The 72089-nt window shown below is 46.6% G+C and overlaps 1 protein-coding gene and 1 pseudogene across 1 annotated transcript; both read left to right on the top strand.

The window, feature by feature from the left end:
- The first annotated feature begins 12847 nt into the window (after positions 1 to 12847).
- LOC115389843 (multidrug resistance-associated protein 9-like) lies at positions 12848 to 62898 on the top strand. Its single transcript, XM_030093414.1, has 31 exons — positions 12848 to 12895; positions 13024 to 13157; positions 13245 to 13391; positions 13462 to 13609; positions 14592 to 14828; positions 14910 to 15083; positions 18769 to 18916; positions 19385 to 19533; positions 19653 to 19760; positions 20793 to 21005; positions 21085 to 21156; positions 21239 to 21363; positions 38860 to 38932; positions 39155 to 39358; positions 39562 to 39693; positions 39800 to 39887; positions 45948 to 45998; positions 46123 to 46221; positions 46297 to 46400; positions 46756 to 46758; positions 48406 to 48585; positions 48709 to 48935; positions 49061 to 49198; positions 51566 to 51755; positions 51833 to 51922; positions 52007 to 52196; positions 61401 to 61560; positions 61636 to 61714; positions 61911 to 62024; positions 62332 to 62496; positions 62579 to 62898. The coding sequence occupies exons 1-31, from the start codon at positions 12848 to 12850 to the stop codon at positions 62687 to 62689; spliced, it is 4101 nt and encodes a 1366-aa protein (XP_029949274.1). The 3' UTR covers positions 62690 to 62898.
- Positions 62899 to 66997: 4099 nt separating this feature from the next.
- LOC115389833 (uncharacterized) lies at positions 66998 to 67990 on the top strand (annotated as a pseudogene).
- Positions 67991 to 72089: the final 4099 nt, after the last annotated feature.

The raw sequence follows: 72089 nt of genomic DNA, 5'->3' as shown, positions 1-72089 counted from the left end.
TTTTGCTTGTTCTGGAGTGCCGTTTAGCTTGATGAATACTTTACAGTTTGACGTCCATGTTGATTGTATTTTTTTCTGCTTCCTTAGCAGCCCAGCCTGCCGTGCAATGTCTGCATTTTTCTTAATGAGGTGCTCATTGATATAAACATTTGTCCCTTTTAGCTTTCGTCCCTGTTTAAGTAGTTCTTTCTTTTGTTTCCTGTTGACAAATCGAATGATTATGGCAGGTTTCTCATTTCTATTTCTCCTTGGGAGAAGGTGACACCCCTCTATATCCCTGCTCTCCACATTGATATCCCTGCTTTGAAAGAAGGCAAGAACCTGGCGCTCTAAGGAGAGGAGCTTTTGCTCAGGTGGTTCGCCATCTGCTGCTGTTGCCCTCGCATATGAAAGGTGTGTAGTTTCTAATCCATTGACTATTACATCATTTATTCTGGAGTACTGCTCTAGGTCTGACATCCGGGATTCCAAGGCTGCAATTTTCTTGTCCTTTTCCTCGTTTTGCCTTCTAAGGTCTTTGATTTCACCCATTAAGTCCATAATCATTTACTGCTGTTTAGAGATTGTTGATATTTCATCCGACATGAAGTTTAGTGACTTCTTTATCTCCTCCATTTCCTCATCATTGACGGTACTTCTTTTCGGTGGCATCTTGCAGACAACTCACCAGAGTTGGAGCTTGAGCTTGACCTGGTGACTGGCGCCAGTCCCTGGGCTGGCTGATGCCGAGCTGCTGTAGTTGTTGCTCATATGGCGGTGATCGTTGGCGATGATCTGACAAGCCCCGTTAGCGTCCCTGGCTAGCGGCGGCTAGCAGCAGCTAACAGCGGCTAACAGCAGTGGAGTACCCGCTGGTGACGGCGGTGATCCGCGGAGCGTGAGCAGTGATCCGGGAAGCCCGTAAGCGTCCCAGGCTAGCGGCGGTGGTGTACCGGCAGGTGACGGCAGTGATCCGGCAAGCCACGTCGGTGTCCCAGGCTAGCTGCGGTGGTGTACCGGCAGGCGACGGCGGTGATCCGGGGAGCGTCTTCCGGGTCGGCGTAGCTCCCTTGGCGCGAAACGTGAAGCTGCTGTAAGAGAAGAGGAGAGGAGAGCACCCTCAGGCCTTCTCCCACAGAGTCGGGGATGAACGACACGCACACGGGTGATCTTGGTGTTCACTTTCCTTTACTTATCTTTTCACTGAGCGTTGACTGTATCTCTCCTCGTGAGCCCGTCTCCGTCTCTCCTCGTCTGAAGTGATCAGGGCGCCGCCATCTTGGATTACTGTTAAATATACTCTTTTTTTTCATTCATGTTTCTATTTGGATTTTGTTGTTCAATAATGTCAGTCTGTTTATTCACACTGTTTAAATACCTTTACAATGACAAAGAACTACAATTCAAAATTCTGCATAGAATTCATCATACAGGACAAAGGATGTTCAAGATGGGTCTGTTACAAACTGATATTTGCTCATATTGTCATGATAACGTGACTGTTAGCTACCTCCATTAGTGCTGCACACCAGTGCAAAGGTTTTGACTTCAGGTGTGTGAAGACCTGTCAACATGGTTCACATGCAATATTCCTGGAACTCCCACACTGTGCCTCTTAGGTGATCTGGGTGAAATTAACATGTCAGTAAACTCTGTCTACATGGTTCTCACTACCTTGTGCATTGCAAAGAAAACTATCATTGTAAATTGGAAATCCAGAAATAATCTGAACAATCGGCAGTTTAAGAATCTTTCTTTAGATCACATTAGCTTGGACACAATGTCTGTCTGTTCAAAGAAACAATCAGCTGAATCCGGTTCCCTCTGGTCAGCTCCATCACTTAATGCAAGGGGAAGATGGGGGCCTTGCCACTTTGGGGCTCGGTTGGGGGGGGGCTGATGGCTGCGGGTGGTTAGAGCTATCATGGGGTCGGGGTCTGTGCTGTGCTGCTTCGCTGGGCCTGGGGGGTATCTTCGTATTTGGTTTGGGTGGGGGTGGGGGGTTGTTCAGACTGTCTGGCAGTGGCGGGGCGGGGGTTCCGGGGGGCCTGGATTGGTAGGTGCTGGCTCATGTCTGGGTGGTCGGGGTGTTCTGGGGTGGGTGTGACTGGGGGCCCTGGGTCCTGGTGCCTTGGGGCTGTCCATGTCCATGAGTGTGAGGCCTGGCTGGGGGGGCCGGTTGGCTCGGGCGTGCTGCCACTGGCCTGGGTCGGTGCATGCCCTGGTGTCTGACTGCTGCCCTGGAATTCAGGGTTATGGTGGGCGGGCGGGAGGGTGGGGTGGGTGGTGAAGGGTGGATGGGTGGGGGGTGGGCAGGAAGGGTTGGGAGGGTGGGGTGGGTGGGTGAAGGGTGGGGAGTGGGCACGGGGGGCTGTGGGGGGTGGAGGTTAGGGGGTTGTGGACGGTGTGAATGAGGTATGTGTGGGTGGGTGTGTATATGTGAGTGTGTGTATATATGTATGAGTATGAATGTATGTGTGTGTATGTGTGAGTATGAATGTATGTGTGTGTGTATGTGTGGCTGTATATGTGTGGGCGATTGGAGGTATGTATGTGAGGAGAGAGTGTGGTGCCCTGTGGGGGGGGGGGGGGCCCGGTGGGCCTGGGGGCGGTGGGCCCTGGGTTTGGTTTCTTCCGCTGCCCCCTGTCTGTCCTCACCTCCACTCCTCCTGATGCATGATGGGTGTGTGCTTCTTGGATTGGTGGCTCTCTGGCTATGGTCGCTGTCCGCCCTGGTCCTGGGCCCTGGCCTTGTCCTTCATCGGGGGGCTCCTGGGTGACGGGGGTGCTGCGGCATCCCCGGACCCCCCTCTCCCCCCACTCTCAGTCACACACACGTTGGGCTTAGGGAGGCGGGCTTATCAGGTTGGGTGTGGTGGAGGGGGCCATCTCAGTGGCCTCAATCACTGCCCCCTTCAGTGGCTCGCCTCTCAGTCTTAACTGCACTTAGTCATCTAACACGACCAAATACATACAACACTAGAGCTGGGCAACGATTAAATTTTTTAATCGCGATTAATCGCAACCCAATCCTGGAGTTAATCGCGATTAATCACGATTAAAATGGCTCATTTTGAAGTCTGCCGATTCCATTCAAAATGTGTGTGTGTTACATAAATGGACACTGTTGTGAATTCCCTGCTGTGAGGAGGACACGTCACAGCGAGCTGCTTCACGCAGCAGACTGAGGGACTGTTTGCGCATGCGCAGTGTTCTGCAACCCTTCGTGCAGTCAACAATCTGGACTGATCTGCCATCGTCAATGTTCATTCATCCTGTAAAACAGTGTGCGTCGGTGATGATGTAAGTTGCATTACGAGAAGCTGTTGTTTATATTTGTACGTGACGAGAGCTAATATTTCCGAGTCATTGGATTGTTTCGCTTGTTAGCTTAGCGCGTTAGCATGCCTTACTGATCCCCATAGAACATGGACGGCTCGGCTTGTAACTTCATTTATTAACACACGGTTTATTTTCCCTGTCTCTGTTCAGTTAGTTTCATAGCTGTTGTTTCAATGAGGCTATTATGTCGCTGTTAAAGTGTGAGACTGACCAGATCGGTAGCCGACTGAGCCGTTCTCGTTTGGCTTGGTCACGTGATCAGCCATTATGTCAGGCTGTATGCCCAAGCTGTTTAATGATCCTGCACTGACCCCTACTGGCGATTTTCAGTATGACATGTCACTAATTTCTATTGTGTCATGTTATTTGTTATTGATGTCACTGTAGATTATTATTTCTGATGTTGTTTATTATTGTTGTCTTCTGCAGACATCACAAACCACACACACACACCAATGTGTACTCATACTGCAGTGAATGAATGCCCTGTTCAGTTGGAGGAGTTCAATTAAATTCATCTGCATCTGAAGCACAGAAGTTGCTGCGTCTTCTCTGACCGGAGGATTAGGCCAGTTATACACAGCCAGCATATCATCACCGCTACTGTTCCGTTACAAATGGTCCTTCGAGCCGGATTCTGTGTATAACTGCGTCATGGCAACTTCCAGTGACCAAGCAGATGAACAGCCTCCAGTCGTGTCCCGTCCAAGCCGGTCTCATCAACTCCCCAGGCACCTACATGACTTTGTCATGGATTACCCCGGAGGCATAGACGAGATGCAACACACCAACTGGCAGAAACACACCAGGAAGAGCCTCCAGACCATACAGTGCTCACCGGGTCAGAAGAGTTGAAGCTGGAAGGAATGGAAGCCCGCATGAAAGACATCACTAGGCAGATGAGACAGCTACAGTCACAAATGGACAGTGTTAAAGGTAAAGCTCACCCTCATCAGCACTCATTCAACTCATCATATCCTCTCCGGAGCTCCAGCCTTCCCCATATCCATCACAGTGGAGTGACAGGGCCCAGAGCATCTCCCCTCATGGATAATCTGATGAGTTGGAAATCAGCTGATGGCGGCTATGGTCAGCTTTTAGACAGCAGCGAGCCTGACCCACCTACAACACAGCCTATACAGCAGGGAGCATTCAGCTCGATAACTCAGGCCACCACAGCTCTGCAGCCATCTGTCCAGGTAGCAGCACAACTGCTACACCCCAGCGAGTCTGCTCATCATTCAGCTACCCTAACAGGACCAGCATCAGAGTTTCTACCGCAGCCTGCAGTTCAGCCTGCTCACCGCACCTTGCCTGCCCAGCGAATGCACTCACCTTCTCTGGCCATCCAGCACGCAGGTCAGCATGTCCAGCTGGAACACCAACAAGCTCAACCAGCCCCGCCGACAGTATTTCTGTCATCTCGGCCTGCACCTTCACGGTCTCGAGGTATGTCACAGCCTTTCCTCACTACTGCACAACAGCATAATTACCCTCAGTACATCCAGCATCAGGGCACTCCTCAACCTGGACCACCACCAGGATTTCAGCCTGCTTCCCTCAACCTACAAGAGGTAAGAGCAAACTCTCGTTCTACCCCTGCACATCAGCCAGCTACTGGTTTAGGAGCAGCTTATGCACATCCACAGACTGGATATCCCCCTGTAGCTCAGCCACAGTTCTACCAGCTTGAGCTACTGTCAGCTGCTCACTACCCACAGTTCACACCCATGGCTGCTCCACCTACAGCACCAAGATACACCTCTCCCTACAGCAACCCTGCAACGCTCACCATGACAGAAATGGCTATTGCAGCCTCATATGGTATTCCAAAGCCCAAACTGCCCCTGTTCAGTTCTGGACGGGAGAGTGACTTCATCATGCTGAAAAGGGGGCTAGACAGTTTACTTGGTCCACACAGACACTTAACTGAAGATTACAAATACCAAGTATTACTTGATCATCTCAAACTGCCTAGCGCTTATCAGATGGCAAAGAGATACATCCATGATCCCACACCATACACCAGTGCAATGGATGCGCTGCAGCAACGCTATGGGCAACCAAGACAGCTGGTCCAGGGAGAGTTAAAGACCATACTGAACTCTCCTCCTGTGAAACCTGGTGATGTGAAGGGCTTTGAAGACTTCTCCTCAGCCGTAAACACACTAGTGGGGATGCTGAGTCGCATGGATGGTCCCGCCCAGTCTGAATTACAGTGCGGTTCCCATGTAGACACCCTTCTTGGAAAGCTGCCTGTCAACTACAGGGATAGCTTTGCTGAATTCTGCATTAAAAGAGGCATCATCCACAGTGGGAGCAACCAGACATACACATTACCTGATTTCGCTGAATGGCCGGATATGAAGGTTCAGGTGCTCCAGGTGTCTCGACGTGCAGCAGAATTCAACCCAGCTGAGTCCAGTCGCATCATACAGCGAGAGAATAAAGCGGGTATATCACAGTGGGCTAAGCCAGCCTCTGTTTACTTCAGCAGCGACTCCACAGCAGTCAAACATCAGCAGACGTCTTCACAGCGCCAATGGATCAATACCCAGTCAAGCCCAAAGAAAGACCAGCCCACGGGCAAAAAGAGGGAGCGTTTTAAGCCCTATTGTCCATATTGCAGTACCACCCAGGATCATTACCTCAACAGCTGCTCTGAGTTTGAGAAAATTACTACTGAGGAAAAAGCTGCCTGGATTAGAGACAAAGGGAAATGTTGGAGATGTGGGCGTGGCCACCCCCCAGATAGCTGCACCCTAAAGAAACTCTGTGCCACGTGTAACAAACAGCACCTGTTGATACTCCACGATGTTGTGGCCCAAGATCCGCAGCTAAACATCCTCACCGTCAGCACCCCAACTAATGCAGTGTACCCGGATCATGCCAGCCACTCAGGGCGTGTCATGCTGAAGGTGGTACCAGTGCTGCTCCGCCATGGCAAGAAAACTCTAAACACACATGCGGTTTTAGATGACGGCTCCGAGCGCACCGTTATTCTGGCTGCTGCGGTCAAACACCTGGGGTTGAGCGGAGATGTGGAGTCACTTAAGCTGAAGACCATCAGACATGATGTACTAAAGCTCCAGGGAATGGCAGTGTCATTTGAGGTGTCCGCTAACACACAGCCACGCTCCTACCACTCCATCAGTCGAGCTTTCACAGCAACCGAACTCCAGCTGGCTGAGCAGACATGCCCTGGAGACAAACTGGCAAGGAAATACAACCACCTGAAAGGAGTTCCCCTTCACACTTTCATTAAGGTGCAGCCAATGCTGCTGATCGGATCTGATCACCCTCACTTAATAACTCCAATCCACCCAGTACGTACAGGACCCATCGGAGCACCGGTAGCAGTCCACACTCGACTCGGGTGGGCAGTGCAAGGACCTACTAACTTCCTTCAACATCCACCCGGTGAGAGCTCCGTCCTTCACATGTCGGTGGATACACCTTGCTCCAACCTTCACAAAGATGTTCAACGCTTGTGGCAGCTTGACACTCTGCCGTATAAAACTGAAAGGGAGGTGACGCGATCCAAGCAAGACAAAGCAGCCCTCAACATGCTGGAAGAGAAGAGCACCACAGTAACAGTGGACGGTGTCCTGAGATACGCCACACCCCTCCTTTGGAAGCGAAAAGCGGCGCTGCCCTGCGCATCACCTGCTGCTGTGATGCCCCTCCTCCGCTCCACAGAACGCCGCCTATCTGCCAACCCTGAGCTTGCTAAAGTCTACAACCAGGAAATACACAAGCTGGTGGAGGCGGGCTATGCTGAGCGGATTACCAGTGAAGAAGCTAGCCGTTCTGCTGACTCCTGGTACATCCCGCATCACCTGGTACATCATAATGGAAAGGCAAGGGTGGTGTTCAACTGCTCCTTTCGTTACCAGGAGAGTGCGCTGAATGACGACCTACTACCAGGGCCCCCTCTTGGGCCATCACTACTGGGGGTTCTGCTCAGGTTCCGGGAACATGTGGTCGCCATCAGCGGGGACATACGAGCCATGTTCCACCAGATCAGACTTCTTCCTGAGGACCGCCCACTGGTCCGCTTCATCTGGCGCGATATGGACAGAGACAGACCTCCCGACATCTATGAATGGCGCGTCTTGCCATTTGGCACAGTTTGTAGCCCATGCTGCGCCATTTACGCTGTGCAGCGTCATGTCCGTGATCACCAGCATGGCAATGAGGACCTGTTGGAGGCAGTAACTACCTCATTCTATGTGGACAACTGTCTGAAATCACTCCACTCACCACTGCAGGCAAAGGATCTTCTCGACCGCCTGAGAGCGCTCCTAGCCAAGGGTGGATTTGAGATAAGGCAGTGGGCATCCAACAAGACAGAGGTAATCTCTCACCTCCCACCTGACGCACGATCGACGACATCTGAACTGTGGCTAACTGCTGATGGAGTCGACCCAAAGGAGTCCACTCTCGGCCTGGTTTGGCATTGCATGACAGACACACTGGGCTATAAATGTCAGCCTGTGTCATCAATACAGCCCACCATGAGGAACGTGTACAGGGTGCTTGCCTCACAATACGATCCGCTCGGATACATAATCCCCTTCACTACCCGGGCCAAGGTCCTGGTCCAGGCCTTGTGGGCAACAGGAAGACAGTGGGATGAGCCTATCGCAGATGAGCTACTTCCAGCGTGGCAGGCATGGGAAGGTGAGCTCCCTCTGTTGCAGAACATAGTTCTACCCCGTTGCTATGTTCCAGCAGCCGCTGACAATGATTCATCAGTGAGACAGATCCACATTTTTTGTGATGCCTCGGAGAAGGCGTACGGATCTATCGCTTATCTGCGAGTCGAGGATCCAGAGGGATGCATCACCGTGTCATTCATTATGGCCAGGTCGCGGGTTGCACCTAAACGACAACAGACGATGCCCCGACTGGAGTTATGTGCTGCACTCACAGGAGCTCAGCTGGCCAAGGTGCTACAGACTGAACTGACTCTACCCATCCAATCCGTGGTGCTGTGGTCTGACTCAACGACTGTACTGAGCTGGATACAGTCAGAGTCTAACCAGTACAAAGTATTCGTCGGTACAAGAGTTACTGAGATACTGGACCTTACCAAGCCTGAGTCATGGAGATATGTCAACACAGACTCAAATCCTGCAGATGATATCACTCGCGGGAAGACTCTCCTCGAGCTGTCCCAACCATGCCGTTGGGGTCAGGGGCCCTCATTCCTGTACCAGTCCCCAGATCACTGGCCAGTGAACCCCTCAGTGTACGTTGAGGAACCCAATGAGTTGAGAGTCCAAACCTTCTGTGGTCACATCTCCGCTGTCAGCAGTGATGAGCCTGATCCTGCTAAATACAACACATGGGCTGAACTACTGACGGCCACATATCAGTCCCTTCATGGGGCGGCTACTCCAGCTATGTCTGCTGCCGACCACATCGAGATGGAGACTGCTCTGCTGAGAAGGATACAATCCGACAGTTTCCCAGAAGAGCTTAAGGCACTTAAACAAGGCAAACCAGTCCATTCAGGCAGCCGTCTAAGCGCTCTCAGCCCCGAATACGACCAAGTATTAGGCCTCATTCGAGTCGGTGGTAGACTACGCAAAGCAGAGAGTCTAAGTGCAGACAGCCTTCATCCTGTTGTCATCAGCCCAGAACATCCAATCACACCGCTCCTGGTGAAGGATTATGACAACCGTCTGCACCATGCCGGCCCTGAGAGAATCTTCGCAGAGATCCGAAGAAACTACTGGATCCTACGTGGTCGACAGGTAATTAAGAAACACCAGAACCACTGTGCAGATTGTCGTTTGTGGCGGGCCACCCCCGTGGCGCCAATGATGGCCGACCTGCCTGCCGCGCGGCTCCGGATCAACAAACCTCCATTCTGGTCCACTGGGGTTGACTGTTTTGGACCCTATACAGTGAAAGTTGGCAGAAGGCACGAGAAACGGTGGGGCATTATATTTAAATGCCTTACTTCAAGATGCGTCCACCTTGATCTGTTGCCACACATGGACACCGACTCATTCCTACTCGCCCTGCGCCGGTTTATCTCAAGACGAGGCAAGCCATACGAGATCTTATGCGACCGAGGCACCAACTTCCGGGGCGGAGACCGGGAGCTCAGAGAATCTCTGGAAAGACTCGAGCCATCATTAAAGCAACAGCTGGCTGGTCAGAGCATCACATTCAAGTTCAATCCTCCTCTTTCACCCCATTTCGGTGGTGCGTGGGAGAGAGAGGTAAGGTCAGTTAAAGCCTCCCTCCAGGTCGTGTTGCGAGATCAAGTTGTTTCAGAGGAGGTGCTGTCGACGGTCCTCGCAGAAGTAGAGGGTATTCTTAATTCTAAGCCCCTGGGATACTCCTCTTCGGACCTGGCTGACCCCGACCCTGTCACGCCAAACTTGCTGCTGATGGGGCGGCACGACGCATCGCTTCCCCAAGTTGCATATGGTTCCAGTGATCTTCTAGGCCGCCGTCATTGGAGGCATAGCCAGGTTCTGGCAGACCGATTCTGGAGTCATTTCACTCGCCAGTACCTTCCCGATCTTCAGCGCCGCCAGAAGTGGAGGAATCCTACTGCTGACCTTGCTACAGACCAAGTGGTTATGGTAGTGGATTCCCAGCTTCCTAGGGCACTCTGGCCCATAGGAAAGGTCACCAAAGTTCACCCCAGCGATGATGGGACAGTTCGCTCGGCGGACATTAACATCAAGGGGACTGTTTACACTCGTCCGGTCACCAAGTTGGTACTTCTCCCCAAGATGCCTGAGAACAACGCGGGCATTGGGGACTCTTCATAACAGCAGGGACTTGTGCTTCTTATACACATTCATGAATGAATGTGGGGGCGGCTGTTGTGAATTCCCTGCTGTGAGGAGGACACGTCACAGCGAGCTGCTTCACGCAGCAGACTGAGGGACTGTTTGCGCATGCGCAGTGTTCTGCAACCCTTCGTGCAGTCAACAATCTGGACTGATCTGCCATCGTCAATGTTCATTCATCCTGTAAAACAGTGTGCGTCGGTGATGATGTAAGTTGCATTACGAGAAGCTGTTGTTTATATTTGTACGTGACGAGAGCTAATATTTCCGAGTCATTGGATTGTTTCGCTTGTTAGCTTAGCGCGTTAGCATGCCTTACTGATCCCCATAGAACATGGACGGCTCGGCTTGTAACTTCATTTATTAACACACGGTTTATTTTCCCTGTCTCTGTTCAGTTAGTTTCATAGCTGTTGTTTCAATGAGGCTATTATGTCGCTGTTAAAGTGTGAGACTGACCAGATCGGTAGCCGACTGAGCCGTTCTCGTTTGGCTTGGTCACGTGATCAGCCATTACGTCAGGCTGTATGCCCAAGCTGTTTAATGATCCTGCACTGACCCCTACTGGCGATTTTCAGTATGACATGTCACTAATTTCTATTGTGTCATGTTATTTGTTATTGATGTCACTGTAGATTATTATTTCTGATGTTGTTTATTATTGTTGTCTTCTGCAGACATCACAAACCACACACACACACCAATGTGTACTCATACTGCAGTGAATGAATGCCCTGTTCAGTTGGAGGAGTTCAATTAAATTCATCTGCATCTGAAGCACAGAAGTTGCTGCGTCTTCTCTGACCGGAGGATTAGGCCAGTTATACACAGCCAGCATATCATCACCGCTACTGTTCCGTTACAGACACGTTATAATCTGCACATTCACTACGCTGTGAAACATTAATGCAAAATTACCAGATTGAGTTGTTTATGCGAAGATTGCTAAGACGGAACTACTTACTAAACATGGCGCCTGGGCGTAGTGATCTCAAAAGAAAAAGTAGTTCCCAGTATTTGCTTCAGTGTCGTAACGCTACAATATTATTTGTTGGTGTTCCACAGCGTAGTGAATGTGCGGATTATAACGTGTCCACCAAAGTGTTTTGGGGTTGTTGGATTGTGTATTTGATGAGTTTGACGAGGGGAACCAAAAATACCATTCACTTCCATCGTGTCCATCCCGAAAACCTTCCCCGACTCAACTCTGAAAAAACAACAGTTCGCCTTCACAGAAGCAGTAAGTATGCTGTTCAAAATGACTAAAGAATTGCCCTAAATGGGCCAATTTGCCAAAATGTTGAAGTATCCCTTTAAATGACACAAAACCAACATAGCACATTGATGCCTTTAAAGCAGTACTATGCAAGATTTGCTTTAGCGCTCCCCCTACTGGTCTCCTGTGAAAGCTCACTGTCGTAAACGTTCTCCGCATCACCCCCCCTCCCCCTCCCCCTCCCCCGCCCCCACGTTCAGAGAGCGTCCCACTCCCGTTTTCTTTTTTCCGCTCGTCAGACAAAGTTTTCTGTCCTTTTGGTTCTGCCATCCGTGAGCACCTGTGGGTGGCGTTGCTAACATTAGCGAGGGTTTCATGTTTGTTTTACGCACTTTTATCCTTGTACGCCCTTATGAGCGCCGTAAAGCAGGTTTGTTCTCGCGAGATGTAGTCGGGTCGAAAGTTGCAAGTGCTGTTTTCAGGACAGACCCCGGGGGGAGTGGAGGGACCGGCCAATCACTGTAACAAGGCTTTGTTTACCCCCACAGGGATTCTGAAAAACATTTACTGAGGTGAAAAAGTTGCATAGTTCTGCTTTAAATAATAAACTGGATTCTGATTAAAGTTCATCCATAAATCATTGCGTCTTTTCCTCCCGCCGAGCCCCTGTTCGGAAGTTGCTGCCATGCTCTCTAGTGCGCTGGTGCATGCAGTGCAGGCGTGGTAAAACAGGAAGCAGCTCGTGAATTACTGATATTTTCAGAGTAAGCAGTGAACAGGCTGGGGGAATCGCATTTGTTTTAATTTATTTTGAAAGTCAAACTACTGACATTTTTATCTCATCTCATCTCGTTAACGAAAACAACACACACGTGGCTCTTGGGATCTTGGGCCTTGGGCTCTCGGCTCTGTCCACCCCGGGCGTTCGGGGTTTGCGCGAAAAATTTGCGTTGCATCCGGTGGAAACACGGCCTTAAACTACTGATCCACATGCTTCTCACTCTGCTGCTCCAAATATCTCTGCTAATTAAGGTTCTGCTGTTGAACCAACTCTCGTTCTCCTCCTCTTCATATTTCATTTTATCACATCATTTACAGTCCGTCTGGTTTTGTCATTCTCATTGACATTAAAGAATCTCCAGCGGACGTCACTCATCCTCTTTTCTACCTGCTGCTGACGGATGACGTCAGGTAAAGATCAGCAGGTTGTAGTGACCCAGTTTTGATGCTCTTTGTTGTACCAAACTCAATATCTGATACTGACATGGTTGCCAGCTAATCCCTAACATGAAGAAATAATCCCTGTGACTTTCATTCATAGAAAAATTATCAAAACATCAGAGTGATCGTTTGAAAATGTCTAGAACTCATGACTGTCATGTGACTGTTTGATTCGTCAGGGAGGTGCAGCAGCTAAATACAGAGTGAATCAGTCACACTCTCCTGTTGTGTGGAGTCCTGAGGAGTCTGCTCTCACTTCGCACAGGACAAGATGAAGAAGGAGAAATATGTGGAGAGCGGCACCAATGGAGTCTATCATGTGAGTCCAGAGCAAACGGCGGCTTCCTGCAGCCTTTGATGCCTCAGATGTTTGTGTTTGTTTGACCTGCATCCGGCTCCTGTTTGGTCCAGTGAAGGTCTTTCTCCTGGGGTTTCTGGGCTCTTTAGATTGAAGATGAAAGCTGGCAGGGGAAGAGTGAAGCAGGCCGGCCCGAGGTCGACAGCAGTGGAAAACCTTCTGGAGGCCAGAATTACCAGCAGAGCCTGCAGCTGTTCAAACCTTTCCGCTGCTCGTCCTCTCAGTCAGTGTCCTTCACATCTCCAGTCGCCTCAGAGCCACTTCCTCCCATCTGGGAGATGAGTTCATGTTCTAACTCTTTGATTTGAAGGTCTCACCCTCTGGACAGAGCGGGATTTCTGTCCTTCATGACCTTCGCATGGATGATTCCCATGATGTGGGCCATATTCAGGAACAGGCTGGACCTGTCCTCTCTCAGTCTGTCTCCTCTGGACACCTCAGACACCAGCGGAGAAAGGTCTGGACGCCTCCTGCCCCTCACGTTTGTTCCTCTGGATTGACAGACTGATGAAGTGTGTGTGGTTCAGGCTCCAGAGGCTGTGGGAAGAGGAGGTGTCGAAGAAGGGTCTGGAGAAGGCTTCTCTGAAGCGGGTCATCATCCACTTCCAAAGAACCAGGCTCATGATGGCCATCCTGGCCTGTCTCCTGGCCATGGCGGCCATGTTCCTGGGCTCGGTGAGTCTTCTCTGGAGGGAAGCCATCCTTCACTTGGCTTTGCTTTTCATTTCTTCAGGTTTTTTGAGTAGATACATGACAAAGTGTGGTTTCAACACTGAAACTCAGCCAAAGACCCAAACAGTAGAAGAATTGAGAATGAAATGCTGGAGGAGTTCAAAGAAAACGACACAGACTCACAGTGTGTCTAATGATTCAACTGAGATTGTGGTGAACTTGCAGCCAATTAGTAAAACGATTTAACGATTTACTGATCAGACAACTCAACTGTTCACAGTTCCAGGTTTTCTCAGTGGCGTTGATCCATTCCTCAGATCACATGGATGGCACATTTTCTTTGTGCCATCGTTCCCTTCCGTGTCTGTTACACAATGACAACAAACTACAACAAACCACAATACAAACACGAGAAGCCTTGTTGTCCAGGCTCTTACAATCAATCTCCCACATACAATAAACAGTAACTTACGAGTCATGTTAATTGTCACAAAAACATTAGCCATAGTTTCCATCAGAACATCCGTCCAGAGTCCGCTGTTGTACTGACAGCATGACCGAGCCGTCTGACCATCTAATCCAGACACGACACAGGACGCCTGGCAGTGCCGGCATGTCCCACCACAGATATTTACTTTTGAGAGATGAACTGAGGGTTTGAGCAGGTAATCCATTCTGTTTGATATGTGTATGAATGGTTCTGAGAAATTATTTTATTTATTTAACCTTTTTTTTTTAACCAGGAAGGTCCCATTGAGATTAAGAACCTCTTTTTCAAGGGAGCCTTGGGGGTTACAAAGTTACATTTTCAATAAATGACATTTACTATCTTGCAAATGTTGAAGGTGATTGGAGAAATGTACCAAAGTTACAAAGGCTTTTCAGATATGCTGAACTGAAAGTTCTTTTCATCGTCTCAAATGAATAACATTTGACAAGAGGTTGAAACTCATGTGGTCCGGTTTGTCTCTCTGCCCCCCTCCAGTCAGTTTTGGTCAATGAGCTCCTGCAGTACATCGAGCTCCCGGAACTGTCCTCGCGGTCTCTGGGTCTGGGCTTGGCTCTGGGTCTGTACGCCTCAGAGATGTCTGAAGCCTCCATGATCTCCCTGATGTGGGCGTTGAACCTGCGCACAGCGGTCCGATTGAAGGGGGCTTTCTGTGCCATGGGCTACCAGAAGATCATCTCCCTGCGAGGCCACGGCAGCATCTCAGTGGGAGAGGTGGAGGCGGATTCAGTGTCTACATCTGTTCCATCTGCTCCGCCTGCTGCTCCACTCACCCCCCTGTCCTCCTCCACTCAGATGATCAACGTTCTGACCAACGATGGCCACAAGATATTCGAGGCAGTGGTGTTTGGCAGCTTCATAGTCACCACCCCAGCTCTCTTTGTGGCCTGTGTCTTTTACTCCTGCTATGTCCTGGGCTTCACCGCACTGATGGGACTCGGCGTCTACATCCTGTTTCTGCCCACTCAGGTGCTCATCCGCCCCTCGACACACACTTTTTACCATCAGCCTCTACACACATTTAACGTGAATCAAGTAAAAATTCAATGGAAATAAATGATGAGGTTCAAAATACAATCCCAATTCTACAGTTTAATTCTGAAGAATAGAAAGAATAATGCCATCACGTCGAACGTGAGGACAGAGATATGTAGAGGATCTTTAAAGGAATACTCTGAAGATTTTTGACCCACACCCTATCCCTATCATTGACAAAGTGAGATAAGCTCATAAATACCTTTTTTGTGTATCTGTGTCCAGTGGCTGGTTCCCAGCTGTTAGCATTGTAGTTAGCTTAGCTCAATTGCTTGAAGTCAATTGGAAACAGAGCCGGACTGACGAAAGTGGACAAAGTACTCCTTCCAGTGGTACAGGGGACGGCGTATTAGCATGTGAAGTAAATCCGAATGGTTATAAAACATTTTAAAAGATGTGTTTTCTTTTCAATCCGTTAAAATAACGTTTTGATACACACATATCTGCACAAGCATAGTGCTCCACGGAAGGATATACCGGCGCACAGCAGCTGAGTCTATGGCTTTGTTGGGACACCAAACTTGACCAGAAATATTTCAGTCAGTTTCGGCCTGCTCAGCACAGCAGGCCCTTCAAGGCATGACCCGGAGTCATGTTGTCTGCGAATACTGTCCCCAGTCATGAAGGAGACATGACCCCCACCGTGGTGGAGACGCAGCAGACTTTGAAGCTCTCTAGAACAAAGAGAGAAACTTCTTCCTCTCAGCAGGAGGCCACCGCCATCTTGTCCCCCAGAACCTGAAACGGCTGCCCATCTCCTCCACCATGTGCTTAGAACAAAGAAACCCTCATGTAATGGCCGCTCACCTCTCCTCACAGCGCAAGAAAATCAGATAAGGGTGCAATACCACCGTCCCACCTCACGAGGGCGCTCGTGAGGCTCCTGCCCAGAGCAGAGGAGGGAGGACCCAGATCACCATCTGATTGGCCAAGGAGACCCTGGGGGTGGGAGCTCCGCCTGCCAGTCAAACAGACGTCACCAGACCCGCCATCTTTAGTTCCCTTTAAGTTTCTGTCTAGGAAGGACGTGTGCAGCGCGTCTCTCCCACGGACTAAACCCAGTACCGAACTGACCCCGCTGGTCGGGACTTTCGGGCCCATCTCTCCTTCACCGGTGAAGCCCCTTTTCCCAGCGGAGCAGAACGGCAGGGACCCCCCGGAGCTGACCGAAGACACCAGCTGGACCACGGCTCAGAGCTCCTCCGTTCTCCTCCCCCTGCAGCCGACCAAGAACCAACTGAGGGCCCGGACCGGAGAACCGGACGCCTCTTTTTCCTCCACGTGGACCCCTCCAAGAGCCCGAGGTTCTGTTGGATGCAACAGAACCCGATCGAGATCAGAGCGACGGCTTTGATCTCCCCCCGAACTCACCTCATCGACGGACAGGACACGCACAGCGGCTGAGAGCCGCTGCTTAAAACCCCTCATCACAGAGAGGTTCGTGCCTGGGCAGACAGCTTAGATAGTGGTGATAATGATTCATGCTTGTGTGTTTTTATTGTGAACCAGGACTGAAGCCGTTCATGATATATGCGCTGTTGTTTCCTTTCTTCATCTCTCTCTCTTTCTCCTCGTGCGCTCTCATGCGCAACGCTCACGAGCATGCGCTTCCTCCTCACAGATCAGACCCGCAAGATGCCGGCTAGCCGTGCATCTGTGCATGTGAGATAGGAAGACAGGCTCATCTTTCTCCGCCTTTCCTCTTTACGAACCCGAGAGTAGTAAGTTGAACAGCGCGGTAGACCTCGAGTCGAGAGCGCTCCCTCACCTCTCTCCACCTCTCTCTCTCTCTCTCTCTCTCTCTCTCTCTCTCTCACTCCGCCCCTCCCCGCTACCCCTCCCGGGGAAGTCGGACAGCGACCGTCGCCCCGCTCTCACTCCGTTTGCGGAGCCCAGACCCGGGACTCCGAGAGACTCCCCCGCTCTCTCCCTCTCTCCCACTCTCTCATCCTCTCTCTCTCTCTCTCTACCATGCATGCGGACACCCACATGCGGACTCGTCAGCGATCCGGACATTCACGAACACCCGAACACGCCTACTTCGTGAGTGACTCAGGAGCGACTCCTCCTGTCACTTCGGGTGGCCGTGCCGCCACTCACACATCCACACACACCCACGCTCCGAATGGGTTAACACCCTCCTTGTGCGTCTCCAGACGCTCACACACGCACACGCACACGCACACGCACACACACACACACACACACACACACACACACCTTGCAAGTTTTGAATGTTTTGTTCTGTTGATTAGATGTGTTAATTAGTAATAGACATTGTTAATAAACACTCATAAACTGAACTGAACGATTCATGCTTCTCTTTTTGGTGGTCTTGTGACAAATGCCCATGGTTGTAACAGTCGATGCTCGATCTCACACCTTCTCTGATAAGTTAACAGTTGTTTATCCAAAGATTAACATCCATCTTAAATTATCTTTCCATCTTTGAGACTGAAAATTGGTAATGAATGTTCCTCTGACGAGGTGGTGCCCCGGAATTATTAATTAAATAACCCACAGGTTTATTTAATGCATAATTCACAACTTCCCTCAGCTCATTTTCTGTAATTTACCCATTTCCAGTAATTGGTAATTTGTGGCATTATTGATTAATTAATAACACCTTGTTAATCAATAAGGTAATGGTTAAATCACTCTGTGGTCTACTCCATTCCCAAATAGCTGATTATTTAACATTATTAACGAATAAATAACCATTTATTCTGATTAATAATAAATGATGTGGGGTGAAATTACTTCGTGCTTCACTTTAAGCAGTTTATTACGCAGTAATTGAGTGTTATTGGTGAGCCACTGTTAATGACCTGCAATTATTAATTAGTAAATCAAAATTTACTCAAATTAATAAGTAACTAAATTACTTAAAGTAACCAATTACTCCCAGTAATCAATACTTTAGTAATTTAATCCCAATTACCAATCGTAAACCCCAACAGCTTCTACTGCTGTACTCCGGTATATCCTTCCGCGGAGCACTGCACATGTGCAGGTCTGTGTGTATCAAAACGTTATTTTAATGGATTGAAAAGAAAACTCGTCTTTTAAAATGTTTTATAACCATTCGGATTTATTTCACGTGCTAATATGCCGTCCCCTGGACCACTGGAAGGAGTACTTTGTCCACTTTCATCAGTCCGGCTCTGTTTCCAATTGACTTCCAGCAATTGAGCTAAAACGATGCTAACAGCTGGGAACCAGCCACTGGACATAGAGACACAAAAAAGGTATTTATGAGCTTGTCTAACTTTGTCGATGATAGGGATAGGATGTGGGTCAAAAATATTCAGAGTATTCCTTTAAGAAATGCTGGTTCATGACTTGATTTCCTGTCAGTGGGTAGACTTTTGGACTTGTACCTTCCACTGGCCTGCTGGTGATGTTAAATTTCAGGAAGATGAAACTGGACAACATTATTTCTGTTTGATGCTCAGCTGGCTTTGACCAAACAGAGTGATTGTGTTCAAACATATTGATGTGCTCGAAAATTACTTCTTTGAATGACTTTCTTTCAATGTTTTCACCTGGACCAAGACTGGCTTGGTATGTTTTGAAATCTGGTTCCACCAATAACAAGGCCTCTCTTTTTCTTCTTCAGGGCCTCTTGGCCAAACTCATCAACAAATTCAGGGGAAAAGTCATGGTGCAGACCGACTCCCGAGTTCGGACCATGAACGAGATTCTAAACAGCATCAAGCTGATCAAGATGTACGCCTGGGAAGATTCCTTTGAGACCAAGGTCGCAGGTAATCCATGCAGCAGGCTGATTTTGGATCCAGGTTCTGCAGGTCCAGAGTAACTTAAAGACTAACAAATGCAGTGAAATCCACACGCCACCCCTGCAGTGTTTCACACTGGAATGCACTGTTGGGTCTTATATCTTAAACCTTAAAGTGTGTGGGTTGGCTGGAAGAGCAGCTTGTTTCTCAGTCGGAAAGTTTCAGGTTCAATTGCCAACCTGCCCACAGGGCAAGACTTGCAAGTTTCTTATTAATTAGGTAACAGTGTGTTTGGGTTTATGCAACGTTACAATATTTTATCTACTCATAAGCTTTAGAATATTCTGTGTGAGGAAGTTACAGCGACGTGAAAAACCTCTGCACACTGAAACCGTCAGTCAAAGAACTTAAATGCTGTTGTTTTAAATGTTGGAGTTCTGAGCCTCCACAGTGTAATGGGCTGATAATGGAAACTGGAAGCTTCTTCTTTTACAGGCTTAAGAAAAATAGAGAAGAAGCTGCTGATGAATGCGGGCTATGTCCAGAACATGAACATGAGTTTTGCTGGCATCAGTCCCACTGTGGCCACCGTGGTCACTTTCCTGCTCCACACTCTGCTGGGTCTGGATCTGAATGTGTCCGATGTGAGTACCTCCACCTTGTCCACCTGGAACATGCCAGGTGTGACCAGCAGGTGCATAAACCATCAGATGTCATCTGACTGTGGCGTCCAGGATCTGACCTGTGTGCTGCTTTCTGGCAGGCTTTCACCACCATTTCCATCTTCAGCTCCATGAGTTTCTGCCTGGGTATGCTGCCGATGGCTGTCAAGGCCATGGCCGATGCCTCTGTGTCTGTCATGCGACTGAAGGTAAAAACATTTCTGCAGGAATTCAGGCAAGCTGCCATCATTTTCTGGATCAGCGCAGCCATAATGTGACTTGTGATTAATCTGAAAAAAAAACTATATGATGTTGAATTGTTGGCAGTTTGGGATTTGTGTAATAACAGTGCTCTTTCTCTTCTTGGATCCAGTTCTAATCAGACAGTTTTATTTTGTTTGGTCCCTGTCACGGTGCGGGATGGAAGGACCCACGCACAGGCAGCCAGGCAGAGTTCAAAAGGTCTTTTATTCTCAGGAACGGGAATGCAAGGATACAGAAACGCAGGATTCAGGAACGCAGGATTAGGACGGCTGAGCCGAGTCCACATGCAGGCAGGGACACAAAGCACGCAGACAGACCCACAAGGAACCAACAAGACACACCAGGAGAGCAGGGCTTATAAAGACGGCAGGACAGGTGCAACCCATTAGGGCAGTAACGAGGGAGGCAGGAGAACATGAGGGCAGACAAACACAAAACAGCGCCCGAGCGCCCCCACATGGCCGCAGGGGCACAGGGCGTGACAGTCCCATTGCCAACAGGACTGATGGAATTTTTAAATACAGTAATAGTAATCAATGTGGTAAGACTCTTCTGATTGTGAAATAAATGAATAATTCATCACAGTTCAGTCAATAATGATGGTACAGTAGATAATGAGTCCAGTCAAAACTGAAACACAGTGGAACAGTGCTAAAATCTCTCATCTCAGTGAGAAGCTCATGGGTTCAAATACCTCCAAAGTTTTTCTTTGTGGAGTTTGCATGTTCTACCCATGTGTGCATGGTTTTCCTCTGGGTACCACAGCTTCCTCCCACTGTCCAAGAACAATAGTGTGGACCCCCACCATCTTCCCCCGAGCCCCACACCAAATGGAGTTGGAAAACCAGGCTCTGAGGAGGAGACTTTCTGCAGAACCAGACTCTGAGGAGGACGGAGGTTCTGGTTTGGGTTTCGGGACAGAAGAAGACAAAAGAACAGAAGGGATTCAAACTGCTTCAACTCTGTGCCTCTTTCAGAAAGTAATGCTGATGCAAAATCCAGAGCCCTACCTGATTCCAAGGAGAGACAGCAGTGTGGCTTTGGCGATGGACAACGCCACACTTTCCTGGACAAGAAATGACCAGAAACTCTCCGCCAGTGAAGAGGAAGACCTCCAAACAAAGACATCAAAGAACGTGTCAGAGGGAAATTCATCCACCTTGAGGAACATCTCCTTCACTCTTCCCAAGGTGTGTGTTCTTCCATTCAGGTCCACTGAGCTGCAGTGTTTTCCTCTGAAGTTGGACTAACACTGCTTGTTTCCTGAAGGGCAACCTGCTGGGCGTGTGTGGGAACGTGGGCAGTGGTAAAACCTCACTGATCTCCAGCATCCTAGAGCAGGTCGGTCCTCTTCTCTAGTATCTACGTCCTCTGCAGGCCCACAACTTCAGCTTTCTGCTGTCTGTTCATTTCTCCGTTGCAGCTGCACCTCATTGGGGGCTCCATCACTGCTGACGGGACGTTTGCCTACGTTTCTCAACAAGCCTGGATTTTCCATGGAACCGTTCGAGAAAATATCCTGATGGGCCAGGAGTTCGACCAGAGAAGGTAATTCATCAGAGAACCCTCTCCAGTCTGGGTTTCCACTGGTCCAGAGAAAGTCTTCCTGTTGGTACCTGTGTATTCATGTTGTTGAATAATATAGTGAGCAGAGGTTAGTAAAGCAGACTTGGGATCTGATGTTTGCTGGTTCGATTCCCACATCCAATGGGTCCCTGAGCACCGCCCCTTGTGTCACCAGCTCCCTGGGCACTGTCCTGACAGTCCATCGCTCCGCCTCTAGGTCGGGTCAAATACAGAGAATTGGGGCTTAGTTGGTAGAGTGGTCATCTTTCAGTTTGATGGTTGTGAGTTCCATTCCCCATCCCCCACTGTGGACATGTGAAAGTGCCATTGAGCGACCCTGAACCTCGCACTGCTGCCTACGTCTTTAATGTGTCAGGTTCCACTGGTTAGATGGAGTGCTGGCCTTCAGGTTTCAGAAGCAGACTTGTGATTTGGAGTTTGTTGGTTTGGGTTTCACATTTCTGTCCTCGCCACTCTTTGAATGTTTTAACACATTAAAATCATGTAATCCAAGGTTTGGATTATTATTATTAGGTATGACTTTTTTCCTGCCATTGTGTGAAAGCTGTGGTAGAACCTGTGACTCGTACTGTTGCATAGAATGGATTAGCAATTTCTTTTTTTCTGTTTGGGCTGATTGGGCCCTTGTGAGTGTGAAAATGAAAAAGAATGATCTTGTGACATGATTTACTCTGAGAAAAATAATGTCCATATATGAGGACATTTGTTTTAACTTTACATAGAAGACAACAAAGTCACTACTGAGTAATGATGTACAAAACTCTATTTGGTGCATGAACACAGCAGCCATTTTCCTGAGTCCAAAAACAAAATCAGAAACATCAGTTATGACCCTTTAAGATCAGTTAGTTACTTAGCTGAGCATGAATCAGCCATGAAACCTGACTGAAATTTTCACCTGGTTAAAGTTTGGAATGGGAATTGCCATCTGAGCATCTCGGTGTGTTGGTGGCCATCTTGAATCTGACTTGTTATGTGGAATGTTCCTCTGTCTTTAAAGTGGTCTTAGTGGTGGTCTAATGTCCTCATACTGGACACCAGGCCCTTGAAGAGCAACATTAAGGCTCCGTTCACAGTGCAGGGCTTAATGCTCAATTCGGATTTTTTTTTTGTGAAATCCGACTTTTTTTTCGAGTTCGTTCACGTTTACAATAAAATGTGACTTGTATGTGATCTCCCGTCTGAACTTAAATACCACCCAAAAGTGTCCAAAAGTAACGTCTCGCAGCAGCGCGCTTCAGTGTTTGCGGAACCCACAAACAACGTACAGAATCTGTAGCTTTTCAAGCGTCGATGATTTATGTAAGAACTGATCAAACACGCATTCTTACAACTGAACATTGAGCAATCGTTTGAGCGCAGCGCTTCTAACAGCCGCGCCAAGCTCCTTCTGTGTGTGTGTGTGTGTGTGTGTGTGTGTGTGAGAGAGAGAGAGAGAGAGAGAGAGAGAGAGAGAGAGAGAGAGAGAGAGAGAGAGAGAGAGCGCATGTGGATATTATTATTGTTATTATTATTTTTCTCTCTGTTGTCCTGGCGCTGCAGAATTTAGTGAATGAGAAGGAAGAGAGCCAAGTTTGGCCTTGGCATTTTGTGGGGCAGCGGCAGCAACATCCGCCCAGAGAGACGCAGTCAGGAGTGGTGGGACGGTGATGAGAGGCTTTAATGATACGGAGTTCAATAATAATTTTTGGATGAAAGAACTCCCTTTATGTACGTCTGCGAGCGCCTTTTTTTAACACTCACGGTAAGACACACGTCTTCGGTGCCCCATATCGTGACGTGCAGGTCAGATAAATGCGACTTGGCCGTTCAGACTGAAGTCGCATGGCAAAAGATCAGATACGTATCGGATTTAGGACCACATATCCAAGTGGCCTGGGTCGCAATTGAAAAAATCGGATCTGTGTCGTTCAGAGTGTCAGGAAAAGATCCGATACCGGTCGCATAGGGGCAAAAAAATCGGATTTGGGTCACTTCAGCCTGCAGTATGAACGTAGCCTTAGTCATGTGGTCTACAACCTAAAATGTGATGTCCACACATGTGGATGGCAGGTCCTGGGAATGTAGACAAACATTAATATTAGTCTAAGAAACAAATGAGGCGAAAGACCCGTGAGGTTCTGGTTTGACTGGAACTATACTGTAACAGAAAGCTTATCAGTAGAAATGTTCACTCATCCAGGTGAAGCACTTGATCACGCTTTGCATTGTGGGGAGTGGCGGACATGTTGGCCGCTCACGAGTGTAAACAAACACATAACAAACCCAGGCACGAGCAGAAGAAGACGTACGAGCAGAGCTGCAGAAAGCAAGAAAAAATGCTGAAATGCCGAAAATGGTTGGATATATATCAACTTACGCTTTATAAGGAAGCCAGGAGCCGTTATCTTGAAAAAAATTGCAGTTATTAACGGTTTGAACGGTTATCAACTTATAGTATTTTCTTCGTTTGTGTTGTTTGCTGTGTTTATAGGATATATTTAGAAGTTTTCTCGTTTTATGTTTATATTTCCTCCTTTTATTCTGTTTTTCTGTTTGCACTACTGTTATTTGTGTTCATTTTTGAAAGTATTTTTACAAATAACGTCTTAATATGCACATTTATTTTTACACACACCCTTTTATGTAGTTTTGAAAGACTACTATTTATACTGTATTATTAACTTTTTCTCCTCTTAACAGTATTATGTTTAAATATTTCCTTTGCACCACTGGTTATTTTGTTCATTTTGACAGAATATATTTATGACTGCAGCACTGCATTTGTTACGAGACACTTCATTTCAATAAACACACACAAAAAAAAAAAGGTTCCGATTAGCCTTTCGACGTGAATGAGGGCAATTTTTCTGGTGCTCTCCACATCTCTTGCATCCAGCTGACAGTGGAATTTTGTGAAGACAGGAATCTTTACCTCCACGCATATAAGTCCCACATTAGAATGCAATGAAAGTTTAAGTTTGGTTGTCTTACAGCCACAATCCAAGCGAGACGGCGAGATTTTGTCAGTGCAGAAACTTGTTCTCCTTGATGGCGCATCCAAGCAGGAAAATGATAAACACAAAGTCTGTTTTGGATCTTTTTAACCTGGCGATTGTGTGTTCTGCTATCACAACCGACAACACAACAACGTGTGGGCAGGGTTGGAATTGTAGATTGAAAAAGTAGCGAATGTGTCCGCACGAGCGAGGACAGCACGTCTGTACACAGTGCGTTCGCGGTCCAAGTGAACAGCGGGAGAGAGTGGCCAACATGGCCGCGACTCCAAGTGATGACATCACGATCCCAGTCCCTATAAGATCTATAAAACACACACTGTGCTGCAGTCTGCTGTCAGTCTGTTGTTTGTATGAGTGTAGCCCTTGTGTGCTCCTCTGATTTGAGCGGGCGCTGGGTTCTTTAACAGTGTACTCTTGTACTGGCTAGGCAGAAACATTGAGCCTTTTCTTGATGCCTCATACATTCTTTCTCTCGGGTGCAACTGAATTAGCATGAGATAAGAAAAAGTTGCCCCCCTCAAAGCTGTTCCAGATGAGCTTTGTCTTTGCTGATAGTTGTAAATCTGCCTCTCTGCACCACTTTTGTGAGGGCTCTCTCCAAGTGCCTCAGAAAATCTGAAAGCTTTTCATTTGGTTGTTGTTGCATTAACCAAAATGCAAAATAGAGGTCGTCTCCAGACTCAGCTCTTCCAAATGCATTTTCTAGTGCATTCAGGAATCCTGTTCGGCCGGTGTCAGCATCTGAATCCCTGACCGATTTGGCAGTTTCCAGTGCTGGCCCCTTTAAACTTTCCATGAGTCTGCGTCTTTTCTCTCTGTCTGCACTTTCACTTTCTTCCACCATGAGTCATGCCTGTTCAAGCCAATGTTCAAATAATAATAATAATAATAATAATAATAATAATAATAATAATGATAATAATAATAATAATACTAATAATAATAATAATGCATTGGTTTCATACAGCGCTTTTCTGGACACTCAAAGACGCTTTATATTGCATTATTCATTCACTCTATACTGGGTGGTGGTAAGCTACGACTGCAGCCACAGCTGCCCTGGGGCAGACTGACGGAGGCGAGGCTGCCAATCTGCACCATCGACCCCTCCCACCACCACCAACCATTCACTCTCACAACTTTCACACAAATGGCTCTTCACTTGGGGGAACAGGCAGGTTTCCTGGGAATAATTGCAAGTGTCTGTAACCACCTTCAGCTTGTGGTCTTCGGGATTTTTCCAGCAGATCACCTCCTGCCAGTAGGGTAGATTCTGTGGGGTTAGTGGAAGATTCAGTGAGGTGGGCGGGTTGTGGAGTGGAGTCATGCAGTAGACCTTGATATCTTCCAAGGTCTTACCTTCAGCAACTAACAGCGATTGTAGCTTGACACTGAAGTCATCAGTAGGTACAGTCAATCACAGTGACTAACTGCCATTTTTCTCCGCTTTCAAGATGAACTACTTCTGTGGGCACATCTTCATGAGAGAACGTCTCCCAGCACTCACACAGAACCATAAGATGGTTCAATGAAAGGTTAAACATGCGGCTTCTGACATGGACACGACCAAAACATTTTACCGTGCTCACTGTTTCCTCTATCTTGGCTATACCTGCCTCTTCCGGGACCGTAACCATTAAAGCTTTAGCATCCTCCAAATCTTCACCCCGACACAACCTCTTCAGCTCTGAGACAAGTTTGGTATGGTTTGCCTTTTTTTTTTTTTTTAGTAAATACAACTGGGAAATGCAGAATCTGTAGAGTTAAGAAACTTATGATCGAGACTAACAACTGTTTTCTGTAAATAAACCCAAAGCATCCCAGCAGTGCCTCCATTTTATGTAGGCCTTGTGTACTCCTATTATTTGAGTGGGCTCTGGGTTCTTTTACAGTGTACTTTTTTACTGAACTGTTTCAGTCAGACACAACTTTTAGGCCCAATCCCATTTCTCTTTCTATCCCTCCCCCTTGGCCCTCCCCCTTCGCGTTACCACTTTGAAACGGAGTGCTCAGGGGTAGGGCTGAAAGTAAACCCCTCCGAATTGGGACACCCCTCCGACAATCGCTTACATCATCAGTAGTCGCCGCTGCCGATGGCGTAGGCAGATGCGACAGTTGTTTGCCGAAGAAGAATGTCTTTCTTACATTTTAAAACTTTATTCATTGAGAAAATACTTACATTTATGAACTTCTTTCGTTGCGGACGCCGCCATCTTGCTGATCTTGCAAGGCTTTCTGGGAAATCTGGCATACCCCTCCGTTTGGAGTGAGCCTCCAGAGAATCTCCGTTTGGAGGGGTGAATAGCCGTGCCACTTCCCCCTACCCCTCCGTCATGACAATTGGGACATCCTACCCCTCCACGTGAACGCGCAAAACGGAGGGGTAGGGCCAAGGGGGAGGGCTGAGGGGTGAAATGGGATTCAGCCTTATATACTTTGGGTTCGATAGGCACCTTTAAAGACAGAACTAAACACAGGAAATAACTACTGAAATTACTGGACTCTAAATTAGCACCAGACACAAGGTTACTTAAAAAAACAAGAATCATAACTTTATTACAAACACCGACAAAATAAAGTGCAAATTATAAGTGTTTTTGAATTTGACAAGCTATGCAGATTGACTCCCACTGATCACACAAATAAAAACAGAAACCCAGCACAGATTTCAGAAAATAATAATCAAATGATTAATTGTTCATAAACCTAAAGCCAGCATCTAAATACATTCTACGTTGCAGCCTGTATCGATGCTTGGATACGTTGTGACCACAAACTCCTGGCCACTTCACTCAATGAGCAAAAACAAATGAAAGAAACTACCTTTTGTCCAGTGATAACTTCACCAGCTCAGTTGATCCAGGTCCTGGTCCAGGACATCCTTGTCTCCTCCAATCAAGCAGCTCTGTGCTCCAGGTGATAGCCACTGGCGATGCAGGGAGTAGTCCACACCCTGTTGTGTTTTCCCACGTGGCCAGAGGTACTCTGAGTGGCGCAGGCACTCAGAGTGCTGTCTGGGGTCTGCTTCTCCTCCTCCAGTCCGGTAACGAGCTACTGTAAGCTCCTTGGTTCATGCGGTCAGCAAACTGCAACTCACCGTCCTTTGTTTTCCCAGATTAATCTTTCAGCTTCACCACGAGCAATCGAAAACAGAATGGTCTAGCTTCAGGTCCAACTATACTGTCCTCTCTCTCTCACCAAAACACATGATGTACCCACAGTGGATTCTCTTTCCGAAAAACCTAGCACACATGCGTTAAACGTTTAGACACAGCTGTCTCACACCGGGATTCCACTGGATGCGTGTCCGGTCCGTCTCCGCTCCGCTCCGTTTTCTGACGCACGTCAACTCCGACTGGATACATCTGCAGTCCGGCTGCGCCTTGCAGCGGATCAATGAACTCTCACGATTCAATGTATAATCGCGCATATACAGACGTGGAAGTTTACTATTTACAGATAACTACATCCATTCAAATGATTAGTAGTAGCAAACAAAGACCTGGTGCTGACCTGTTGATCTTCCCTGCACTGGAGATAATTGTGATTTGGCCTGCTTGTTCATTTAAATCATGTTTTTGTTTTCACAAAAGCCTATGAAATTATATTAAAGCGACGCTTGTTAACTTTTCAACCTTAATAAAACATTTTAATATCTTTTGTGATGATACATCGACTTATAACTAGTTGAATGACCCCTCTATCGCGGCCTGAGGGCGTCAGTATTGCTTTCACTTGGACTAAGCAACTGTGAGGAGGGTGGTAGGAACCCTGCACACTAAAAAACTCCAAGGGCCAATTCCAATACTCCCCCTTGACCCTCAATCTCAACGCTCAATCTTAAAAATGCGCACTCCCGCGAGTCAAGTCATGTCCCATTTCTCCAACAGTTTGAGCAAAGGGACGACTCTGAGAGAGGTTACGTCCCTCAATGTTGAGATTTTTCCAGACCACCCCTGGCAGTAAGGGATATCCAGAATGCATTGCGCGTGTTCAACCAAAACATTGGAAAAAACAAACATGGCAGCCAACACGTCCCAACAGGTGAAATATAAATGTAAGTATTTTCTTTGTCAACAAGCATTGTAGTATATTATAGAGTATTTTGCTTTTACAAAGTTATATTCCACTTGTCCCTGAGCCACAACCTTACTTCATAGTTGTAGAGATTGCATTCTACAAGCTCTTGTAAATAGCCGCTAGCTGCTACCGGCTAAAGACGATGATCTTACGACGTAACTTGTTTATTTTGTAACCAATACACTGCACATAAATATAGCAACAACATGTTAAAGGTTGATGTATTTATATGGAGGAAATACGTATCAGTAACATGTCATTTGAGTATATCGTAAAGAAACTCAAACACACTGAACACTGGATCTCAATATGAAGCTCATCCCTTTATAGAATATTACCAGAATAAATAAGTGATGAACAATAATGAGAAAAAAAAAAAAACCTTAAATTAATGACGTTGCAACAGCTAATGATAAAATTTATTGTACATTCAATAACATGGAACTGATAGACCTGTCTTTTATATGTGTATTTGTGGCTTATATGGTTAGGATAAATGCAACTACATTGCATTTATTGTATATATGTGACTGATTTCTATTTAATATTTCAGGGACTGCAGAGGCAACGCGGGCAGGGCCAATAATGAGCAGGGCTTTTGAAAAAATAAGCAGGCGCCTGCAAAGCTCTGGCAGTGAGTAGACTTGTAAAAATAATGCTGCCTTCAAATATCGGTCATAACTGTATTTGTTGGTTGTTGTACAGGAAATTCATTCAAGAAGCAGGCCTAGGGGGGAAAGTGGAGAGCAAGCAGACGGCAAAGAAGTGGGAGAACCTCAAAACAAGATGCAAGGTAAATTTGAAAACCTATTTGTTATAGTTATGAATCAATTTATTCTGTATACGAGGGGGGACCCAAAAGTTCCCGGACTGTGGTTATAAAAAAAAAAACAAGAAAGATTTCAGACTTTTGGCCATTATATGTCGCTACAGCATAGCCTTAAGCATAACTGTGAAAATTTTCACCTCCCAAAGACACACAGGCAGCTCACAGCCAGTGTTTGTTACTACAGTCCCGCTCCCTTCTTCGAAAAATGCGAAAATGGTGGAACCCAATTTTGTTTTCTACTGGGAAAAACGGCAACAGAAACACTCACCATGATCCACACCGTGTACAAAGATGAGGCTCTGGGGAGAACACAGGTCTATGGGCGCTTTAGGGGTGGTCAGATGTCCATGGAAGACTCGCCTCGCTCCAGCCGAACCTCCACAGAGGAAAATGTCCTTAAAATTGAAGCTGATCTGCTTTTTTTTGACGTCAAAGGGACGGTCCACAGCGAGTCTGTGCCGCCGGGGCAAACCGTCAACCAGGACTTTTACCTGGAAGTGCTGCGGCGCTCCGGAAGGCGGTCAGGCTGAAGCGGCGGCGCTGTGGGGGAGGGGGACTGGTGGCTCCATCATGACAAGGCGCCAGCGCACAGGGCTCTGCGGTAAAACAGTTCCTGGTGAAAAACGGCATGGCCCTGCTGCCCCATCCGCCACATTCCCTCCATTTAGCATCTTGGGACTTCTGTCTCTTCCCAAGAATGAAAAAGGCACTGAAGGGGCGGACATTTGATGATGAGGAAGAGGTGCAAAAAAAAATCGAAGAACGCTCTTAAAGCGATCATTACGCACGAGTTTGCCGACTGCTTTGAGCAGTGGAAATCCCGGCTGCAGGCTGGATTCAAGCCGAAGGAGAGGACTTTGAAGATGAAAGTGTTGATTGAATGTGAAAATAAAAAAATAAAAAGTTATAACCACAGTCCGGGAACTTTTGGGTCCCCCCTCGTATGTATTCAGGAATCTGTATATGTACTAAAATATTTTTTACTTGTGTTCTCTAACAATAATTACCTAGATTGATTTTCTTCCTTGTATTTGTTGCAGGAACTAAAAATGGCAAAGACTGGCTCAGGCACACACACTGGAGAGGAGACTGCAGCGTCCTGGCAGTTTTACCAGGACATGCACCATGTCCTGGGTGGCCGGCCATCAACTGACCTCCCTCTTCTGGTGGCTTCAGTCATCCCAGAAGAGGATCCAACAACACTTCTTTTAGTTAGTAACAGACATTTTTATGTACTTTATTTTCAGTAATAACTGAATAAAAAGTAATTTTGATTATTTTAATTGTCTTAGATGGTTGATGGTCCTCCCAACGCTCCCTCCACCTCCAGTACAGCCTCTGCTCCCACTCCAGCACCTGCCTCTGCTGCAGAAAGCTCTCCATCCTCCTCTGCAACTACGTCGGCTGCAACCCCCCCAACTCCTTCTCCAAAAAAAAAAAAAAGAAAAAAAGAAGAAGAAGAAGTCAAATCCTATTGTTGACTTCCTGAAAAGTGAGAGTGAGCAGGAACAAAAGCGCCATGAGGAGAGTGAAGCCAAGACAGACCGCTTCCTCGACCTTTTTGAGCACATGGTTAATAAAATGTAGTTTAGTGATTTTGTTTCTCAGGTTCATCTTATTTTTGAGCACTACTTGTATGTGCCATTATTTTATACCAAGGATTGTTTTAAGTTATATTGTTATATGTAAATAAAACCTTGAATATCAAGCTGGGCTATTAAAACATTATTCAACAGTGTTTCACTTAGCTGAAACATAAGCTATAAAAGACAAATCACAAATTAATTCATTTTCAAGTATTTATTAAGAAAAAATTAAAATGGCTCACAGAGCAAATGTTGAAGAACGTAAAAATATTTGGCAACATAGAATTATATAGAACCTGAAATAAAGTATTCTACAAATCTGTAAAGACTGTGAGTGAGTGCTGTGTCCTTGTCTTCGTGGAAACATGGCTCAATGACAGCGTCCCGGACTGTGCTATCCAGCTAGAGCGGCTAACATGCTACCGGGCTGACAGAGCGCTCGTCGAGGGGGGGAAGACTCGCGGCGGGGGGCTCTGTGTTTACATCAGTGACGCCTGGTGCCGTGACGCCGTTGTCGTCTGTAAACACTGCTCACCGCTGGTGGAGTTTATGATCATCAAGTGCCGCCCATTCTTCCTGCCAAGAGAAATTACAGCTGTTTTACTGGCAGCAATATACATCCCCCCTGGCTCCACCAACAACAGGAGTGGGGCACTGAATGAACTCTATCAGCACATCAGTGAGCAGCAGACAGCCCATCCTGACGCCTTCCTCATCCTGGCTGGAGATTTCAACCACGCTAACCCAAAGAGCGTGTTTCCACAACTCCATGGACATATTAACTTTCCCACAAGAGGTGCTAATATCCTGGACAATGTTTTCACTACACACAGTGGTGCCTACAAAGCCACCCCCCTCCCCCACCTCGGGGCTTCAGACCACACTACTGTTATGCTCCTGCCAGCATACAGGCCGCTGGTTAAAATCAACAGACCAGCGAAGAAGACAATCCGTGTGTGGCCAGAGGGGTCGTCAGCGGCACTCCAGGACTGCTTCTCCACCACTGACTGGAGTGTGTTCAGACAGGCGGCCACCTTCAACGACACCATAGACCTCCAGGAGTACACAGAGACCGTCACTGCTTACATGAGGAAATGCATGGACGACGTCACGGTCTCCAGAACCATCTCCACTCACGCCAACCAGAAACCATGGCTGACAGGGGAAGTCCACAGACTTCTGAGGGCTCGGAATGCTGCCTTCAGAGCTGGGGATGAAGCAGGCCTAAGGACAGCCAGGGCTAACCTGTCACGAGGTATCAGAGTGGCCAAGAGACAGTACTCCAGGAGGATCGCTGATCGTTTCACTGACAGCAGAGACACCAGGAACCTGTGGCGAGGGATCCAGACCATCACGGATTATAAGCCCGCTCCACAGACCTGTGACAACTCCACCTCTCTGCTGAATCAACTGAACGACTTCTTTGCTCGCTTTGAGGCCGACAACAACACCCCAGCACAGAAAGCCCCACCTCCTCCTGACGACCAGGTGCTGAAACTGTCCCCGGACAGCGTGAGGAGATTCCTCAAAGGGACCAATGTACGGAAAGCCCCAGGTCCTGACAATATTCCTGGTCGTATCCTGAGAGACTGTGCTGAGGAGCTCACTGATGTTTTCACTGACATCTTTAACATCTCGTTGAGCCAGGCTGTTGTCCCCACATGCCTCAAAGCCACCACCATCATCCCGGTTCCTAAGAAGCCGTCTCCATCCCACTACAATGACTATCGCCCGGTCGCACTCACCCCCATCCTTATGAAGTGCTTTGAGCGGCTAGTCATGCAGCACATCAAGTCTGCCCTCCCATCCACCCTGGATCCCTACCAGTTTGCTTATCGGTCCAACCGCTCGACCGATGACGCCATCGCCACTGCTCTCCACTCAGCCCTGACCCACCTGGAGACCAAGAACTCATACGTCAGAATGCTGTTCATCGACTTCAGCTCAGCATTCAACACAATCATCCCCCAGCAGCTCATCTACAAACTGGACCGGCTGGGACTCAACACCACCTTGTGCAACTGGCTGCTGGACTTTCTGACAGGGAGACCACAGGCAGTTCGGGTTGGCAGCAACACCTCCGGCACCATCATTTTGAACACGGGGGCCCCCCAGGGATGTGTGCTGAGCCCCCTCCTCTTCACTCTGCTGACCCATGACTGCACACCCTCATCCAGCTCAAACCTCTTCATCAAGTTTGCTGATGACACGACCGTGGTGGGTCTCATCAACAATGACGATGAGACAACCTACCGGAGTGAGGTGAGCCGCCTGGCCACGTGGTGTCAGGACAACAATCTCCACCTGAACGTGGAGAAGACGAAGGAGATTGTTGTGGACTTCAGGAGAGAGCATTCCCAGCATGCTCCACTGACCATCAACGGTGCTGCTGTGGAGAGAGTGAGCAGCACCAAGTTTCTGGGTGTGCACATCTCTGAGGATCTTTCCTGGAACACCAACACCACATCACTGGCTAAAACAGCTCAACGGCGGCTCTACTTCCTCCGTAGACTGAGAAGAGCGAGAGCCCCGACCCCCATCATGACCACCTTTTACAGAGGCACTGTAGAGAGCATCCTGACCAGCTGCATCACGGTGTGGTACGGCGCCTGCACCGTGTCCTGCTGCAAGACCCTGCAGCGCATTGTGAGAGCAGCCGAGAAGATCATTGGTGTCTCTCTCCCCTCCCTCTCCTCTATTTACAACACCCGCCTCACCCGCACAGCCACCAGGATCGCAGGTGACCCCACTCACCCTGCCCACAGCCTCTTCAGCCTGCTGCCGTCGGCTAGGAGACTGCGGAGCCTCCGGGCCAGAACCAGCAGACTCAAGGACAGCTTTTTCCACCAGGCAGTCAGGAAGCTAAACTCCCTCCCTGCTCTGCCCCCACTCCCTGTCTCTGCCCCCCGCCACTGACCTCAGGCCTGAACTTTTCTGTGTTTTACTGTGTTATTAGTAAATTATTTTATTTATTTGTTTGTTGCACCGTGGGTCCGAGAGGACTGTAATTTCATTTGTGCTGTATGTGTTTATGTATGGCATATTTGACAAATAAACTAACTTTGACTTTGACTTTGAAATCGTAGACCACAGATTACTCAGGCCCTGTTCATCCTCTCCAGAGATTAATGCAGCAAGTTGGTTCCTTTTGACGTTGCCCAATTGTTCATTTGCCACTAAGGCTTCGCGTGGTGGTCTAGAATCCAAGAAGTCTTGTGTAATGTCAATGTCTGGCTCCAGCATGTTGTCCAAACCCACATCGTGCAAAAATGCTCAAGTAGCGATGACCACAGTGCAGAAAGTTGGTCTAACCTCTAGTGCCCGAAAAAGAGTTGACCTCCATCTTGTCTTCAGGACACTGAAAGCCCTTTCAATAATGCTGCGAGCCCGGGAATGATGGTAACGGAAATGGGACTCCGACCGTTCCCTCACAGGTTCTCTGTAAGGAGTAATGAGGCTGACGGGTTTCTCCAAAAGGGAGAGCCACCATCACCTACAGCTATGTACTCTGCAGGAGGGTACAGCTGTGCCTTGTAAAAAAAGGACTGTTTTTCAGAATTCGGGTATCATGCACAGCACCAGGATAACCCACAATTATGTCCAGAAATCTTCCACGTGAATCACAGATGGCCTGCATATTTACTGAATGGAAACCCTTCTAATTCAAGTAATGTATTCTGTGCTGAGAGGGAGGCTTTACTCTCAAATAGCAACCATTGATTGCTCCAACAACACAATTCAGTACTGGGGTTCCTGAAAGCTGTCCAAATCCTTCAAGTCAAGTTCTTCTGACGAGGGAAATGGATGGCAAGGTTCAGGTTGTGCCAGACCAGATGTGCAACTCTGTGTATCATGCGATGTAAAGTGGTCTTTGGCACACAAAAGACGTTCGAAAAAACCCGATAAGAGAGCCCGTGATCCAGCCAGTACACGTATATGAGGACCTCAAGTTGAGAGCCCCAGCCATGGTCCTGTTCCCTCTGCAGGAGTCCCTGCAGCCCCTGCATGGCTCTTCTGGTCAGGCGAAAGTCCTGTAGTTCTGCCTCAACATTAAACCACAGCCTCAATATGGGCACGTCCTGGTTCAGCTGGCAGCACACCATAGCATGGCCACTCTACAACAGAAAACAAATATATTATATGTTTGTCTGTGACAACTGTTTACAATTAAAGCAGTAGGCAAAACACAACAGCATAAAATTCTACTACTCTGCAAACCATGTTTTGTTTGTTTACCTTATTCTAGTGGGAATAGCAAATATAATCCTGCCTGTATGGAATGGCCCCTTGCTAGATTGTTATTTATGTTTGTGTAGATGTTTGCATGCACTATCACATGTTGAAATGCAAGGTGGCGTCAACACACTAAGATCAAAGTTCTGTTTTATTTTTAAACTGATTTTACTGCATCATTACTGGCCAATAACACATGAAGCATGATGTAGTACATTCGGTTACACAGGCTATACAGGCCTGCGCTAATATAATACACACACCTGTATCTGAATCATCAGTGCTGCCACATGTCTGAAGAGTCTTCTCCTTCGCACTGCTTTTCTTCTTTCTGTGGACAATCTTAAAAAGATTTCCAAAGCCCACGCAGCTGGAGTTTCCATCGGCATTGTTCTTCTTGGTTATTTCCGGGTTTACGGTCTTCTACGTCGCGTAGTGCGATTTATCTGATATAGTGCTGCCCTCATCAGTCTAAGGGCGTAACTGCGTGGTGGTGTCCCATTTCCAAGTCACATTATATCCCTCAACTCTCATTTATGAGGGACCCTCAAACTGAGTTTTGAGTTTGAGTGTTGAGATTGAGGGTTAAAGGAATACTCCACCCAAAAAATGAATTGGCCTCATTTTCTACTCGCCCTCATGCTGAGAAACACTCTGGAGCTCTGAAATATTAATGCAAAATGACCAGATTGAGTTGTTTATGTGAAGATTGCTAAGACGGAACTACTTACTAAACATGGCGTCTGGGCGTAGTGATTTCAAAAGAAAAAGTAGTTCCCAGTATTTGCTTCAGTGTCGTAACGCTACAATATTATTTGTTGGTGTTCCACAGCGTAGTGAATGTGCGGATTATAACGTGTCCTCTCTCTTATCCTGAAATAAGCGGATTAACTCCTCCCCCTGACTGTACCCCCACCGTGTGTGTGTGTGTGTGTGTGTGTGTGTGTGTGTGTGTGTGTGTGTGTGTGTGTGTGTGTGTGTGCATGTGTGTGTCTGTGTGTGTGTGTGTGTGTGAGAGAGAGAGAGTGGGCGTGGCCAGACGCATACAAGTGCCTGTTCTGAGGAGGGCTCGTCAGAGTGACTTTTTACTAGGGCTGCCACGATTAGTCGATTAATCACGACTATGTCGACTATTAAAATAATCGACTATTAATTTAATAGTCGACTAGTCGTGTTTTTTTTTTTTTTTTTGTTTTTTTTTAATGTTTGTTTTTGTCTCGAAACTGCTGCGGTACCTTCCACTGCCGCGTCTGCCGTTCTGTGTTTGACACACACGTGCAGTCGTGTCAGCTGCGACAACATGGCCACCCAGCGGCAGCGGAGCTCCAAAGTGTGGGAGCATGACAAGAAAACCTCAGAGAAAAGTGCATTGCAGTGTCTGCAGGACAGAACCTGCCTTCCACGGCAGCACAACTGCGATGGATGAGCAGCCGAAACGGAAACACGTCGTGGCTCGTGACAACGATGGTTGACCGTCGTCTCGGTAAGCTAATAATATTAGCATAGAGCGCTAACTTGCTGTTTACTCATAGCTGTTAACATTAGCGGTGACGATTTGATTCATTAGCTGCCTTTAGCACATATTTCATGTTTTCTGTAATGTTATAACAGTCATGTGTTTTAATAAGAAGTGACGTCGCGCTGATGTTTTCTACCGTTATGTTTCAGAGCTTCACCCCATCGGAGCGGATTCTCTCTGCAGCAGAACATCTGCTCCCAGAGAGAGCAGCCTGTCTCCAACATGTAGAAATGCTGACTGTCCTGGCGGTGAACCAGAGCCCTGTGGAGTTTGGGATTATGTAGTCAGAGTGTAATAAAGTTGTATACAGTTGAGCACTGAACACAAAATGCACTTTTGTTTTATTTGAGTCAGTGAGACGAAAACTTCAATAATTCCGGAGTTACAGGTGCCTGCCTTATTGTTGCTGTGCTTGATGCTAAACACAAATTAAGAAAAAAATATTAACGTGAAGGATTTATTTTTGTGTTGTTTAGGCAAGTGCCTTTTCCTTATTTTACTCAAGTATTTGCAATTTATGCCATTAAATAAAGGTTTAATGAAATCTCATCTGAATTGTCTTTATTTTTAGTTAGAATATACCTTAAACACTTAAAGCTGAAATCTAATTATGGTTATATAAGAGCAGCTTCACGGTGGTGCGATAAACTATGTTCTACATTTAATTTATATATGATGCGATTCGTCGACTAATCGAAAAAATAATCAGTGATTAGTCGACTACCAAAATAATCGTTTGTGGTAGCCCTACTTTTTACGCCGTGTTTCCACCGGACGCGTATAACGTGACTGCATTCGCGTGACAAATGAAGCCGCGCCGTGATAGACACACAAGTTTTATCGCTAGTGTGTGAATTTGCTGTGCTAGACGCTTTTAGTTTTATCGCTGGTACAAATATGCAAATCAAAGCATCCTGCAGAAACATCACAGCCCTCCTCATCGCCGTCTCCTGCACAGCAGCAGTGGGCAGGATTCTTCTGATGTTTGTCCCACAGTCCTGTGTGCACCTGGCTCTCTCTCTCTCTCTCTCTCTCTCTCTCTCTCTCTCTCTCTCTCTCTCTCTCTCTCCATGCTGATCGATGGTGCAGTTTTTCCTCTTTTTTGTTTTTATGACTCTTTTTACTGTTCAGCACTTTGTGTTGTTTTTATGAATATGAAAAGTGCTTTTTCAAATAAAGATTGAGATTGACATGGGGAAGTCAGCTCCGGTTGCGGCTGAGGCGCCGGCATCGCTTCTGGATGCATGCTGCCCTACGGAGGTGGTCTGAGCTCGGTGAGTTCCACCATCTTCTGCAGGAGCTGCAGCTGGTCGGCCGGTTCCAGCGCTGCTTCAGGCTGACGCTGTGTTTCCACCAGAAGTGGTGAACAAACAAAATCGCGCACGCCGCTCGCCGCAAGCCGCTCGCCGCACGCCGCTCGCCGCAAGCTGCTCGCCTTGGCATCACACCAACTGTTTTGGTGATCTGAGCCCTGCATGCCCTACGTCAGCACGTCCATGAAAACCTCCACGCTGATAGGCTGTCCTGGCGAGAATTTGCTTGAAAAGTTTCAACTTGATTGACGAGTGTCGAGCGATGAAGCGGCTGGCAGCAGGCGCGCAAATTTTTCGCTGGAAACGCCCGCTGCCGGCCGCCCGCCGCGTCGTCGCTCGCCGTTCGCCACCTGCCGCTCAAGACTGAGCGACAATCGCGTCATTACATTGACTTTGTATGTAATCTCATCTCGCGAAAAATTTGCGTCGTGTCCGGTGGAAACACAGCGTTAGACCGCTGAAACTCCGAACAAAGGATGAATTTGATGCGAACAAACTTAAATACTATGTTTTGGGGCTTCTGAGATCTATATGACGTGACTGAAAATAGCATAATATGTCCCCTTCAAAAAAGGAGCATTAACAGAGTAATTCAACTAAAAATAGATAAGGAATAATAATGTCCTCTAAATAAAGCCATTTGATTTAAAATGGGCGTGGGCTGAGTGAAGGAGCTCACTGGCAGAGGGAACAAAAGGCTTTACAGGAAAATAATAAAGGATATTTTCTTGCCCTCAACCAAAGGGAGATAATTTAGATTTGTTGGTGATGGATGTAGAAATAATTTTGGGAATCATTCTTACTTCACTGGTCCGTCTCTCTCCAGGTCAAAGTTTGTGCCCCCTACCTCAAAAGAGCACTTGTTTTATAACTAATGCACTTGACTGTTCCTCCACAGGTACGACAGAGTCATTCAAGTCTGCAGCCTTACAGCGGACCTGAGCATCCTGCCACATGGGGATCAGACCGAGGTACGCTCCCTTCACTGCTGCTCCACTGCACTCAGACCCAGTCAGTCTCTATTGGGATGTCCCGCTGACTCCGGATGGGTTTTTGAACCTGAATGGTTCCCAGCCTGTTGGCCTCTTGGATGGCTCCAGCAGTGATGAGGTTCAGTCGCTGCTATTTGGCCTGAGGAGGTCTGACTGGATGTGTCCGTAAAAACTGTGAGTGGTCATATGTGCTGTGTGCAGATTGGAGAGAGGGGCCTGAATCTGTCCGGGGGCCAGAAGCAGAGGGTCAGCCTGGCCAGAGCTGTGTACTCCAACAAGGACATCTTTCTTCTGGACGATCCTCTGTCTGCTGTGGACGCCCACGTCGGAAAACACATCTTTGAAGAGTGTATCAAGAAAGAGCTTCAGGGAAAATCCATCATTCTGGTTACACACCAGCTCCAGGTAGGAAAAGACCATTTGGTTTAGTTCGATTTAAGTCGTTTAAGTTGAAACCTTGTGTCTAAGTCTCCAGTAAGACATTCTAGTGAAGTGTGAGGACATGTTCTCTGGCTCAGGAGGTGTAGTGCTGTAATGTGCTGCGATGTGTGCTGCACATGTAGAGTCTGACTCAGATGCTGACAGGGTTTCTTTCATTTGTGTTCTAGTATTTGGAGTTCTGTGACAACGTCCTGGTTCTGGAGGACGGGCAGATCCTGGAGGCCGGAAAGCACCAGAACCTGATGAACCTCAATGGGCGCTATGCTCAGCTCATCAGGAACTACCAGATGGAGTCTGAGGTGGGAATGTGCTGAATCCTGCAGAAACACACTGTTTTCCTGTCCTTTATGGCTCCTCCTCACCCGTTCATGATAACTCTCTTTAAAGTGTGTCTCTTCTTGCCAGACTGAGGTTGAAGAGAAGCTTTCACCACAAGACATCCAGGCCAACGAGGAGCTGCGACACCGTGCAGACAGTGGAAAAGTCAACCTTGGTAAGAGGTAGTTTCTCACATCACAGCATCGTGCAAACAACCTGTGATCTGTCCCATTCTGCTGAGTTATGTCAGTGTAGGGTCTTCTCTGACACTGGCACATGTTAAAATATCTAATTCCTTATTTCACACAGGCGATGCTCCAATAACAGTATATCAGGTCCGGTACTGGTTTCGGTGTATTGACATTCAGAAAAACATCCCTGATACAACCTGGCGAGTATTATGTGGCGCATCAGAAACGCCAGCAGCAGGTAGACAAGAGAGGACCAAACGTCCTCAGCTTGGAGATTATTATTATTATTATTTTTTCCCTTGTCCTGTTCGGCAGCTGGGGCGTGCAATATTGTATGATTGAAGGTTTTTACTGTCCGAACAGATTTTAATGTTAGCAGCAGGAAGAGAGTGAATCTCCTCCTGCTGCTGCCTTAATTTGAAACTAGCATCCGGCATGGCTGCCGGACAGGACCGGGACGGAAACGCTCAGAGAGAAAGAGACAGGCAACGGGGTCAGGAGGGTGGTGTGTGTGTGTGTGGGGGGGGGCAAAACATATATACAAATTCACAAAACACACCACAGGCAACAGAAAACAATCATAAACCACAATCTAAACAGCACCAAAACAGAGCTGACAACCAACACAAAGACCGACACCAAACCAAACCTGAATCAATTAATTTTTTCTTCTTTTTTTCCCCCCACAAAAAAGTGGAAGAAACAAAAAGTCGATGAAACAAACAAGTGGACAGACAGGGCCATAACAACAAAAGGAGGTATAGAGAAGGGAAGGAATTGCAAAGACACCACAAACCTTTATTTATTTATTTATTTATTTTTATTTTTTTTTTAGAATATAGCTAATCGTAAACTGGGGGCGTGAAAACTGAGAGATCAAGTATGAAATTACATCGGGCCATCAAGAGAGGTCTCCTACAGATCACCATTAGTCTAACCCACCACAAGAAGACAAGGTAACTGAGTCCACTGGTAGAATGTGAAGAGTGATTAAAGATCAGCGAAGCCATGCAAATGTGATGGTGATAGTGTTTCATGCATATATGACCTCTGACCCCTGAGAAGGCCAGAAGCAGGCCAGAGAGGCCCTCAGAGCCCAGACAGCCGGCGGCCATCACAGAGCCCGGATCCAAGCCGCTCCCCCAGGCAGACGCCCATGTGCCGGTCCAGAAAAGGGGCAGAGGAAAGCCCCGGCCGGGGACCCCGGAAGAAACAGTCACACGCATTAAAGGAACAAAAACTTAATTTCAGTTCACAATAAAAGCACATGTAGCCTGGAAGTTACATTTAAGGATCATAATAGTTCTGGGCAGTGACCAATCAGAAGACTAGATCAGCTCGTGGAGTGGAGAAGCAGGAGACTGAACACGTCTGAGTTAAGCGGTACCTTTTACATAAATGCAACACAACAGACAAACAACAAACATAAGTGAAGAAAACAAAAGAAACAATGAAGCCTTAACCAATAAAGTGATCTTTGTACAAACAAATCAGTGTCAACAGCGGACACCAACGCCGTTTCTTGATTGTTGATCACCCAGCCGGGGATCAATGAGGTTCCCGTCAGTGACGGAGCAACACAGTTCTTGAGTCCACCTTTAAACGTCCAGAGAAAAGCCCAAGGGTTTAGGAGGGGAAATGTAATGATAGAAAGGTGGCCCAGAGATAGGTTGCAAAGGGGGACAAGGAGATCAACTGCAGGGTAGAAGCCGTCCACCAACCCAACCTGAGCAGATTGGGTTCCACTTCAGACTTGCTTCTCAGGTGCAGCTTTCAGTTCGGGCCTCGCGGCTCGCCATCGACCTGCCTGCGTCAAAACAGGGCTAATCAATACATATTATGTACACTGACTCAAGACTAGTCAAATACAAAAATATAATTCCATGTTGTACAACACATCGTCTTATTAAAACTGGATTTGAATAAATACAGACTAAGACCTTCAGTGGATAGACAGGCAATAAAGTGCAAAACAGCCCCTGCAATGAGCTGGGCTGCAGTAACAAGCACCAGCATCAAACTGGTGTCAAAGTGCATAATCTCATTTCATGATTACCCGACTAGTAATCAATTGTCGGATAAATAAATAACAGTGCTTCACATCTTGATTGACATAGACATATTCGGAAAATAACCATGAAAAGGAATGAATGGAGGCTAAGCTAATGCACATATGAATGAATGAGTGGCTAAGCTAACGGTGACGCGACTCACCAACTCCTCAGATTGATCGCGCACAGCTGGTTTCCACACAGCACGCAGCTCCGCTAAACTGCCCCTACAGTCCAACATTCATGATGTTTAGTTCGGAGATGGTTTAGATTCAGTTTGTGTCAGTAATGCTCCAACCTACCGGTGTTGTGCCGAGTTCTGCATGCCTGCCGAGATCTGCATCCCCTGCATAACAGCAGTTAAGGGGCGGGATGCATTATTCGGCAGGACACATTTTATCTGTGCCGAGATTGGCATACCTTGGTTTTCTGGGGCAAAATAAGTTCCACGTTTATATAATTCACATGGTTTGGTAAACGTGAAACTTATTTGCTCCCCCCTTAAAAAAAAAAAAAAATAAGACAAAGTGTGTCCTGCCGAACAATGCATGCCCCTCTTTAATGTTATGGACATTTTTAGATCAAAACACAAAAAACACGTTACAGATGCGGGTCTTTTAATCAAACCACGTGAATTATATAAACGTGGAATAAACTATCCTGTCTTTACTGTAAACAAATGAGCTTCTGACATATTTTTCGGCATTACATTTTGAATTTCGAATCTGAACTTCAATCAAATGCTTCAACTGCGAAGAAATCCAAGCTTTCATTTAGCATCTTTTTATTGTCCAAAAGTACTTTGCCGTAGAAAACAGTTTGGTGTCTCAAAGTAGTTTCAATAGTTTCCGTTTTAGCGGAGCGAACGTGCTCCCGACCAGAGGATGCAGATCTCGGCAGGCATGCATAATTCGGCACAACACCGGCAGCGTCCCTGTCCGTCGTGCGCCCCTCTCATTACTTCCGGGTGCCTGCCGACCACCGGTGTTTATAGACTGTGATTGGACGCGCGGCATCACGTGACCATGTGACGTAATGACGCGCGGAGAGCGAGGAGAATTTTGAATAATTATTTGGGGAAATTAATAAAGGATATTTTAAGGGAAAAACCACACTTTCCCACCTGAGTTACACACAAGCTTAAGTTACACTTCTGTCTAAGGTCAGGTAACCCACCTCTCGTTAAGAAAGGGGAAAGAAGGGTGTTCGTGGCCGCCACGGCATGCGGCGGGGGGGTGGGAGATGACCCGTGTGCGTCAACCCAATGGGGCGAATTTGATGGGGTTGAAACCGTAATTTCAACCGGGTCATCCGACTGCATCCAGTCAGACTTAAATAGCTCTTGTGGTTTCATGTGAAGAAAGGGGCTCTGGGCGTTCTGTCCGGACGTCCTCAGGCTGCGGCCGGCTGCGGCCGGCTGCGGCAGTCCTGCTGGTTCGATTTCACCGGTGAGAAAGGGGGAAGAGTCCATTGGCGTCTCGTCCAGCGAGACTTCGGTTCAGGCCTGCTTTAATCCGTTAGAACAGGGGTTTTCAAAGTGTGGAATAGCGAGCCTCCCCAAACAAAAGTCAAAAGCAGGAGGGGTGTGAAGCGGTGCCCACCCGGGGTGCGGTACTCACTCGGAGCTTTCTTTTCAGGTCAAATGTTCTGATGTTGTGGGTGCACATGGACACACTGCATGGTTGCTACGGAAGCCCACGTGCAAGAAGCGCGAGCTCGCTCTCTCTCTCTCTCTCTCTCTCTCTCTCTCTCTTGCTCTCTCTCTCGCCGCACCTCCCCTGAAGCCCTCTGGCGCCCCCCAGGGGAGGCGCGCCTCACACTTTAAAAATCTCTGCGTTACAAGACCTGGCTGCATCGTCCCTGGATAGATTCTGCAGAGAACTGAAGATGTGGGTGGAATCTCAGCCTTTTGAGTGACGGCCGCTCAGCCAATCAGATAGCGGGATCTGGTTCCCGCTCCCGTCTCACGAGTGCCCTCGTGAGGTGGGACGGTGCTATTGCGCCACCAAGTCTGGTTCCCCTGCTGTGCAGAGGTTGAGAAGGGCCGCCATAACTCTTTGTTCTCGGTGAGGCCATTGCGAGCACATGGTGCGGGAAGGAACCCCCCCACCTCCCCCCTCCTTTGTCTTAGGAGAAGCTTGAGGTGAGCAGCCATTTTGACCTGGTTTAGGGTCACAAAATGGCTTGGGTCGATGGTCCTTTTGTGGAGCAGACGGTACCCACAGAAAAGGTGATTCCAATAATGTTTGATTTGAGTTGTTCAGAGCGATATTTCCATCCCTGAGTCCCCAACAAACTTATGAGGAAAAGTAACCCTCACCCCCAAATTCCACAGCGTCCGTTTGCCATTTGCCGTTTGGTCCGACCGCCGCAGCAAATACGTTGCTATTTTAATGAGAGTAGCTGATTCCACAGCCTGCGATCGGCTCCGTCTGGGTCCGCCCCGCCCCGCCCCGCCCCGCCCCGCTCCGCTCCGTCAGTCCAAAATAGAGCCAAGGTCTATTTTTCTCTCGGTTCCGGTCCGTCCAGGTCTCCGTACGCATAAATTTACACAGATCAGATCGCACCAAACAGGAAAGAGAACTCCAACAACCTCTGGTTATATACAAAATAAAATCATTTTGTCTAAAAAAATCTTTTAACTGTTTAAAGACATTTTATTTGTCCTCACATTAATTTTCAGATATATCACGAATAGACATACCATACTGATTAAAATATACACTTTAAAAAGCGGTACAAACAAAAAACTGAAACACACTTTAAAGTTTTATTTGACAAACCTCTATTTTGCCTGTAATCAAGCTATAGTCGAACGTTTCTGAATGTTTACACAGCTGCATATATGGCCCATTTGCAGGCTATTGTCCATGAATTTCGTGTTTTCTACCAAATACATATTCAGGACCATGTATGCCTTTTATTCTGAAAGGCCCGAATGTCAACATCCTGTCGCATGAAATTCAGCGTGTTGAAGCACAACAACCAGGATGAAGAGACGCTGATTTTGGAAGTGGAGAATCATAAAATTTTATATGACCCCATCATCCTTTCTACCAGGATGTACAGAGAACGATGCCAGTGTGGCCCAGACTGCTCAGCTTTTGGAGGTCGATGCTAAATAGCGCTGCGCTGCTCTGCTTCTCCGGCCGGCGGAACAGAGACGCAGCGGAGCAAAGCGGAGCTGTGGGTTCTGACAAAACGGAGCAGAGCTGAGCGCAGTGCAAACGGACGCAGTGGAATTTGGGGGTGAGACACAAAGCACCACCGTCACTTAAAGCCGTCACTTCCCTGGAGGAGGTTAGCAATGGGACGAAGGGTACCACGTGATTCTGTTGAATACACTGATCCCTGGTCAGCAAGACAGAGGCCAGCCCAAGTGAGGAGGTCCAGATCACCTTCAGAACTTACAATGACCTGTGGCTCCACCGGTTCCTCCTGTGGCTCCTCTGGGACCTCCCGTAGCTCCACCGGGAATAGACACAGCTCTACCAGGGCCTCCCATGGCTCCACTGGGGCCTCCCGTCACTGTGGCTCCACTGGGGCCTCCCATGGCTAAACTAAGGCTTGATGTGGCTCCACCGGGATGTCCCATTGCTCCTCTTGGGCCTGACATGACTCCACAGGGGCCTGACAGAGACTCAAAAGACATGACCCCTTTAAAGGTCAAAACAAAGAGAAGTAACATGGAAACAAGCATTTTCCATCTTGGTCAAAGTAGCATGAATGACCTGAAGGCCAGGTCTGGGTATGACTGAGTGGCTGTAGGTAGGTGTGGGTATCTGTGTGTCACAGTGGTTGAAGTAAACAGCTTTTTGTCCCAACTTACTGCTGATCCTGCTCCTGCCATCACTTGTGCAGATTTTTTTCCAATCCTGATGGCAGAATCCTAAATCCTTCTTAATGTCAGCACCGTTGCCTCCAGGCACCCTCCTCTATGCCCCCTGAAACGGAGCAAGACTCAAAAAGAGTAATGGCTGTGCTTTGTTTCAGGATTTGACATGACAGATGAAGAGGATGATGGAACCACAGCTGACAGACAATGTAAGTATTTCTATTTGGTGGTTGTTGTTTGGGTGGCCTAGTCTTCAGAGAAGCCACTTAATTTGGTCTGTTCTGCAATAAACTGGTGAAATTTGAACTGTGGCTGTTTTTGTGTGAACTGAAGCTACAGATCAGTCCAAGGATCAGCTGGTCAGAGAAGAGGTATCTACAGAACATTCAGTTCCACTGAAGGTCTACCACCGCTACATCCAGGCTGCTGGAGGTCTGATATACTCTTTACACTGAGTACTGCTACACACCTCAGATATGGAGCTTATATATGGATGTTTTCCCTCAGGCTACTTCATAACATTCCTGGTCATCCTGAACATTGTCCTGTTGATTGGATCCACAATGTTCAGCAGCTGGTGGCTCAGCTTCTGGCTGGAAGCGGGCAATGGGGTGAGAGTCATACATCCACATGGATTTGTAGAGTCCATCGTTATCTTCCTCCACAGTGAGGACAGGGACAGTCTGGTTGAAACCAGCACTCACACTGCAGTGACCTCTGCAGGGGCTTCTGGGTGAAGGTTGGACATGTCGTGACTGGCGGTTGCTCAACTATTTCAGCTGCTGTTGGGAGGTTTAGACTCCATCCAAACTCGCAGTATGGTTAAATGCTGAGGCTCTGTTTACACTTGTCTTGTTCAGTCTGGCCAAAATGAACCTACAGTTAACGAGTTAGTGATCACAGACAGTTGATGACTTTTGGTTGCATCAAACTCAGCAGTCCATTGTTGTGGAAAAGATGTTGCAGAATGTACCCTGAAACAACTGTGCATCATTTGCGATCAATATTCAGTTGAAAACATGAAGCTGATTTAGTTCTGTAAAGACACATGGCTCGGATCTGCTGCTTCACTCAACTGAAGGGCATTGTAGGACTTGTCTCATTAATAATGGGCTCTGTATTAAGACGATCTCCGTTAAGACAATCTTTGTCTTCATAATGATCCTTGCTGTGGGTTTATCCGCTCTCCCTGGTCCATCTCCACTAACAGGGCTGAACGATATGGGGAAAATATTGAATTGCGATATTTCCCCCCAATATTGCGATTGCGATATAGAATGCGATATTTAATTTAGTCTATTTTTTTATTATTTGTTTCAAAGTTTAAACATTTCTTTCCCATAGGTTAGTTCTATTTATTAGAATTAAATAAAAAGATATATGACTTGCAACAAACTGAACTTTATTAGAACACTCATTAAAAAATAGAACAAAATCTGTAAATTCAAAATTTAAAAGTCACTAAAGAAACAACTTAAGACACGAGGAATGAAGCACCTGCGAAATGGCTTAGGCCTGTTCCAGCACTCTAGAGACCATTTTCTCTTTTGATCCCCATCTTGTTGGGCTCTCTGTAACGAGGTTCTGCTCAAGGATGCTGATCCCTCTGCGCCTCAGTCAGAGCTGTCTTCTTTTTCCAACTCTGGGAAAAGTGTTCCATCAGCTTCCTGCACATCCTGTTGCTGAGACTCTTTCATCTTTCAGTACATTTTCTAAAATATAAATACGAATAACACATTTTTGTCATAGGAGGCTACATCAACATAAAACACACGACTGACTACGTTAACATGCAGTCAATATTCAGATTCAGGCCAATATTCCAGTTTTTGAAACATTTGGAATAACCCGTCTACCTGCTGAAACAGACAGTTGTTCCTGTTTACATGATCAGGGATCTCCCCATTCAAACCACGGCCACAGACAACGCCATGACTGCATTTGCACTTCATGCCACTAGGTGTGCTGTTTGCATGTTCAACCTTATTTTACACAGACACCACAGAAGAAGAAGGGCGCTGCAGCGCTGCAGGCTCTCTCTGCATGTTGTTAGAAAAAAAAAGTGTGAGCCGACAAGACGTGGTAAAATGTTCAATGATGCGATGCAGCGTTATTTCAATAAAAGAGAAGAACTGAACGATCGTTTCCGCACATTTTATTTACTTAGTAGCAGCTAAACTGTGTCACAAGTAGTTCATGTACTCAAAAGACCAAGATTCCTTGCAGATAGAACATGCGCAGAACAGTATTTCATGTGCCTTTCGACCGCGATATTCCTCTCTGTCTCCCTCCCTCTCTCCCTTGCTCTCTCTCTCACGCACACTGAGCAGGGCATTCCTTGCAGAGTGTTGCTGTTCCACATCTTCTTTTTTAAATCCGCTGCCATTGTGCAAAACGAGGCTCGGTGGTCACGCTGCTCCAGTCAGCGGTACCTTGTTAAACGAGCAGTCTGCATGGCGCCCCTCCATGTAAATTTGCGTCACGTGACTGTAGTATCGCTCACCTTGTGATGTGCAAATCACGTTTTGTAATATCGCGAGATTATTGCAAATGCAATATATCGTTCAGCCCTATCCACTAACATCCCTTATCTGTTCACTCATCCTTCTTTGCCAGACACTCACTAACTCCACAGACAAGGGAAGCATCTCAGATAACCCGGACCTGCACTTCTACCAGATAGTGTACGGATCAGTGGTGTTAGGCACAATGGCTCTAAGTGTCGTCAAATGCTTCCTCTTCACTTCTGTCACCTTGAGAGCGTCCTGCAAACTCCACAACACCGTGTTCAAGAAGGTACTGTCAAACATCTCAACAGCTTCAGATCAGAGGAATGTAAAGCTGTGGGCTGTTTCCAGGTGAAGTGATGTGGTTGGTTCACAGGAATCACCAGACGACGTTTCCCTTTCCTCCTCTCAGATTATGGCCTGTCCCATGAGCTTCTTCGACACAACACCGACAGGACGCATTCTGAACCGATTCTCCAAAGACCAGGAGGAGGTGGACACCGTGCTGCCCATGAACATGGACCCGTTCCTGCAGTACACCTGTCTGATCACCTTCGTCATCGTCACCATCTCAGCCGTCTTCCCTCTCATGCTCATAGCTGTGCTTGTGATGGCCATTTTGGTTGTCCTGATGCTCTTGTGAGTTTACTTCTGAGGGCTGGACTCACACTATTGACTGTGTGAGAAAGGCGCAGCGTGAAAGATTTAAACTTTTCATTTGGATTCGGACAAGACAGTTTTCTGAATAATCTTCTTTTGTCCAGTGTCTTCCAGAGGAGCATCCGAATGATGAAGAAGATGGAGAACGTCAGTCGATCTCCTTGCATCTCTCTGACCATCTCAACCGTGCAGGGTCTGAGCACCATCCACGCCTACAACATCAGAGAGAGCCACATTAAACAGTAACGTATCCCATTTAGAGACTGAATAACAGTGTTCTTGATTCCTCTGCAGTACACAAACTTTCTGCTGCTTGATGTTGGGATAGAGGCCACAATGCACTCAGCTGCTCTTTGTAGGCAAACGCTGGATGCACAGGCCAGAGAGGGTTCTAAACTTCCTCAGAGGGATCCAGAGCACATAGATGGAGTGTTTATGTGAATATAAATGACATGTGAAAGCTATGATATCAGAGATTCTGCTCTTGAACAGCCAAAACCATGAATGTGTGAGGATGATAGAACTTAAAGCTGCGATGGCTTTGTTGATGTCCATCCAGAACGTTGAAGGTCAGCTCGCACAGGGAGGAGGTTTGGGAAAAGGGCTACGCTGCCTGAAGCCTCAAAGCCAGAGTCGAGCTGCTCCTTTAAGACGGAGTCCGACTGAAGATCTATCAGCTCTGACTGACGTTTCAGTGTTTCAGGACAGGACACCAGCCTGCCACAGTGACTGAGCCTGCTGAACACCACTGGCCCGGAACAATGGAAACAACTGGATTCAGCCTTTTTTACAATTGAATTTGACGATTCATCCTTTATTTCCACTAAAGAGCTCAAAGGGAAAAGCAAAGAGGTGAAGCACAGTGTTAATCCACATCCCAGGACAGGCCAGTGAGTCTGGAGTCTTTCAGTCATCACCAGGATTGCACGAGATGGCAATCGAAGTGAGGCTTAATCTTAAGAACCAATCCCAATTCTACCACTTACCCCTATCCCTCTGCCCTTGGCCCCACCCCTATCGCTCTCCTACCCCTTTTAGAATAGGGCTGAGAGCTAGGGCTATCTTTGCAGCACTCTGAATTGGGATCCCCCTTGGCCCTCATCAGAAGTCGGGTTTCATCGGGGGTCCCTGTGTCAAACATATTACGTTAAAAACATGATGAAAGATGACGTTAATACAGTGATTAGTGCTCTTCAGAAGTTACAAATTTACAGGGTTTCCGCCAGACCTTTTCAGTCCGGGCGCCCCGCCCGCGCTAAATCCTGCAGCGCCCGGACAACGGACAGGAAAAAAAATAAAAATAGCGCCGCGGTTGCGGCAGCATAAAGTTTGTGTACAGTTGCGCTCAATCGATTGAGCTGGACGGTCCGCTACGAGTGAGCACTGTGGAGCAGCAGCAGAGCGCTATGAGTGAGCGCCGTCAGCATTGCTCGGCATGCCTCCCCCCGGGCCAAACTTTTATCCTGCAGGACACACTGATTTATGATCGGAAACGGTGCTACGCAGCACTGAAACGTTAATCCATGACTGGGACACTGTCACGCTAGTATATCTATAAATTTCAGTGAAGCAATGCACTTTTTATAACTTTTTATGCGAAACTTCGCCTACCCCTATTGAGAATAGGGAGCATCGATGCAGACTTCTCTGAAAGGGGTGAAATAGCCCTCCCCCTCTCCCCTACCCCTATTTCAAAAAGTAGAATTGGGATAGCCCTTAAAGCTCGTGTCTGTAGTTTCCGTTCGTTTCCAATGTATGAATCATTTTTTAACAGAGCTTAAATGTGTCAGTCTGGTTCGATACTATAATATAATATTAGCATAAAGCAATATAAAAATTTATTTATGAGCCCCGCCTTCGTCTCATAGACCCCCATGTTATCCGAAAAAGCGCCGGTCAGCGTCAGCCAATAGATTTCAAGCTTCCGCATTCTCGTGCCGTCAATCAAAGTGTGGAGCAGCCAGAGAGCACGGCCACTCGCCCAGCAGAGGAGAGTTAGCTCTGCAGCAGATATATCCACTTTCTGCTGAACATCCACCGTAAACAGCTCAACATGGAGCATGCTGTAGGACTCAGAGGCTCTCATTTTCACCCCACAGATAATAGCATGCACAATTAAAGGGGCGTGGCTTGGTCGCTCATGAAAGCAGAGGGAGGGGGCACCTGAGACTTGGATTAAAAAAAACCTCTCTCTTTCAAAACTCCGGACACGAGCTTTAAGCCTCGTGAACGCGCATGTCATAGGGGTAGGGCTGAGCGGTAGGGGAAAGGGGTAGAATTGGGATTGGCCCTAAGTCAGGTTTAATTAATCACATTGATTTGAAGGAGTTCAGCAGGCCAGATTAGAAAGCCCAATGGGCCGCCTTTGGCCCACGGGCCACAGTTTGTCCCTGTCTGCCTCAGAGGATCCCCTGCTCTGCTGGATGTTTGTTGCACCTGATGCAGAGTCATTTTGAGGCTGTCAGATTGTTTCCTGGTTGTTATACTTGATGGTCACGTTGCTCTTTGACCCCGCAGTGCCACCCAGTACAGTCCGTTATTCATGATATCACTCCGCTCTGTGGTGTTGCCTCTTTCTCGACTCTGATCAGTTCTTCATCCATCTGCAGGTTCAGATTACTGAATGATATCAACTCCAATCACTTCTTGCTGTTTCAATGTGGCACCCGATGGCTTTCCTTCTGGCTGGACTTCATTGTTGCCACCATGACCGGCTGTGTGGCCCTCGCTGTGGTGCTCACCTCAAATGAAGTCATTAATGCGTCTTTGAAAGGCCTGGTGCTGTCGTACACCATTCAGGTACGTTTGGCGAGAAAAGACATGAATCTGGACGGCCTTTGTGCGGCGTGCGTTCATGGGATCTGTGTGCCCATCAGCTGACGGGAATCCTGCAGTTTGTGGTGAGACTGGCCACAGAGGTGGAGGCTCGATTCAACTCGGTGGAGCGGCTGCAGGAGTACGTCACGGTGAGAAGTCTCTCACTAGCAGTCGGTCTCATGACGGGAAAGCTTTCACTGTTCCTACTCACGACTCGAGCTTGTGGTGTGCAGGATTGTAAATCAGAGGCTCCGAGGTTCATCAAGGAGTCCCACCCTCCAGACGAGTGGCCTCAGAGCGGAGCCATCACCTTCAAGGGCTACAAGATGAGGTACAGAGAGAACACCCCCATCGTTCTCAACGGGCTGAACTTCCACATCCGAGCCGGAGAGAAGCTGGGCATTGTGGGAAGGACAGGCTCTGGTGAGACCCTGAATACACCCACATCTCATTCTGTTGTACAGTGATGAAAACAAGTGATGAAGATGCTTTATCTTTAAACAATAATCCCAATTCCCACATATATTTCAGCTATTTGTAAAAAAAAAGAAAAAAAGAGAAGTGAGATTAAAGTTCAAGAAAAACAGACAAAAGAAACTGTAATGCCATCAGAAAAGAAAATCCGCGGCAGATTGTTGAGGGAAATGCAGTAACAGTCAGAGGCAGAGTCACAAGAAGAAGATGAAGATTAAAGAAGAAGATAAAAGAAGAGGGAGACGGCGATCCAGCAGAAACACACGGCCAGGAGGCATTCTGTTTTATGCATCTATTGATAGATTGAATGATGTTTGAAGGTGACCATCACAATCTGAAACAAGAAAAGCACTCAGAGAGCTCAGAGTTCAGACCTCCACCAAGCAGCAGTGATGTTGGTAACAGACAGACCCTCCTGAAAACTGACCCTCCTGGTAACTAGCCCACAGTCCATATCACCAGTCTGGTTGAAGAGTTTCAGATCAGATTGTCCTGTTTACATGAAGACTGATTAAAGTGATCAGAAGGTCCAACCCTCTTCATCATCGACACGCCCCCCCTCTGCCATGTCGTCAGCAGGCATGGAATACAGTTCCACTGCTATGATGACGATACTCAACTCTACCTCAAGGTCCCCCCCTCCTCCACCCCCCCATCTTCTGTCACTCAGCTGGACTCCTGCCTCCAGGAGATAAATGCTTGGATGAGCGAAAACTTCTTGCAGCTGAACGGCTCCAAAACAGAGGCCATTCATATTGGCACTCCTCACCAGCTCCGTTCCTCCGCCATTTCCTCTGTCTCCTTTCTCGGCCACAACTTTCCCCTTTCTCCCTCCGTGTATAATTTGGGTGTCAGGTTTGACCCCCATCTTAGTTTTGATCATCATGTAGCACCCGTGTCACCTCTATAGCTGAGAAGGATGGGTGCCTGGGTTCGATGGTTATTATAAAACCCAAAAAATAAACTCTTACATGCCAATTTGAAACTACATAAGAATAATATTGAGACCCAGAGATATATATTTTTAATGAACAATAATTTGAAAATGCAAATATCAAAAACACACTTCAATCACCCACTTCCCCGAATCAACAAACCCCCTTGCAATACGAAAACACTGCACCTCTCCAGCCAAACCCTTTCTCTTTTTTTCACCCCTGCAGGTCCAAAAACACACCCCGTCTAATCATTAGCAGCCAGTCAGAATGGTGAAACATGACACTTGAAACACATCACGTTATTTGAACAAAATAATATAATAATTCTTTTAAAACAATACAATTCTTTTTTCTGAGTAACCTTCAGTCAACCAGCAAGAAAAACCAAAAGCCAAAAGAAAAATACTTAAATCAGCCAAATGTAAATATTCCTTATCCAATAATTTTCTTCAATACTGGAATAAAATAGGAATTCTGATCACCATCACAGAAAAGCACGTAGTAATAATTTCACCATTACCACCGGGTTACAATCATATATCTCACGTTTGCAAAACCTCCTTCTTTCACCTCCGTAACATTGCCAAACTCCGGCCATCTCTGTCCCGTCCCGCTGCAGAGAAGCTCGTCCACGCCTTTGTCTCCTCCAGGCTGGACCACTGTAACTCCTCCTCATCGGGATCCCGGGCCAGAGCCTCCAAAGGCTTCAGTATGTTCAGAACAGCGCTGCCCGGGTCCTGATGAGGGGCGTAAACATGACCACATCACCCCCGTCCTTCGCACTTTGCACTGGCTTCCTGTTGACTGTCGCATGTTATATCTCGAGGTTGGCTTCTTCGTATAACAAGAACACGGACTCATGTGGCCGTTTAGTTCTTTTATTGATCAACACAGCAAAACACACGGACCGCTGGATGTAAACTCTTAAACATAAACTACGCTACCCATAATGCCGTGGGTGCGTCTTCAGTACGGCAGCCTTAGTGGCACAAAATACATAACATCTCCTCCCTTCTTACAATAAATGTCCACCCAGAAAAATAACAGAAACTTTCACTGCAGTTTTTCATTTGTTTCAACCAAAGAAGTTATTCACAGAAACAAATAATATTTCAATAGTAACACATGACTTAACAGTTAACACAAAAACTAAGCATCAAAATAACTTCTTTTGTGTCAATGTTTTTTGTTTTTTTTTCTTTCACACTTAACATGCTAAACTCAGGGATGAGGGTAGACTGCCTCAATCCCTCAACTGATCCCAAGGGGATTATTCTGCCCCTGTAGGTTTGGGATAGTTGTTTCACTAAAGACTCACCCGTGCAGGAGGGCGCCTCTCTCGTGCAGGATACCGGCGCTCTGCAGGAGCATCAGTCTTACTGTCCATTGACGGTGAACTCTCTTGAGGATGCAGAAGGACCTCACTTCCATCTGAAGTCCCATCAGCAGCTGGAGCAGATGTCTCTGGAGCTGGGTGTTGGACTTCAGTGTGAAGAGGAACTGTAAAGTCAGTTGATGCCTCTGCGGAATCTTTGGAGAACAGCTCCACTGACCCTGGCGGTGCAGACAGGAGCTGGTCAGCATGTCTCCGCCAGACGCCATGACGTGTCTGGATAGTGTAGGAGACTGGTCCGGTCTGAGCAATGACAGTAGCAGGAATCCATTTAGGTTCTCCTCCGTAGTTCCGTGCTAACACAGTCTCTCCTGATGTGAAAACTCTGTCCTTCGCTTGATGTTTTCTGCGCTGGATCTGTTTTTCCTGCTGACCACGAACAATGTCTTTTACTGCTGCAGGCTTCAGCAGGTCAAAGGTTGTGGCAGATCTCTCTTGAACATTAAGTTTGCAGGAGAGGACTTTGTCGTGCTGTGAGGAGTGTTCCTGTAAGTTAGCAGGAAACTGTGCAGTCTTTGATGTAGTGTTCCTTGTCCTCGTGATGTCTTTAGAGCACGCTTCAGTGTCTGGACAAACCTTTCAGCGAGCCCATTTGTGGCAGGATGATAAGGAGCGGAGGTGATATGTTGCACTCCATTTGCTTGTAGAAATGCTGACATTTCTTGAGACACAAGCTGGGGTCCATTGTCCGAGACTAGTTGTGCAGGAAATCCAAACCTGCAGAACATCTCTCCAAGCTTTTCGATTGTCTTTTCAGTGGTGGTGGACCTCATTATTGCCACTTCAGGCCATTTGCTGTGTGCATCAACAGCCACCAAGAACATCTTGTCTTCCAATGGCCCTGCAAAGTCAATGTGAACACGCTGCCATGGCTGTTGTGGAAATTCCCATGGATGAAGAGGAGCTAATGGTGGGTTGTTTCTGATTTTATGGCAGGCTGAACAAGATGTAGCTATTTCCTCAATTTGTTTGTCCATTCCTGGCCACCAAAAATAGCTTCTTGCCATTTCTTTCATCTTGACAATTCCACCATGTCCTGTGTGAAGCTGTTGCAACATTTTTGGTCTGAGAGAGAGCGGAATGATCACTCGCCTTCCCCAAAGCAGGCATCCCGACTGAACAGAAAGTTCCAACCTCCTCCCCAGATAAGGCTGGAGATGCACTGTGTTGCTGGCAGGTCGACCTTTGACAACAATGTCCATGACCTCCGAAAGCTCTGGGTCATTGCGAGTCTCTCTTTTTATTTGCACAGCCGACACAGGTGCCTTTTCCACTTCCCTGAAGTAGAAGATGTCCACTGTTTTCGAATCAGGTTTTGTGATGGGGAGTGGCAATCTGGATAACCCGTCAGCATTGCAATGAAAGTCTGACTTACGATACTTGATGTAGTACGAGTGACCAGAAAGCAGCAAAGCCCACCTCTGCAACCTTGATGCAGCAAGAGGCGGAATCCCAGTGTGTGGCCCCAGGATGGTTGTGAGAGGTCGATGGTCTGTCAAAAGTGTAAATTTCCTCCCATACAAATATTGGTGGAATTTTCTCACTCCGAAAACAATGCTCAATGCCTCTCTTTCCAATTGAGCATAGTTAGTTTCTGCTTTGTTCAAGGTTCTGGAAGCTAAGGCGATGGGCTTCTCCTCACCATTTGGCAGTATGTGAGAGATTACAGCTCCTACCCCATACGGAGAAGCATCAAGCAAGCTGAATTGGGAGTGAAGGGTTGAAGTGAGTCAACACTTCTGAGGTAGTCAGCACATTCTTTGCCTTCATAAAAGCCTCCTGACATGTGGTTGTCCATTTCCATGGCTTGTCTTGGTGTAACAACTCATGCAGTGGTTGTAACAGTGATGCCAGATTTGGGATAAAACGTCCATAATAGTTCAGCAACCCCAAGAAAGATCGCAGCTGGCTGACATTTTGGGGTGGAGGTGCCTCCACAATGGCTGTGATTTTGGACGGTGCTGTGTGAAGTCCCTGGGCATCAATCACATGTCCCAGGTATTCCACTGATGGTTGAAAGAACTCACATTTGTCTCTGCGCACTCTCAATCCATACTCCCTCAGTCTTTGTAGAGTCGCATCCAGATTTTGCAGGTGCTCTTCATCGTTTGCCCCAGTGCACAGAATGTCATCCAAATAGCACTGCACCCCGGGTAGACCCCTGAGGACCTGGTCCATAGCTCTCTGAAACAGGGCTGGTGCTGAAGTGATACCAAACGGTAGTCTGCAGTATCTGAAAAGGCCTTTTTGTGTGTTAATAGTGAGCATCTCACGTGACTGTTCATCAACCTGCATTTGCAGGTAAGCCTGGTTCAGATCTATTTTGCTGAATTTTTTTCCACCACTTAGTCCAGCAAATAAGTCATCGATCAGAGGAAGTGGGTACTGTTCTGTAATTAAGGCAGGATTGACAGTTACCTTAAAGTCTCCACAGGTCCGGATTCCACCATTTTTCTTGTGCACTGGAACGATGGGTGTAGCCCACTCACTCACTGTTACTGGCTCCAGGACTCCATTTTTGACCATTGCCTCCAAATCAGCCTCCACCTTTGGTCTGACAGCATATGGTACAGGTCTTGCCTTCAGAAACACAGGTTTAGTATCAGGTTTAACGTGCAGCTTCACAGTGATATTTTTCATACAACCCAGTTCATCACGAAAGACTTCTTCATGTTTTTCCAGAATTTTCTGAAGCTGAGAACTGTCTGACATTTTTCTCACTTCTTGCCAGTTGAGACGAATCGCTTTCAACCACACTCGACCCATTATGGCGGCAAAATTTCCCCTCGTGATGTAAACTGGGAGTCTCACAGTTTGATCATTACACTGCACCAGTACATCGGTCATCCCCTTCATGTGCACTGGGTGTCCAGTGTAGGCTCTGAAAACAGTGTCTGCAGGACGTAGGGGAAGATGATGCAGATATTTCCTGTAGAACTGATCAGACACTAATGATGTTCTCGATCCAGTGTCTATCTGCATCTTTATGGAATGTCCTTCCAACTTAGCTTGGGTCCAGAACCCATCTGAACTATTCCCCACCGTCATTACACTTAGTGTATTCACCAAAGCAGACACGTCTCCCTCTGAAGAATCACTGCTGCTCTCTTTTTCACCTTTGACTGTGTGCACACGTCTCTTTTTCTTGAAGTACGGAGTTTTGTTTTTATTTCCAAACTTGGAGCCTTCTTCCTTGCTCATTTTACTTCGACATGCTCGCTCCACGTGACCTTTTTTTCCACATTTACGGCAATCCATGTCTTTGCACCAGCATGCAGATGCAGGATAGCCAGACTTCCCACAGCGAAAACATGGCCCATTAGCATCCATGTTTCCCTTGCTGATTTTGTGAACCTGTCCCCCCACATGCAGCTGTTGGGCCTCCTTAGAAGCCATTTCCATGGACACGCTGATGTTAATGGCTTTCTCGAGCGTCAAGTCACTTTCTGTCAGTAGTTTCTTTTGAGCAGCTTCATTTTTCAGTCCACATACAAGCCTGTCCCTTAACGCATCACTTAACGTATCACCAAACTCACAGTGCTCTGCTAGTCTACGTAAAGCTGCCACAAACATGGTGACAGACTCACCCTCTTCTTGATTTCGCCGATGAAATCGAAATCTTTCAGCGATTACCAAAGGTTTGGGGGAGAAATGCTTCGTCAAAGTGTCCACAATCTCTTTGTACGTTTTACTCCCTGGTTTTTCAGGCTGTAATATGTTCCGAAGCAGGGTAAAGGTCTTTGGTCCAATCACACTCAAGAAAGTGGGTACAAGCTTTTCATCGCTTATTCCATTAGCAGCAACAAAATAGTCAAACCGCTCTGTGTATGAGCTCCATTGCTCTATACTTTCATCAGAGGGACCAATCGAGCCGATGACTCCAGCCATTCTTTATCACAACTGCTGGTTATAGCACCACTTCGTTGCATATGGTCACCACACTTTACTCACAGCGTCCTTTGGTCCTGGTGTATCACTGTCGGTGTTGCTGGTCCATTCCTCCCCTCTTTTCTGAGAAGAATCCGCCACACGTGCCACACTCCGCGGTAGCATCCACGCTAGCTCCAAGCTAACTCTGAGGAAGTCCTTCACACTTCTTCCAAACACCGGCAAAATGCGTCGATTCAGACGTCCTCGTCGCCACTTTTGTTATATCTCGAGGTTGGCTTCTTCATATAACAAGAACACGGACTCATGTGGCCGTTTAGTTCTTTTATTGATCAACACAGCAAAACACACGGACCACTGGATGTAAACTCTTAAACATAAACTACGCTACCCATAATGCCGTGGGTGCGTCTTCAGTACGGCAGCCTTAGTGGCACAAAATACATAACATCGCATTCAGTTCAAAATCCTCCTTCTAGCTAGAACCCGGTCAGGCCAACTGCACTGTCTACGCCCTCCGAGGACTCGGCTCAGGACCATGGAGGACAGGGCCTTTGAGGCTGCAGCTCCCCGTCTGTGGAACGCCGTCCCCGACCACTTCAGGGCTCCACAGACAGTGGACTCTTCAATAAAGGACTGAAAACCTTTTTGTTTCACATTGCTTTTCCTGAGTGATTTTATTGCTCATTGTTTTTACTTTTTTACTGTTTATACTGTCTTGACTTTTTCTGTTCTTTTCTGTTGTTTTTATCGTTGATTTTTTTGTCTTCTTGATTGTGCACTTTGAGATCTGCCTTCAGATGTAAAGTGCGTTATAAATAAAATCCATTATTGTTATTATTATTATTAATATTAGGGATATCCCGATCAGGTTTTTTTGCCACCGAGTCCGAGTCTGATCCCTATCATTTTGAGTATCTGCCGATTCCGAGTCCCGATCCGATTCTTTTCTAATATGTACATTATCTATATATATAAAAAAAAAAAAAAACTAAAAAACTTATGAAAAGTTCTCCTTTTTTATTTTCTTACCGTCAATTCAAAAGAACACAGCAGTTGCATGTTGCACATATTGCCGTCTCTCTGTAATTACTGTATTGGCCCGAATATAAGACAATGTTTTTTTCCAGAAATTGCATCCTCAAAAGTGGGGTCGTGTTATAATCGCGGACTTACGGTAGATGGTCAATATGCATCCGCACCGCTAGATGGAGCCAAAGTATCACTGAGCAGAGAGCGAGTGGAGCGATGAAATGAGATCAAATGATCTGATGAAAAATGGCGGATCATCTGGAACAAAGGGGCTGAACGCTGGACAACTGAGCAACAACAGAGGAGAAGTTATGATACCAACTTTAAACTGATGGTGATCAACGCAGCAGAGTCATCAAACTACTGCCAAGCCGCCAGGAGGTCTGGTGGAGCAGAGCCTCGTTCTGATTGGAGAGCACAGAAAAAACACTACAGATGCTAACGCTATGAGAAAAGCTTTCCGTGGTCCTGAGAGACGCTTCACAGAGACTGATTGACTGAGACTGACTGGGAGAGTGAATACGTCTCTGAAAAACAGACAGACGGAATGTCCACCACCAGAGCCTGATTCAGCTGAAGGACCTGGACAGTTATTTACATCATTTATGCAGTTTTGACCCCTTGAGGTTCTTATTTGTTGCTTATTGTTTCTTATTTTGAGAAAGAGAATATATTTTTTCATTCTATATCTCGTGAAATGTTATCTCAGTTGTGAGTTTTTGAGTTTATAATAATTGTATAATAAAAAGTTGTTTTATGAGTGACCTTACAGTCTTCAGCATTTTTTTTTTTTTTTTCCCACAAAATGATCGTTGAAAAATAGGGGTCGTGTTATAATCGGAGTCGTCTTATATTCGGGCCAATACGGTACATCTTTTTGTAGCAAGAAAACCTAAATACATCTCCTTTAACCTATTAAAGCCGGGCACGCATTACTGCTTCGGTGTGCAGCAGCGGCCAGAAACGTTCCATACAAAGTTAGGAGGCAGTGCAGCAACACGATCTGGACCCGGAAACAGGATCAGTTATGCATATGCGCGGGTTTGATGCATTTCATTGCCCAAGAAACAGCTGATTAGCGCAAAGAAGAAAAAAAAAGACCCGGCGTCAGTGGTAGAACTGTGCAACAGCGCTTCCAGGTTTAATGATAGAATTGCGCAACAACACCCGGCTTCAATGCGTTAAAAAGGAAATTAAAGAAAAAATAAACAAATTGTAGCGACCGCGGGGGGTCGCTAGGGGGCGCCAGAGGGCCGCTGCCCTGCTGACTGTGTTGCAGACCGCAAAGGCTCATGGGTAACGGGACTGTTTTGGCCGTTTCGGGCCGGTTTATGTGTCCCGTATGTGTTTATTTGTGTTCATTTATTATGCATGTGCATTGTTCATTGTTGTTGTGTGCTTTTGCCACTGTTTTGTGTTCTTTTATGTTCATTTTATGGGCACCATGGGTCAGGGAGACCCTTGGGGGAGGGACCTGGCCTGCGCGTCGCCGGGGAGGGCGCTGATGTGCACTGTTGTTTTCACAATAAGCTCCCGTGCTTGTGTGAAACTAAAGACCAGACTGAGTCTCCTTCGCTGTCTCTGCCGCTCGTCGAACGCCACAATATGTATCCAACCGAATCCAAACCGGGAGGAAACTTCTGATCCCGATTGAGTCCATAAGCACATCATCGGGGCCGATTTCCGATCACGTGATCAGATCGGACATCCCTAATTATTATTATTATTAGAATATCATCCTGTATCTGTGGATCAACTCCATGATGCTTTGTGACTTGATACCATGAACTATTGAGGTTGAGTTCAGAGTCCGATCAGGAACAGAGTTCAGTCCAGTTGGACGGACCGGCTCATTCCAGGTGTGTGTTTGCTGATGGTAACAGCAGCTCTGCGTGTCTGCAGGTAAATCCTCTTTAGGTGTGGCGCTGTTCAGACTGGTGGAGCCGGCTGAAGGGACCATCGAGATAGACGGCGTGGACATCAATGCTCTCGGTCTCCATGACCTCCGTAGCAAAGTGTCCATCATCCCTCAGGACCCCGTACTTTTTATTGGTACAGTCAGGTACTCAGAACGCCCACAGAGCCCCTCCTTCAGCACCGAGCGAGGGTCACTGAGGAACCAGCTGTGTGTCTGCAGGTACAACCTGGACCCCTTTGATAAGTACACCGACGAGGAGGTCTGGTCTGCGCTGGAGAAGACATACATGAAGTCCTCGGTACGAACAGAGCCAGAGAGACTCATCTGTCTGCAGCAGGACTGGCTGATCAATAACGAACAAAGAGCTGTTCGCCAGGCTGCAACTGCAACTTACAGCGACTTTTCTTTCCCCAGTTTAGCCCATTTCAGATGGTGGGACAGCTTGTGTGATTCAGCAGGAGTAAAACTTCTTCTGTGGGGTTTTTCCCTTCTAGATTCTCAAACTGGAGGAGAAGCTCCAGGCGCCAGTGATGGAGAACGGAGAGAACTTCTCTGTGGGCGAGAGACAGCTGATCTGTATGGCCCGAGCTTTGCTGCGCAACTCCAAGGTGTGTGTGCATGTGGAGTGTGTCCCACGCTCTCGGACCTCCAGCTGATGAAGTCCTGGTGAAGCTGCTGCTTCCAAGAGGGTTTTGTCGTTTCTTCTCTATTTAAGCTCATTTAAAAACACGTGTTACTTGTTAGTACTCGCCAATACGAGCATTCAAGTGCGGTATCGGGGCCACTGCCGATACTGGTATCGGTATCGGTGCAACACTACTTGTAATCTAACTCAGTTACTTTTAAAATGAAGCTAAGTTCCTGTCAGGACCTTCATGGGTTCCGTCCCCCCCCGTTCTCCCTGCCGTCTGACAGATCATCCTTCTGGACGAAGCCACGGCGTCCATCGACGCAGAGACAGACTCTCTGATCCAGAACACCATCAAGGAGGCCTTTCACGACTGCACCATGCTGACCATCGCACACCGCATCAACACCGTGACGAACAGCGATCGCATCCTGGTCATGGACAACGGACAGGTGACGCCGACGCTCACTCCAGACATGCTCTGACGTCCATGGCGACGGCGTTTTCAGACTCACAGTGTTTTGTGTCGTCCAGGTGGGAGAGCTGGACCCTCCGGAGGTGCTGAAACAGAGACCGGACTCGCTGTTCTCCTCTCTGCTGACTGCTGCCAACACCGTGAGGACGGGCGCCTCGGCAGAGCCCTGATCCTCCAGCCTCACCGCCACAGGATGGCTCCTCGACCACAACACTCATTTTCAATCCCACTTTCACCACCAGAGCGTCTGTTTGTGTCGTGTTGAAACGGAAGCGCAACAAATTCAATGGACCTTTTCACATTTTGGTTTTGTGCTGATATTTATTCTCCACTGAACTGTGAAAAAAAAGCTAATTTTGAACTTATTTATTGTCTTTATTTGTATCATGATTCTTTGGTTTTTGACTGTTTTTAAATACTTTCATTCATTAGGAACTGCAGTCCTCCTCTTGTCACTGGACAGCAGACACACAGCAGTGTTTCCCTTCTGGTATTGATTTGTGAAATGTGACTTTGAATACATGATGTCTGATTGAAAGCTCTCTCGTGCTAAGTGGTTTTTGGTCAAGTGTGTGTATCTGGATCAGGTCACACACACAGTACAACAAACACACACAGGAACTAACATTTCACACAATTTCAACAATGAAAAACAAAATGTTTTCCCTGTGCTCTGCACCTTATCATCGCCCACAGAGCATTTCAGACACTTGTTTAGTTCTAAGAACTTATTTTACAGCTTTCTGGAAAAATTTAACAAATAAATTTGTACTTTCTGCCATCAAAGCGCGGTCTGACAGAGGACAAAGAATTCTCCAGCTTCATAAACCAGGAGGATTTTTAGATTTCATGTTGAACAGACAGCTGGAGGAGCAGGTTTTTATCTCCAGTCGGCACAGTGGTGTAGTGGAGTGCACTCACCTCTGAGTTTACGGGCTGTGCTATGAGCAGGGGTGCACATAAGCGGTGCGCTGGTGAACGGCTCTTTTAAGTGAAGGACGAGAGCCGGTTCACAGCTGTCTGAGAGCCGGTCCTTTGTGCAAATTGTCCACGCTTCCTTCACGTGTCTCCTGAGTGCCTTGTTCGTCCAGCTGTCACCGCGGCCTTCATGTGAACTATGGGCGGCCGATATGATCAAAAATACGGCGTCAGAGACGGAGTTCAAAGCGGCGTAAATAATGGCAGACGCCGTTCGCCGAACGCCGTCACGTGACCAGGCGGCTATGGGTGGCCGTTTGTGCTATACATCGCCTGGTACAAAACACCGTTCAGAACGGCGCTTTTGACGCCAAACGCCGCCAGGCGCTTTTATTTTGAAACGCCTTCCGGCGTCTCAAACGCCGAGCGCCGCCAGGCACTTTTAAAGCACCACCAGGCGCTTGAAAACTGAGTGAGGAACTTTTTTCCATATATGTTTTCTTGTCCACATGACGTTTGATATATTAAATGTATTAAAATATATTTTTTCCTTTCTAATCAATTTTTCAGAACTGAAATGTTTAAAAACAAAAAAATAGATACTTTTGATCAGGGGTGAGCTTAATGAGGAGACTTACAGGGTTATAGGGTGGAAAATGTTCAAAAAATTACTTATCTGACATGTTTTCAGAGCAGCTAAAGTTTGCGAATAGTCAGAACAGGACAAAAGGATTGTAAATGTTCCCACAGGGAATTGTTTTTTTACCTTTGAAAAAGTTAGATCACATTTTCAAAATGTATATAGAATCAAATTCCTTCACCGAAAATGCTTTAACTCTCATAAATACAATAAATAAATCCCGCCTTGTGATAGAAAAAAACCCCCACAAAGGAGTCTTGTGTAAACAAAGAAATCTTGAATAGTTGAGCCTATATTTCTTTCCTTCTCTCCCTCTATTTTGTAATAACAGATTGTAATAACACATTGTGCAATAAATGATCTTTGTGACCCCAGGCTTGTGACTTCGGAATTGAGAGGAATACATGAAGCCCACTGGTGTGACGATCCAGGAAAAGCAGTGTTCCTCTCTGACAGCAGCCTGCTTGGTGGCTCCCCAGATGTCATGGTGTCCAGTGACTGCATCGTTGAGATAAAATGTCCCTGCAGCCAGAAATAACATGTTTATAAGTGAAATAAATATCTGTGCCTTTGTACCAGTTAAACTGTTGTTTTATGTTGTGTGATTTATTATTAAAAATATAAGCAGTAACAAAATAAAACAAATTATGTCATAATAAATTAAGCGGGAGCCACATAACCAGTGTGGAGATTTGTGTTTAAGTAGTTCAGCATCCCTGACACTGACTACCAAACGAATATTCAAATACTTCTTCTAATCATGCATTCAGATATTATTTGAAAAAACTGAATTGTACTGAGAATGTAATGTTGTAACAGACAAACATAGACCCTAAAGAGAGAATCTCAGATTTATTTTTAAACATTTGAGTTTTGAAAAATTGATTAGAAAGGAAGACATATATTTTAATACATTTAATATATCAAACGTCATGTGGACAAGAAAACATATATGGAAAAAAGTTCCTCACTCAGTTTAAAAGCGCCTGGCGGCGCTCGGCGTTTGAGACGCCGGAAGGCGTTTCAAAATAAAAGCGCCTGGCGGCGTTCGGCGTCAAAAGCGCCGTTCTTAACGGCGTTTTGTACCAGGCGATGTATGGCACAAACGGCCACCCATAGGCGGCGCTGGTCAAACCAGACGCCTGCATTATAATTTCATTCTAATATTCTCCACCCCTGAAGTTTGGTCAGCCACTAAAATTTAGTTATTTTTACCCAATCAGTGGAAACCTGGGAGACTGAAGCAGCTGCAGGATGAGCTCGATCTCTGGCTGTGGCTCCAGGACAGGAAGGGATCTGGACTTCACAACCACAACATAATACTTGTATTACATGCTGCTTTGTTCATTGCTGATCATTCAACATACCGTAGTTCGTTTATCATTCATTATTCTTTAACAATCAATTTAATTTGCCGAAAAAACATGTATTTTGTCTTTTTTCTCACTAAATTTTGGATGTACAACTACCATATAATGTGTGCTATGTGACTATAATAAAGCATTTTTACTACTTTTCTAAATTACAGTTTACAAAATGTAATCGTTTTGATTACAAGTCGATCTTCCAGTCCCAGTTGCTATGACTGTTGACGCCCACGAGATGGCAGCAAACAGCATTTAACCACAGAGGTGTCTGCTCATCACTGTGGTTCAAGGTTTCATTGCTTGATCTTATTTATTTCTTGGGATTTAATGTAATTGTAAAGTACTTTGGAGTACCTTACGTATGAATTGTGCTCTATAAATAAACCACCTGCTTCTATCTCTGTCTCTCTCTCTCTCTCTCTCTCTCGTGCACAGAGGTCAAGTGCACTTTTTGTCTTGGTTGAGCTGATCTATAATTTTTTTTATGCCTTTTCTGTAAAGAACTTACAAACTTCAACAGTCAGAAAGGTCAGATTTTTGGTGCTCATGTAAATATAACAAGTGCTTGATAATTCAATTAACATCTCATCTCACAAGCTATAATTTCCAAATTAAAAAAAAACCGGAAATGGAAAATCAGATTCAAGAATGCATTTCATTATTGAAAATATAGATTTATTTCAAAAATAAATTGAACTGTTGTAAGCTTTCATCACATTACAAACAGTTCGTGGCAAGTAGAAGTTTCTAGATCTAATACGAAATCAGAAAAACAAACAAAAAAAACAACCATTCAACTAAAATACATCCCTTCACAAGGCCCTCAGTCTTTCACAAACTGGGTGGCCTTGTTACCAGCCACATTTCCCTGACAGCAATCGCTCCCCAACAGGTGCCAGGCACGTGCACAACAGTTCATGCCTCCACAAACTAGCAATAATATGTTTGTTCAGTGTACAAAAACGTTCAGTAAAAGAATGCATGCATAGAATTTTGAAATCATCTGGAGGCCCATAAAAAAAACACCTGGCTGGCTGTATTATTACCTCCGCCAAGGAGGTTATGTAATCGTAGCGAGTTGAAAAAAACTACATTAAGTTTTATTGAAATCCCCCCCCCCCCCCCCTTGTTTTTTTATATTATAGGAACTTGATCATTCTTTATCTACTTCTGATTAATCTGTCCTGAGTATACAATTCCGCACCAGTAGATGGCACTCTGTCACCATCGTGGGGCCAGCAGAGAGGCTGTGGTGAGCACCGGGCATGCCCAGCTCTGGCCTGGGAAACACATCAAATCGTCTCCTCTCTGTGCTCCACAGTCCACGTCATATCCTGGCTACACAGCGCTCTCCAGCCTGTGGGCCACTTGCTGCCGGTCCAGATTCCCCTAGATCTGGTGCCGGTAACAATTGGGGGCTCGTCCGGGATTCGCTCCAGTGTGTCGTTGGGAGAAGTTGGTGCTGAGACGACGTGAGACGGTGTCTGATTCTTCAGGGAAGGCTGCCACAAGTGCGTCATCCAGAGAGCAAGAGTAACCGGTGAAACGTCATCATGGCCACTATCACTCCATGACGAGCGCTGATCTTCAAGATACAGAAAAAGCTTTTCACACTGAATGCAGATCAGTTACGGAGAGTGGCGTCCTCAATCGACGATGGAGGTGCTACCCATAATGTTTCTGATTTAAGTGAACCAGAACTTTATGACTTGATTGTTGACTTTGTTCGAAGTGAGAAACTGAGCGCACTGGAAGATGAAGGTATGGCTCACCTCCTTCTCTTGGATGATCTGCTTACTGACCTGCTGGCCACTGATGGCGGGGCAACTGAGGACAACCCACTCACACCTCAAAGCAAACTGGATGTGTCCCCTGACCAGCCAGGAAGTCCTACCTCGCTTCAGCCAGATCCCATCAGTTCAGGTCAGCATCCAGCAACTCTGCCTCGGGACATTCCATCGCAGCCATCACTCACATCCAGCTACATCCACCTCCAGCTGCCTTCCCCACTGGACAGCCATGCTTGGGCTCAAGCAGGCACTGTGAGGGGAGACAATCCTACACTGACATCACAGATGGGAAGGGAAAATTCCCCAGCTGTGGGACCCACGGCTGCCGCACCAGTGAGAGTACCTACAGCAACTGCAACTAGTCCTTCTCAGGGTAGGAGGAGCTCCGCTTCCAGTGCGGGTGACCAGATTTTGAGGTTAAATGATATTGCAGCTTTGTTTCCACGCAGGGAGTTTAGGCTCTATGGTGGGCAAATCTCTGATTCTGGGTCTGATGTGTCATACGGTAACCTATGCAAACAAATGGATGAAAGTTTACTTGAAGGGTTTACTGAAGCTAAGATCATTCGCACAGTCCTTAAGATAATGAAACCAGGTGTTTTCAAAGATATGTTGACTAGCAAAGGTGACTTAAACATTGATGAGCTTAAGAGGTTTCTGCACTCTCATATCAGAGATAAAAACAGTACAGAACTGTTTCAAGAGTTAAGCAATACAAAGCAACAAGAGAAAGAGAGTGCACAGCAATTTCTGTAAAGAGTAATGGGACTTAAACAGCGGGTTCTTTTTGAGTCTCAACAACCTGGTGCAGAATTTAGCTATGACAAGAAACTTGTACAGGGCACATTTCTCCACACGCTCTATCAAGATTTGAATGAGAGAAACAGTTATGTCAGGCATGATCTGAAACCTTTTCTCAGTGATTTGCAAATTAGTGATGATTTTCTGTTGGAACAGATCACAAAATCCACACGTGAAGAGGCAGAGAGACTGAGACGTTTTGGTTCTGCATCAAAGACTCAACCAGTGACTGTGGCTCAGATTGACAGTACTGACTCAAAGCAGGATAAAGTTGACATTGAGTTACAGGCCAACCGTGATGCAATTAAAGAACTGACTGCACAGGTGTCTTCCCTGACCAAACAGCTGTCCCAGGTGGTGAAAACGACTGACAAAGCTGCACCTGATAACCCCTGTCCACCCAAAACTCACCCTTCAGCAGCTACACCAAACACCAGAGGAAGATGCAATAACTGTGTGCAACAGGGCCAACTCCACTGTCTACATTGTTTCGCATGTGGCCAAGCTGGCCATTGCGCTGTTGGCTGCCTGCAAAAGAAGTTGTCGGGAAATGTGGTGAGGTCACCGGAGAGGGGCTGCCAGTGACCAGGATGGAGACGAAGCAGGGTGGAAGAACAGGAGCGGATTCTGAAAATACACTTCAACACGTTTCAAGTGGCTCTTGATCCTCTATGCGATATTATCATGTGCGCATTTTGAACACGATATTGAAATTTCATTTTTTTAATACCACGATTATCGTCAATACCGGTTTACCGCGACAGCCCTAGTGTGAACCATGGTCATGTTACCCTGCAGGTGCCAGTTTTAATCAGCCATGACAGTCTTAGTTGTCCTCTTTTAGGCAGTAATGTAATAGCTGAAGTCCTGACAACACATTCGGATGAGAGGCATGGAGCTGATCTGACCGCGTTACTGAAAGAGGCTTTGAGTGTGACAGACAGTGCAGTTGATGCTTTAGTTTCTGCTCTCCAGTTTTCCACCTCTGATGAGACAACTCATTGCATTGTGAGATCTGGCAAGAAAGGTGTCTTTATTCCAGCAGGACAGATTGGTGAAGTCAAGTGCAGAGTCAGGGAATGGCCGAGAGGGTGGTCGATGCTATTCCAGCCAAGTATTGAAAATAAGTGCACTGACGGCCTTGAACTTTTCCCAGCTGTAATTGAAATCCCCAGTGGGCTGACAAAGATTGTAAAAATCCCCATTCAGAATGCCACTCAACATGACATTTACCTTGCCAAAAGAACACTTTTGGGAACTTTAGAGGAAATCGAGGATTAAACGAGCCGTGGCCTGGGAAACACACATCAAATCGTCTCCTCTCTGTGCTCCACAGTCCACGTCATATCCTGGCTACACAGCGCTCTCCAGCCTGTGTGCCACTTGCTGCTGGTCCAGATTCCCCTAGATCTGGTGCCGGTAACATTATCACGTCGGTTTGTTGGTTTGTTGGTCGGTTGGCTCGTTAGCAACATTACGGAAAAAGTTATGGACGGATTGCAATGAAACTTTGTGGAAAGGGGGGTCTTGGGCTAACTTAGAATCCATTAAATTTTGGTGATGATCCGGATCACTGTCTGGATCCAGGAAATTTTTATTGTTGTTGGTGACTGATTTGAGCTGTGGCAGAGGTCTGCGCTCTCTGAGTGCCAAATTCTAGTTACCTATTTTCATCAAGGCAAAGACTCAAGGAAGGACAACAGACTACAAAGCACAGTAACACCATGGTGCCTTCTGGACCCACTGAGGGGGTTAAACTGAGCTCTTACCTGTACCATCACTACATCATCTACCAGATAATGAACATCAGGCACATGGACTCTGTCCTGCCAATCCAACACCTGGGCCACATCCTCCCTCTCATCGTCGTCGTTCCCACCTGCAGCAACACCTGCATCAACATCTGCTTGGGATTCAGGTCGACTCGGAGCAATGACTGGATCCATGGTGCCCACAGGACCACTTCCTCCAAAAAGTTCCTGCATAGCAGTAGAAGGCCTCCTCTGTTGTTCAAGACAACCACGAACAAACATCTGCAGTGGACTCAAGTATCTCTCAGTCCGTAATCCATGGTTGTCCACCGATCAGCAAAGTCCAGCAGATCTCGGTCGATTCTTGGCAGATACACATAGTGAAGAGCCCAAATGTTCATGTCACTGTCCGGATCAATCAGGCCTTCCTGTTCCAGAGAGCGGAACAAGGTGTAGTAGACGTTGGTAAGTCCGTGCCAAAGACCACCCCAGAGTCTTTCTATCCGCTGATTGTGAATGCTTCGGCCTTGTATCGCACGGCCTCTGTTTGCACCTCTGAAAATGTTCATAATCAAGGCCACTGCCTGGTTCTCGCCTCCTCGGTCGGTCCTGACCCTTGATGGCACTCCATACCGGGAAACAGCATTAATGAAGCAGTCCAGAACAGTGGTGCTTCGGTTGTTTGAGGAAGCCTGAAGGAAGACAACAAGTCGACTGTATCCATCTATTGCCCCATGGATGACAATCCTCCACCTGTAAAACAAGTTACATTTCAATTTAGTATCACAGATGTAATTTAATAAAGTAAATATTTTCTTTATTTTTGCATATTTAAAGGCACACCATGTAAAATTTTGGAGTACAATTTTTTTCAGAAATAAAACAACTTCCCAATGTCAAAACAGAAAATTGAATTTCTGCAGTAAGATATCAAAGTACGCATTTGGGGAAGTACACTGCCTATTTATAGCTCATATTTGGCTGTCCTGTGCCATGATCTCCATGGAAACGAGTATGCGATGTACCCACTCCCAGTAAAGTTCCAGTCAGGTCTGAGGAGAAGGCGTTCAAATGTTCGTGTTATCGGGATATGTTTGGTCATTTAATAATTACAGCTAGTACCATGTTTGTAACATTTTGTTCTGTCTCTGAGTTTTATTAGTGTTTATATGTTAAAGTGGGGTTTTCCTCTGGCGCTCACAACCCCCATTCACACTCACAGGATAAGATAAACAGAACTGTGTTGTTGTAATTCTTTAGTTGGGATCGCCCCAGCTGCATAGAAAAACTTTGTTCACCACTGTTCTTGGCGCTTTCTCTTGGGGAGACCAGTGCGTGCTGTTACCTTGATGTAATCTGCATTTATTTCATTAAATATGTGGAAAAGATTTCAGACTCAATGGTACTTTTTCATTTTAGTATGATGATATTACAAAAAGCATAACGTTCTTGTTTTACGTATTTTTCATATATAATGAATGATGACTGTTGTGACTTTATCATTTTTATTAGCTGACAGGTTTTGTGGTGTGCCTTCAAATTTGTCTTTGAGAATTTAATCTTTTTCATTTGGACACCACAAAATGTAAAAATGCATATAAATGGATATATGTTTTATTTATTTAAATATAAAACAATTGTAATGATTTTATTCTTTCAGAAGGTTTTCTGGTTTCTTATGATGTTGGCTGTGTATTATTTTAGAGAAGTTATGTGTATTTTAATAAATATAAACATTGTTGTATATCCATGTTTCTATTACACTAGTACACATCTGTTGAGTGCTACAACATTTCTCACTGGTAATCAATATGAAATAAAAATTGGATTATGAATTTGAACATTAAATAATTTTTAAGTCCATTATTGTGTAAGAAGTCTCTCCTTCCAGACGCCAATTTGAGGTATAAACTTACCACATCAAATGTGTGCTTTGCATGCTCCTTTTAAATGTATTAGTGGCAAGTACAACTTGACATTGTGCAATTTTTACTGTTATTTCCAAAGTACCTCATTAGCTTATGGTTCCCAGTAGGGATGTGCGAGTACCGATACCAGGTATCGGTATCGGGCCGATACTGGCCTTATTTCTAGGTATCGGGTACTCGTGAAGGCTACCGATACCAGCTGCCGATACTCACGGCAAGAAAACCCCACGCGTAGTAAGCCCTCCTCACCAGCAGTTGGCGGTAGTGCAACCAAATGGGATGCAAGCTGCCGACAAACATGAAAGAGGAAGAAGCTCCTCTCTGGAGCGCTGACAGGCGCAGGGCTTCACTGCAGCGGGTTGATTCTCCATGAGT

This window comes from Salarias fasciatus, chromosome 1, assembly GCF_902148845.1.
Source record: "Salarias fasciatus chromosome 1, fSalaFa1.1, whole genome shotgun sequence".
NCBI lineage: Eukaryota > Metazoa > Chordata > Actinopteri > Blenniiformes > Blenniidae > Salarias > Salarias fasciatus.
Note: the sequence above shows the minus strand (reverse complement) of the source record. Positions and strands in the feature narration are given on the sequence as shown.

Excerpts from the sequence above, each read along its gene's own strand:
- LOC115389843 (XM_030093414.1), top strand. The coding sequence starts at position 12,848 with ATGAAGAAGGAGAAATATGTGGAGAGCGGCACCAATGGAGTCTATCAT. Across the intron at positions 45,999-46,122 it reads AACCACAGCTGACAGACAAT|CTACAGATCAGTCCAAGGAT; the intron begins GTAAGTATTTCT and ends TGTGAACTGAAG. Across the intron at positions 49,199-51,565 it reads AGAGAGAGCCACATTAAACA|GTTCAGATTACTGAATGATA; the intron begins GTAACGTATCCC and ends ATCCATCTGCAG.